Source organism: Dipodomys merriami, unplaced genomic scaffold, assembly GCF_024711535.1.
Source record: "Dipodomys merriami isolate MVZ:Mamm:240054 unplaced genomic scaffold, mDipMer1.0.p SCAF_19, whole genome shotgun sequence".
Classification (NCBI taxonomy): domain Eukaryota; kingdom Metazoa; phylum Chordata; class Mammalia; order Rodentia; family Heteromyidae; genus Dipodomys; species Dipodomys merriami.
Genome location: NW_027203270.1, coordinates 7,048,966 through 7,120,289, shown reverse-complemented (window position 1 = coordinate 7,120,289; position 71,324 = coordinate 7,048,966). Strand labels below are relative to the sequence as shown.

The window sequence follows — 71,324 nt, the reverse complement described above, 5'->3', positions numbered from 1 at the left end:
TTTCTTTGGACTATTTCCATCTAGAAGGAGGAGAAGGACGAGGAGGAGAAGGAGGTGCAGGAGCTCTTAGAGCCCAGTAAAGTGCCAGGTGGGATCAGGTCTGTCTGCTCCTTGTCCCATCTTATCTGTCATCATCCTATCTATCCTCACTGGGGGAAAGCCTGTCATCCCTCATTGCACACACCCCTGTGTGGGACCTTCTGTACAGTGGCTCCATGTGAGCCCACTGCAGCTCACCCACACCCACCAGCCTGGCTGCAAAGAGGGGTTCAACGTGACCAGACAGTGAGGCCACCACATTCCAGACGGATGAGGGAGGCATGCCCGGAGGTCATACGTCTGGCTTAGCAACCCACCTGCACCCACTCAACCTTAACAGATCCCTGGGATGACCCAGGTTCAGCTCCTCACCATCCGGGCACCATTGTATAGCACTAACTTGCTGCTTCAGGTCCTCTCCAAGGTTGATGGGAAAGGTGATACTTGTTCCAGGGCTGTGTGAGGACTGGGAGAGAAAGCTTGGAAGGTGTCAGAGGCGTGATCTCTGGCAGTTTCTCAGGTTGGTTCTCCTAGAAGAAGGGCTGGCAAGCTACAGATGTACAGAAAGCTAAAGATGTACAGCCCAAGCTAAACCTAGAAAGGCAGATGTACTGCCAACCCCCCTGTATGCCAAACAGCACGGTACTGCAAAGCCAAATCGATTTTTTTTTTTTTTTGGCTTCATTACTGTTTGGAGTTACTTTGCCACCATCAGTACTCTGCTAGTGAGAACCTCAGATCTGCTCAGGGTGTGGCAATCATACTGCCTTCACCATGTGCATGGGGCTTGGGCACGCACACAGATATTTTTATGGAAGTGTGTGCATACACACTTGTGTACTTACAGTGGTTACTGGCACAGCAAATAGGGCATCCCAGGAAGAAATAAAGGTTAAGATAGGGCAAGAAAGGATAAGGAAAGCCAGGCATGGTAGTGAATGTCTGTATTTCCAGCTACCCAGGATACTAAGGCAGGAAGACTATATGAGTCCAGGAGTTTGAGGGCAGCCTGGGCAAGTTAGTGAGACTTCACTTTAAAAAAAAATGTGGGGGAGGTGGGGGGAGGCTAGAAAGTGGGGGAAGCAAGCACTGTGCCTCATACTTGTAATCCCAACCTATCAGGAAGATTGTAGTTTGAGACTAGTCTGGGCCAAAAGTTCCTTAGAACTCATCCTAACCAATAATTTGAGTAAGGTATAGGAAGGAGAATTTTTGATTGGAGAACAACTCCAAGCAAAAAGCACAAGACTGTGAGAAAAATAACTAAAGTAAAAAGGGAAAGGTTGAGTGCTTGGTTCAAGTGGTAGAGCACCTGACTAGAATGTACAAAGAACTGAATTCAACCCCAGGACTATGGACAACAACAACAAAAAATAAAGACTCAAAAGGGTTCCCTTGGGCTGGGAAGGTGGCTCAGTGGTAAGAGCGCTTGCCTTGCATGCCTGAGGCCCTGGGTTCGATTCCTCAGCACCACATAAGCAAAAAAAGAAAAAAGCCGGAAATGGCACTGTGGCTCAAGTGGTAGAGCGCTAGCCTTGAGTTGAAGAGCTGAGGGACAGTGCCCAGGCCCAGAGTTCAGGCCCCACGACCGGACCCCCCCAAAAAAAGGGTTCCCTCACCCTGTCTCTGCCTCAGTTTCTCATTTATAAAGTGGCAATTAGAATAGTAGCATGAATTATTAGGACCCTCAGAGGATTGAGTTAATACACACACACGTAATGGAAGCTAATGCAAAGTAAGCAGAGGTGGGGTGAAGTGGGGGGTCTCTTCCTCTAGGCTCTTTCCTTCTTCCTTTAACTCCATCTAAGATGTCACCTCCAACATCTTTCCCTCCTCCCTCTGTCCTGCAGGATTCCCCCAGCCCCTCCCCTGCCCGCAACAATATCCTGATCTTTGCCAGAACCAAGCTGGGTGTGGAGCACATGCCACAGGCAGGGAAAAGAAGCCAGAGGGAACAGGAGGTGGAGATGCTGGATCCAAAATGTTCTTCCTCCTCCTCCTCCTTTTCCTCCTCCTCCTCCTCCTCCTCCTCCTCCTCCTCCTCCTTTTCCTCCTCCTCCTCCTCCTCCTTTTCCTCCTCCTCCTCCTCCTCCTCCTTTTCCTCCTCCTCCTCCTCCTCCTCCTCCTCCTCCTCCTCCTCCTCCTCCTCCTCCTCCTCCTCCTCCTCCTCCTCCTCCTCCTCCTCCTCCTCCTTTTCCTTCTTTTTTCTCTTTTCCCTAGCTCTGCTCCCAGAGGCAGGAGGTTTGGGGGACAGAGGGAGATCTTCAAAGAACAGACAATCCCAGCATTCCCTGGTGGGCTTGGGGGTCAGGCCCCTCCCCACTCCATCTGCCCCTGCTGTAGCCTGTGCCATCCGGCTTGCTAGCCCAGATCAGCCTGGTGGAGTCCAACAAGGCAGGGACCCCAGGCCTTGCCAGTCCGAGCCCAGCTGGGGATGAGAATAGCTAAAATCTGAGGTCTGTGAAAGGTTCTCCTGCTTTATTTCATATTCTCATTCTCTCTCTCTCTCTCTCTCTCCTTCCCTCTCTCTCCTCTCTCTCTCTTTCCCTCTCTGTCTCTCTCTCTCTCTCTCTCCTTTCTGAGGCCCGGTCTTTCCCAGCCCTGTGGTTCTGAGTCTGTCCTGTGCCAGCCTCTCTGGCTGTCTCCCTCATCCCTGCCTCTCTGCCACCACCTGCCCTGGGTCTCCTGCCAGCTCTAGGCTCAGTGAGCATCAGGCCCTGTCAGCCTGAGCTCCAAATTCCCCCCCTGGGCCGGAGGCCGGCAGTTCCAGCATCTGGAGGGGCTGGCTGTCTGCTCTGGCTGCCCCGGGCCAGGGGTCCTCCTCCTCCCTGTTCCCCAGCCCACCTTCCTCCTTTCCTCTCTCTATAGTGACTGGAGTCCTCACTCTTCCCATCCCTCTGACTCCTCCCTGCCCGGGACAGCTTGCTGCCCTCCAGGCCTTGGCTGGAAGCTCACAGTGAAGCCACCTCCCCCCACAGACTGGGAGGGGAAGAATCACCATGACAACCAAGATAACCTCGCCTTCTTCCCCTCCCTTCCTCCTCCTCCCAGCTTTACAGAAGGGGTTAGAGGTCTGGGGGAGGGGAGTGGGGGTCACAGTCACTAGTTGAGTTCCCCAATGTACCAATGATTCCTCTGGGCAGCTGGTCAAACACAGAGCTCCAAGTGTCATCTTCGATCTACTAAACCACCATGTCTGGAGTTGGGGCCTGAGGATTTCCCACAGGTGATTCCTACATGTGCCAGCATGCAGAAAGCTGGAGTAGCAGCTTGGGTTTGAATCTTGCACACAAAATCAGGTGCAGGCTTGTGATCTTCCCAGGGCTCAGTGCTCATTTCTGTCGAATGGGTTAACAGCATCAGTTCCATAGGGTGTTAGGTGGGTTGGGCTTGTGTTAAAGCACGTTGCACAGCTCTTGAGTATGGCTGCTTTCTCTTCCGAGACTGTCAGGGGCTGTCAGGGAGTACGCCTGCCTCCCCCAAATCTGCCATGGCCTGGGCCTTCTCTGCCATTATGTGTTACAAGACACTGAAAATTCTCAACACTGGAGCACCACGAAATCATTAAGGCAAAACAATAAATAAAGGCCTGGAAGTTATTACAGAGCTGACAGTGCACAACGGCATCCTGCAAAGCAAATATGAATTATTTCAGAACATTTTAAAATGAAAAATTCTCTCTTGTTCCTGCCTGGCCCTCTCATCCATTAACTCCTCCTCACACCCTTTCAGCAGGTGGGTGGTGGTCTGGCTGGGAGGTCCCAGCATAGCACTTCCTAGGAGTCAGACTGGAAGTCAAGCTACTGCCTCTTTAGCCTTCACAACTCTTCATTTGTTAAAGCATCTCCTCCTTCCCTGTCTTTCCCTAGACTCAGTGAGTCTCCTTCTCCTCACCCCTCTATAGCTTCAGGAAGTTGGGCTCCATCTGGCCCATTTCATACACAGAGAAGCAGGTACAAGAGGTATCAGCAGCAAACCCAGAGTACGATACATAGCGGAGCTCAAACTCAAGCCTGGTCATCCATTCCAAACATAACTCAGACTACATAACACAAGACATGCAGAACATTTGTATCGCATATTTTAAAGGCTACCTCTTGCCAGGTGCTAGCGCTTCATGCCTGTAATCCTGGCTTCTCAGGAGACTGAGATCTGAGGATTTTGGTTCAAAGCCAACCTAGGTAGGAAAGTCTGTGAGACTCTTATCTCCAGTTCACCACCAAACTATGGCTCAAGTGGTAGAGCTCTAGCCTTGAGCAAAGAAGCTAAGGGACAGCACCCAGGCCCTGAGTTCAAGCCCCAGGACTGGCGCACGCACATGTATGCACGCACACACACAGATTTTATAATTTATTATTATTATTGTTGTTGTTGTTGTTGTTGTTGTCATTGTTCTTAAGTACTTATCAGAGTGCTGCTCTGGTTATCCAGCACCATGAGCGGACTGCTGTGGCCATCTATCACTGATGTCCCATTCTGCTGTATCAGCACCCCCTCCTTTGGACTGATGTCCTCCTTCCCATTTTCTGAGCTAGGATTTTATATACTGACTTCAAGAGAGTCAAATTTCCTCTAGTCTTTACCTCATCCAGCTCTCTTTACTCCAGGTGGAGGAACCCCATCCAGAAGAGAGGATGTGGCCGTGCGCTAGTGCCTCACGCCTGTAATCCTAGCTACTCAGGAGGCTGAGATATGAGGATTGCGGTTCAAAGCCAGCCCGAGCAGGAAAGACCGTGAGACTCCTATCTCCAATAAACCACCAGAAAACCGGAAGTGGCGCTGTAGCTCAAGTGGTAGAGCGCTCGCCTTGAGCTGAAGAGCTGAGGGACAGCTCCCAGGCCCAGAGTTCAAGCCCCATGACCGACAAAAAAAAAAAAAAAAAAAAAAAAAAAGAAGAGAGGATGTGCCCAATACATACAGAATCACAGTTGCAAAATTTGGCATTATTGCTTGAGTGCCTAGATCCAGCTGCTCCTGATGTCAGATCTAACAGTCCTTCTCTGTTACACAGGCCAATAATCTCCCCTGTTGAGTTGAACTAGGTTACATTAGGTTTCAGTTGCTTGTTCTCAAAGGTATAAGTACTGAATGGAGAGGAGCAGGTACACACATGGCTTTTGATGATATACCCAAAGAGGAAGGCTTGATCTAGAAGAACCAGGAGAACTAACTATGGTGCATCATACCCATATCCTTCCAGGAGTAGGGGACTGAGCATGTCCATGCAAAGGATTGTGGGCAGGAGGTCAAACCCACAGGTAAAAATCTCAGTAGAGCCATTGATTCTGCCATCTGGACAATTTTTTCTTTTTCCTTTTTTCTTCTTTTCTTTTTTTTGAGACAAGGTCTTGATGTGTATCCCAGGCTGGCCTTGAACTTCCTATCCTTCTGCTTTAGCCTCTTGAGTATTGAGATTACAAAGGTAAGCCATTATGCTTAGCCCTTCTAGGTGATGAGAAGAATTCCTTGCTTCTACAGACCTCAGCCTCCTGACTTGTGCTTTCCAAGATCTCCCCTACCCCCTGCCATGCTCTTTAGCTTCATCTCCAATTAATCTACCCTCATTCCATTCTCTTCACATATCTGCAGTTCTCATTTGCTTTAGTTCCTTAAGAAGATCATCCTTCCATCCATTTGCCCATATTTATCCATCCATTCATCCATCACCAGCTCCTGAGATATGTCAGGTATTTTCCTAGGTATTTAGATACCATACAGGCCTTGCTTGCTCTCGTGGAACAACCAGGTCCTCAGACCTCAGCCTTCTGATTAGCTAGAATCACAGGCATGAGTCACCCACACTCATCTGGCCCTGGGTGCACTTTATAGGCTTTTGAGGCAGGAAGAATGAAGAGGAGATTGAATTCCTTCTGTGTACCAGGAAACCCAAGAGAAGAAGGCTTAAGGAGCAGGGTATTCCTTGGGTTTAGCAGGCACTGTCTGCTGTCTCCCATGGGTCTTCCTTATTTATTCCATTTTTGAGTTGATTGTGGCCTCTCCCAAAAAGCTCTGATCCAGCCATCTACCTTCTTCCAGGACATAATCACTGTTTTTGCATGGAAAAGACCAGGATATGAGGGTTACCGGTGAAATCATGGGACATACAAGCTGGGTGTTCCTGGGCTGTGTGTGTGTGTGTGTGTGTGTGTGTGTGTGTGTGTGTGTGTGTGTGTGTGTGTGTGTGTGCATGCACACAGATGTTGGATCTTACTCCAAAGCTCAAAAGCAATGCCTTGTGTGAATATGAAATTCATGCCCAAGGGTTGGCTGCAGCCACAGACCTTCTCTGGCAGGGCTGAGACCATCCTTGCACTCCACTTTTCCACTTGGCTTCAGATTTCACCTTGGTCATAGCTTTCTCCAGAAAGCTTTCTTTGTTGAGGTGCTGTGCCCCTATTGTCCTGAGCCAGCCTGTTTATTAGCCAGATTTCCTGTCTGCCATAGTTGTGTGTTCACTTGTCTCTTCTCGATTTGGTTTTAAGTTTGATCATGGGGCATGCTTTCACCAGTCTAGCCCAGAGACTGATGCATAGTAGGTGTTTAGTAAGTGCTGGCACGAATACAGGAGAGATCAAACAATGTGAGCTATTCACAGATGAAGGATAAACTTCAGAAGAAGTTTATCTGTGTCCAATGGTGAAGCAAACATATAGTGTACAAAATAAATATGAGGAAGCTGGAACATGTGTTCAGGGGGCAGTCAAAAGGACAAGGACAGAGAAATAGAGAAAGGAAGGGTAGATGAAAACAGTCATCATCTTCAGTGTACATATGTGAAAATGGAACTAGGCAACTTGAACGGATGGTTGGGTTGAGAGAGATGGGGAAGAATGATGAAAGATTGACATTGATTAAAATGCATTGTAGCTGGATGCCTTTGGTTCATGTCTGTAATCCTAGCTCCTCAGGAGGCTCAGATCTGAGGATTGAGATCTTTGTTGTTATTTATTTATTTATTTATTTATTTATTTTTTGGTTGGTCATGGGGGCTTGAACTCAGGGCCTGGGCCCTGTCCCTCAGCTCTTTTTGCTCAAGACCAGTGCCCTACCACTTGAAGCCACAGTGCCACTTCAGTTTTCTGGTGTTTAGTTTCCTGCCTAGGATGGCTTTGAATCTTGGTCCTCAGATCTCAGCCTCCTATGTATCTAGGATTACAGGTGTGAGCTACTGGTGCCCAGCAAAGATCAAGGTTTGAAGTTAGTCCAGGTAGGAATATCCATGAGGCTCTTAAGTACAATTGAACTACCACCCGCCCCCCCTCAAAAAAAAAGCTGGAAGAGGAGCTATGGCTCAAGTGGTAGAGCTCTAGCCTTGAGCAAACAAACAAACAAAAAACTCAGGGCCCAGGCCCTTAGTTCAAGCTCCAGGAGCTACCCACAAACATTGTACTCACAAACTGACATGCTGAACTATAGCTCTTTATTTTAGTTTTTTTGGTCAGTCGTGGGTCTTGAACTCTGGGCCTGAGCGCTGTTCCTCAGCTCTTCAGCTCAAGGTGAGCACTCTACCACTTGAGCTACAGCCACTTCTGGTTTTCTGGTGGTTTATTGGAGATAAGAGTTTCAAGGACTTTCCTGCCCAGGTTGGCTTTGAACCACAATCCTCAGATCTCAGCCTCCTGAGTAGCTAAGATTACAGGTGTGAGCTGTACAGCTACTCAAAGATAATACTAATACTACTGTAAAAAAAAAAGCTGCTAATGAGACCCAGGACCACCAGCCAGGGAGAGGCTGGGAAGGACCATAGTCACCAAGCTTTCAGGGCTGGGGTGAAAATTCCACTGAGAATTCCCCTATCTTTCCTGCCAGCTCCAGACTGGACTCTGGCTTTTGTATAGTCTGCTGCTCACTATTTTGCATGCCCACCTGTGTGCGTGTGCAAACCCTGAGGAGCATTTGGTAGATCTTTGTGCCTCTCTCTGGGTGTGATGTGTTTATGGCCAACCCTTGTGCCTTTGTGTGTGTAACCAGGTATAAACATGACACCTTTGCACACACAACTCTGTATGCAGAACATGTCCAAGTATGCATGGGTGCCTGGGTGTGTATGTGCTTGCACAGACTTGAGTGTGCTCACGGAGGCAGAGGACAGCCGGGTGTGTTCTGTCACTTTGTACTGATTAGCCTTCACTTGGAAGCATTTAGGTGACGATTTACAGCTGCACCTGACCCTGGCCTCTTGGCCTCATCCTGCGTGTGCTGCTACGGCTGCCCCCCTGCCCCCCTGCCCCCCCTGCCCCTCTGGCCACATAACTGTGATTTATGGCTGGCCTGTGGGGAGTGGCCCCCTCCCCACCACCCACCTCTCCACAGCTCCAGCACCAGATGGGCTGCCTGCTGCTCCTTGGAGCAGCTCTGCCAGGGAGGGTGAAGCAAAGCGACCAACTGGCTGCCAGGCTGGGCTGGGACCCCTCCCTCAAGCCACTGCTCACACCCTTTCACGCAATCCCTTGTCATCTTGTCCCAGGCTTGTTTCTAGTTGTTGGAGTCTGTGACAGAACAGAAACCACCTCCATCCTCCATTCAGCTCCACGCCAGACACAGATAGACAGACATACACAGATAAAGGTGCGGCTAGATCCACGTACAAGGATGCTCACAGGGTCACGTCTGACAAGCGCATGTGTGTGTGTGTGTATGTGGGGGATGAGCACACATGTGGGGGCTGGGAAGGAAGCCAGGACCCCTGCAGCCAGGCCAAGCCTCCCTCACTCCCTGTTTGGTCCCCCCCACCCCGCCCCTTTCCCCAGTATCTATACTCCCTGATGCCAAAGGGTATCTTCTCCAGCTTGTGCCAATTCATTATGAAGTTCCACTCAACCAGCAAGGGCATTTCTAGGGGTGTCCCTGAGGTGGACCCTTGGGGGCTGAAGCTCAACCCTGGTACCCCCAAGGCTGGTGTAGCTGGGAGAAGGGGGTGGTGAAGAAACCGGGGGACCATGTCAGGCTGAAGGTGAGCACTGGAAACAAAAAGATTGGAGTAAATTATTATTCCCCCCATGGCTTTCCCAAGGAAAGTGGAAGCAGCAGCCTGAGGCCCGTTTTCCTATTTGATGGGGGATCAGATAAATGGCAGGCAGCTTGCTCTGATAAGGCCTTGCTCTGGGCACAACCTCTCTCTCTGCAACCCTCTTACTATGCATAGAGGAAGGCTATCTGTGCAGCTGCACCTTGACACAAATATATCTGCACCCGAGATGAAGCAATTCCCCCAGAAATTACAGCAGGGGGATTGCATCTGAGGAGGGGGCCCTGGGGAGGAGTGGGGACTGGTGGGTGGAGGGGGAGAGGCCTGGGGCAGGCAAGGAGCAGAAGAGGGAGGTAGCTGGGAGACTGGGAGTGGGGAGGAAGGGAGAAAGAGGTCAAGAGTTCTGCACCAGGGAGGGGCCTGGAAGAATCTTTGTATAAAATTTATCTTCCCCCCCCACCCCCATCAAGCAGCTATCTCAGAACTATTCTTTACTTCCTGCATGATCTTGCTAATAGGGAAACTCACTTGTACCCCCATTCTTCACTCCCCGTCCCCAACTACCTTCTCTCTGCTCACAGAATTAAAAAATCAAATATGTGGACAATATTAGATTTTACAATGAGTCGCCTAAATAGAAGTCGGCCGCCTTTAAAAAAAGACTCTTTTCAGGGTCTGAGAAGGTGGCTCAGTGGTAGAGCGCTTGCCTTGCATGCATGAGGCCCTGGGTTCAATTCCTCAGCACCACATAAGCAGAAAAAGCCCGAAGTGGGACTGAGGCTCAAGTGGTAGAGCGCTAGCCTTGAGCTGAAGAGCTGAGGGACAGCGCCCGGGCACAGAGGTCAGGCCCCACGACCAGAAAAAAAAAAAAAAAGACTCTTTTCAGAAGGAAAATGGGGTGAGAATGTGATTTAAATAAATATGTTCATACATAAATGTTTTTGGAAGGACAGACAGCAAAGAGTTCTGATCTTGAGGGCACTGGAAACACTTTTCCAAGTTGTCCCATGGATATCTGAGAGTGTGTGTGTGTGTGTGTGTGTGTGTGTGTGTGTGTGTGTGTGTGTGTGTGTGTGTGTGTATGTGTTGAGGTGTGTGCATGTGTTGAGTGTATGTAAAAACACACAAACTGCTTATGTATTACTCTGGTCATGTGTCTGTGTTCTCTCTCACCCATGCATGGTCTCACAATACTCTAGGCTCCCTCTCTCTGCCCATCTGCCCTCCCCTTCCAGCCTCTATGGAGGTCTCCAGAAAGTTCCCTCCTTCAGGAAGAGATGCTTTGGTGAGACATCCCATCAGGCACAGGGTCCTCTGGTTCTTGCCAGACACTCCCTCCCCTCCTGGCTCCTCCTTGGCTGAGCAAAGGTGCCTGAGGGTGCTGGCAGTAGGTCTTGGCAGGCCAAGTACATGGGGGCGGAGCAGTGGGCTGTGTAGGTTGGGGATCTTGTTCCCAAAGCTCTGGGTCTTGGGGGGTGTGAGTTGGGCTTGTTGGGGTGGGGATGGGCAACAGGAGACATCATGTGTCCATGTGGGAGGGAAAGATGAGACAAAATGAGTGCGTGTGTGGGGGTTCCCCTCCCTTCCTAAACTGGCACCTGCCTTGGGTCTGACTGTCAGAGCAGCTGCTAGACAGAAGAGTGGGCTGACAGATGCCACGGCCCTAGCCTTTGTCTGAGCCAGAGAAAAATCACACCCTCCCCTTAAACCCTCCCCAGGAGGAGGGGTGTAGCGGAGGCTGAGAGGTTTCCCATCTCACCCTACAACTTTGCCTCTAGCCCTGAAAAGCAACAGGGGTCTTCATCCTGTCTCTCAACTTAGGAGAGTTGGGTGAAGTGAGAAGTGAATGTTTAGGGGGAGAGATGCTTTGAACTTATTTGCCTAAATGGAGTGATATAGGGTGTAGGGGTAAGGGGTATAGGAGTGTTGGCAGGGGTGGGGAGGGATCTTCACAGCAACTAAAATCAGCCTTGGGAGGGGGGACTGAGTCAGCCGGCAGGAACTAGCCTTTCTGAGCCTCAGCTCTTCTCTCTTCTCAGGTGTAAAATATGGGAAGCGATTCTTCAAATAACAGATGCAATGTTAAATAACATGGATAGCTGAGGTTGTTAGACATGTCAGGCTGATGGGGCAAAGAACACAATAGGCTGTCACCTGCTTCTGGTTTGGGATGAATCTGGAGGAGCACAAGGCCCATTCTTCCTGCAGGAAATAGTCCCTGGGAAGTCAGTCACCTCTTCCAGGCTAGTGGAATCCTTCAGTTTCACCTGCAGCCATCTCTGTAGATGGGTTATGGAACAGGAGTCCTCTAAGGGGAACTACTATGTACGACAGGCTGAGGAATGTTGGGGCAGAATACTGACCTCCCATCTCAAATTTTCTGTAGTTAAGGACTTGGCCAGAAGGTTCTAAGAGCCAGAGGACATGGGAACTGTTCCTTTAGAGCACATACTAGGAGGAAAACCACCTGAGGAGACCTAGAGTGTGTATGTAGATAGAAGTCCTGTGGTTTGGCTTACTGGTAAGCAGGAATCTACACTGAAACTTGAAGGCAATACCCATCCATCCCCATAGTGGGATTTGAGCTATTTCTCACCTCATACTTATCCTTACACTCATCCTTATGTATCAGTGATTGCCATTGATCCTGATATTGGGGCATTGATCATCACACTGGAACATCGATTTCCCAACTGACTCTGAATTGGGGTATTGATCTCTACCTTGGAATGTTGACTTTCTTACCCATATCTACCACGGGGCATTGATTCCTCTCAACCCACTCTGTATTAGGACATTGATCTTCCAATAGGATGTTGATGACCCCAACCAAATCTTCATTGGGCCATTGATTTCCACGTTGGAATGTCAACTCCCCTTCCCATCCAATTCTGGACTGGGACATTGATCCTACATTGGAGCATTGATTTATTCACCTCTCTCAGTATCTTACTATCATCCATGACACACCACCAACTGAGGATATATGTTTTATGTTTTATGTTAAGGTTTTGGTTTATTCTCTCCATCAATATCTCACGAGTTGACGCTATTGTAAGTTTCTATGCTTATGGTTGTCATCCCTGTTTCCTTCCCTCATGGAAAGATCCTGATTTCCTTTTGACTTCCATATTTGAATCCTGATACACCACCCCTGCCTCCTTTACAGAGTTCCACTCTCAATGACTTCGACTAAGGTGTGTGTTCATGAGTCCAGTGAGGAGCACCTAATAAGATGGGAACCCCATGGAGCACATTGGAAGAAGCATAGACTCTGGAGCTGCTTGGAGCACATTGGAAGAAGCATAGCTCTGGCCTTTTGAGTTTGAATTCTGAGCTTGACTATTTTTTTTAAATTTTTTTATTGTAAAGATACTATACAGAGGGTTACAGTTACATGAGTGAGGTAATGAGTACACTTCCTCTTGAACATTGTTACCCCCTCCATTGTTTTCCCCCTACCATCCCCTCCCTCCCTCCCTTCCCCAAGGTTCTTTTTTTTTTTTTTTGATTGTGATTAAGTGATTACTTAATTTCCGGAAATTCACAGTATTGTGGAATAATGATGCTCATTTAAAGTCACAAGTTCATTCTAACTTTCCTGGAGCAAATTGTCTATCACAGTCTGTTGAGCTTGACTATTTAAGAGTTGCCTCATCTTTCAAGTGGGAGTGAGGATACCTACTTTTCAAGCTTTCTAAGCAGCAGTCATGTGCTGTATAATGATGTTTTGTTCAATGGTGGACCCTTGTACAATGGTGGTTCTATAATATTATATAGTTTTGCCAAGTGCTGGTGGCTCACACTTGTAATCCTAGCAACTCAGGAGGCTGAAATCTGAGGAGCTGAGTTCAAAGCCAGTCTGCGTAGGAATATTAGTAAGGCTCTTCTCTCCAATTAAGCACCAAGAAAATAAAAAGCCAGAAGTGGAGCTATGGCTCAATTGGTAGAGTGCTAGCCTTGAGCAAGAAAGCTCAGGGACAGTTCAAGTCCCAGGACCAGCATACATGCAAAAAACAACAACAAAAAAAGATTACACGGTCCTATGATATTGTGGTCAACTCTACTGGTGGCAGGTTGATTTCTGATGTTCACACAATGACTAAAATTGAGAGAACAAATTTCTCAGAAGGTACTCTGTCTTGACACATGACTGCATGAGGACATTGAGAGACCTAGAACAGATAGCACAGGACTTTATAATAACTTACCCTGCCCTCCTTCCTCCTCCTAGATGAGGGAGGTGGCTCAGTCACATACTGTGGTTGGGGCTCAGATCCTGCTTTTCCTCACATACCATCCATCCTCTATGAAGTGGGTCCCCCGAGAGTCCAGATCCAACTTCATAAAAAAAAAATATCCATAGATAGCAAAGAGGAGAGCAACTTTTCCACCCTGAGCCTGTGTGTAATTACATATTTTGGCCACGTGCTGGGCCCGGGATAAATCTGTATGGTAATGTAGGCCAGGGGCTTACAATGTAGGCGCACATGCTAATTTTTAAACCACAAAATCGTGGCTGTTTTTCATTTTCATTTCCAACAACACTGACAGAGATTAGGTCCTATTAAGCACTATGGGCCCTGTATTCCCCTGGGCTACATGTGGGGCTCTTCCTGGCTTTCATGGGCTTTTTAGGCCTGATGTTGAGGCAAACAAATTTCCTAATTGTAGGACAAAGCTCTGCCCAGGAGGAGGTACCTAGGATGGGAGACTGAGTATCTTTTCTCCTGTTTTTCTTCATCCAGGCTGGTCTATGTCTTACTTCTTTTGCCTAGGGAGCTAAAATTTGGGGCCTACAGTGCCTAAGGGTGTTGTAATTCCAGACCACACCTTCCTTTCTGGAAGAATAAAGTGTGCCATCCTCTCCAACGCCTTGAGTCACCCTCAGGAACCTGGAGAGAAAAGCTCAAGTCATAGGTCAGTCTTAACCCAACCCAAGTGACCTATATAAGTCATGTGGCAAATGACTTTGAACAAGTCTTTTCCCTTTCTGCACTTGTTTCCATCTATCAAGGCTATGAGAGGGTCTGGGAAGGTGGCTCAGTGGTAGAGTGCTTGCCTCATATGCATGAGGCCCTGGGTTCGATTGCTCAGCATCACATAAACAGAAAGCACAAACTAGGGAATTTGGACATCTAGAATTTTTCTTCCAATGCTAACATTTGCATTTGAACTTCCTGCTCCCTATGAATGGATCAATAATGGCAATGAACATCAATTATACAAATACACCATATGTAAAATGGAATTTTGTGTGTACGAGTGCATGTGCTGGTACTGGAGCTTGAACTCAGGGCATAGGCACTGTCCCTTAGCTTTTTTGCTCAAGGCTAGCAATCTACCACTTGAGCCACAGCCTCATTTTTGGTGGTTAATTGGAAATAAGAGTTTCACCTGTTTTTTTTTTTCTGCCTGGGCTGGTGTCAAGCAGTGTTCCTTAGATCTCAGCCTCCTGAGTAGCTAGGATTGCAGGCATGTTCACTGTTTTATTTCATCTTCTCTTCTATTTCTTAGAAAGAAGAATGGGAAACCTCAAATCCCATCTCTACCACTCAGTGGCCTGAAAATCTGTCTCATCATCTATAAAATGGGGGAGGGGGTGTCATCCATAATAGTCCTGCCTGATAAGGTATTATCCAGATAAGCAAATTGCTACAAAGTCCTCAAGACCCTCAGAACAGCCTTGGGCATATACTTGTTGTGGTCAGTACTGTGATAGATAAAAAGATGGAGGTTGCCTTTAATCCTAACTACTCAGGAAGCTGAAAGCTGAGGATCCCGGTTCGAAGCCAGCCAAGACAGGAAAGTCCATGAGACTCATCTCCAATAAACTACTCAGAAACGACTGGAAGTGATGCTGTGGCTCAAGTGGTAGAGTACTATGCTAGTCTTGAGGCTCAGGGCCCTGAGTTCAAGCCCCAGGACCAGCAAAAAAAAAAAGGGGGGTGGGCGTGATGGAGGTTGGAAAAAAAAATGTAAGTAATCCAATGCCACAGTTAGAATCCATACTGGAACTCTGGTCCGTGGTGTCTCCCCAGTAGAAACTTGGCTGCATTCATGTCTTTCCAGTCAAGCTTCTTTCTCCCAGTGACACAGGGCCAGATTCTCAGTGGTACTTTCTCCCCATTCCTGAGTACCAGGCCAAGGCAGTAAAAGAGGGATGGTAAAATAAGCAGGAAGGTCTAAGGGAGCCCCTGGATAGGGCTCTGGCCTGGTGGCCATCCCAACCTTGACTCCCAGAAGCACTTGAGTATGTGGGAGCCAGCCCAGGCTCAGCTGGTTGCTGGGGTCTGGCAGACCCTCTGCCAGTCTGAGGAGCTTGGAGGGCTGAGAGGAGGGGCTAAGCCCAGCCCCTTCCATTCTCCTCCATCTGCACTCAGGAGCAGCAGAGCGTGGTGCCCTGCCACCCCTCCCATTCTTGTCCCCTTGCATTCTCCCCTCCTGGGCGGGGTGGGGGTGGAGTAGGGGGGGAGGCCTCCCTGTCTTTTGGTGGGGAGGGTAGGGGTAGGGTGGGGAGACCTGGTCTGTGCTCAATTTCATGCCTCTTAATTCACAAGTCTGTCCGTGAAAATGGCAACAAATCGGCCCCAACTGCCCAAATGTCCCATCCCATCTCAAGGTCTCCCCTGCAACCCTCATCCTCCCTCTGACAGCCCCTCATCCACCAGAGGAAAGACGAGGGTCCCTGGTGGTGTCAAGCTCTTAGATGCTGACTTAGACCCAGGGCTCTCTTCCCTACACACTTGTGCTGTGACAGAGCCAGGCCTCAATACACGTCACAGCCTGCACCCAGATCTTACACCCGGGTGTAAGATGATGGCGGGAAGCCATTTTATTTTCAATCTTAATGCTTATTTGTTTTAATTTCAGAATAATTTAGTTTTTTATTTTTTGTTGGTTATGGGCTTGAATTCAGGGTCTGGGTGCTATCCCTGAGCTTTTGTGCTCAAGGCTAGTGCTCTACCACTTTGAGCCACAGCTGTACTTTCTTAGTTTTGGTGGTTACTTGGAAATAAGAGTCTTGTAGAGTTTCCTGCTCAGTCAGGCTTTGAACCATGATCTTTAGATCTCAGCCTCCAGTGTAGCTAGGATTACAGGCGTGAGCCATTAGTGCCTGGCATAATTCAGTTTTTGACAAAGTGGCATAGACACATGATCCAGATTTAAGAAAGCATAAAAAGACAAGGAAATGTCTTCCTCTACCTCTGCCCAGACCTTCATTGTTCTCCATCCCAAGGGCCACTCGATGTCCCCAGATTCTTAGGATTCCTTCCAGAAGTCTTTTTTTTTTCTGAAAAAAAATATTAAAAATGTTTTATTGTAAAGGTGATATACAGAAGAGTTATGGTTACCTACGTCAGGTATATTTCTTTTTGAACAGTGTCACCCCCTCCCTTATTTTTTCCCAGTGTTTTCTCTCCCCTCACCCACAGAAGTCATTCATACAAAAATAAGCAAGTGTTTAAACCTTCTCTGCTTTCCTATGAAGTGCTACACAGGGCTGTGGACTTCAGGGCCTTTATTTACTCAGATACCCTGTGTCTAGAGGCTTCTATTCTACCCCTTCCTTCACCAGGGGCTGGTTGAAGTTTTCTCACTCTTTTTACCTGTTTGCCATAAGGGTTTGCAGCCAGACAGACCATCATTCAAGATCCAAGTCCATACCTAGTTACTTACTAGTAGTATTAAGGTTTAAATGCAGGGCTTTGTACTTGCTAGGCAAGCATTCTGCTGTTTGAGCCATACCTTCATCCCCACCCTCTTTTTTTGCCAGTCCTGGGGCTTGAACTCAGGGCCTGGGCACTGTCCCTAAACTTCTTTTGCTCAAGGCTAGCATTCTACCACTTGAACCACAGCTCCACTTCTTTTTTTTCTGTGTATGTGGTACTGAGGAATTGAACCCAGGCCTCCATGAATGCTAGGCAAGCACTTTACCACTAAGCCACATTCCCAGCCCCTTCAGACCTTTTTACTTTAGGTTATTTTTCCAATAGAATCTCTAGCTTTTTCCAGGGGCTAGCCTTAGACCTTGATCTTCCTACTTATGCCTCTCATGTAGATGAGATTACAGGCATAAACCATCCTATCTGGCTTGTTTGTTGAGATAGGATCTTACTAACTTGCCCATATTGGCACTGAACCACACTCCTTTCACTTTTTACCTCCCAAGTAGCTAAGGTTACAGGCATGGAACACCATGCCCAACTAGGTCATATTCTTCTTGGTTCTGAATCTTCAAATCAGTAAAATAGGAAGAAGAATATACGCCTGCCCCATAAGCTATTGAAAATAGTGGATACAGAATGCCAGGAAATGAAGGGTAACTGCTTATTCCATTCCCCTTCTACTTCGTCCTCTTATCAGATGACTGTCCCCTGCTGGTCCTTCAAGCCCTGGTTTGATGTCCTCAAGACTCAATGCTGGAGGGGTCACATATCCCCTTCCTGAGTTGGAAGAGCCTGGAGGGGTGTCATTGAAGTGTGTTCTAGCCTCTGTATTTGTCTTCCCCAAGCCAAATTTGGAAGCAAGTTGAAGCTCCCAATGAGGCAGGAATTTGGAATATTTACTGTAAATATTTAGTCTTTCTTCTACTCCCACCTTCCCACACCTGAGCTGATGAGGCATAGATCGTGTGCTGATAAGGGTCAGAGCAGCACTGCTCTAGCTTTTGCCAGAAACTCTACTCTTTCTTGGGTGAACTAGTGGAAGAGATGAGAACAGGCCAAGCTGGAGCTATAGAGCAAAGGAGGGAGGGAAAGGGTAGTATATAATGACCTAGGAGTCTTTTGAAAAAGTCAGGACTAAAGAGGATTTCAAGAGAGTTTTGCTATCTGTTATGAAGTGTAGTTTCCTCCTCAGTTTTGCTGCCTGTTTAAGAACTGGGTAAAGGCTTCATGGCTAAGCTTCATGGCGTCAAACCTCACTAGCTTTTGGAAGCTAATGGGATTTCTTGTGGATGTGATCTGGGTGGCAACTGGATTGATGGATTGTATTACCACTCCTGAGTCCCACTGAGCAGGAATGCAGAGGGAAATAAAGATGAGGAGGGCAGAGCCAGGCTGTGACTCAGTTCCTTTTCTAAGGAGCCCATGTAGTGGATAATGTTCACATGTTCATGGCAACACATTTCTCAGGGAACTCCAGATATTGATGATCCTGTTTCCTGTTCCCCTAAATTTGTGGATAAAAGCCAAGTGCCAATGGCTCATGCCTGTAATCCTAGCTACTCAGGAAGCTGAGATCTGAATGATCATAGTTTGAAGCCAGCCCAGGCAGGAAAGTCTGTGAGACTCTTATCTCCACTTAACCACCAAGAAAGCTGGAAGTGGAACTGCGGCTTAAGTGGTAGAGCATTAACCTTGAACTAAAAAAGCTCAAGGTCAGCAAGGCCTGGAGGTCAAGTCCTAGGATCTAACACAATAAAACATGAATAAAGCCCTAAGATTTGTAATTGGTGTAAGTATTGAGAATATAGCAGAAAACATTCCTTTTCTGCAGCTTTGACACAGATAGGAGGTGGTAGAATGTTAAGTGCAATTCTCTGCCAGCCTTTCGTCTAATTCCTTGCAGAAGAAACACTAGGAAGAAGAAACATTAGGAAGCATACAAGCCTGATATTCCTAGATAGGTATAACTTTATTTACTCCCTCTAACAAGCTTGCAAAGGGGGATTGAGGTTCCTATTTTTATTCCCAATTGCTTATGGTTAGCATGTAGACATACAACTGGTTTTTGTATATTGACCACTGACCCAGCAACCTTGCTAAATTTCATAGTTGTGGTAGCTTTTTAATTTCTAATTCTTGGCTGAGCTTTAGGATTTTCCATGAAGATGATCACATTATCTGTAATTAGTTTTTCTTTTTACTTTCCAATCTGTACATCTTTTCTTTCTTTCTTTTTTTTTCTTGTCATATTGGCCTGACCAGTATCTCTACTACAGAGTGGAATAGGCACGGTGAGAGCATATATCCTTGCCTTTTTCTTGTTTGTAGGGGCAAAAAATTCCCCATTCTATAGCTGTGGAAATTGAGCATCATGAAGATGTTCAGCAGTAAGTTCAAGTTCAAAGGTCCCCAACTACTCATTGTCAAAATCAGAACCAGAGATGCGCTGTCTAAAGTTTTGTGTCCTTGACTTTGCTTCAAGCTTCACTGTACAAAAGCAGGGAGCTACACACATATTCTCTTTGAAGTCCCCGGATCTCTACCTAGCTCAAGGTATGGAACAGCTGGCAAATGAAGAGTTCAGGTTAGAAGACATTGAGGAGCAAAAGCAAATATGGGAAACAGATGGATCTCTCTCTCTCTCTCTCTCTCTCTCTCTCTCTCTGTCAGTTGTGGGGCTTGAACTCTGGGCCTGGGCACTGTCCCTCAGCTCTTCAGCTCAAGGCTAGTGCTCTACCATCTGAGCCACAGCACTACTTCTGGCTTTTTCTGTTTATGTGAATCAAGGAATTGAACCCAGAGCCTCATGCACGCAAGACAAGTACTCTACCACTGAGCCACCTTCTTAGCCCTGGATCTCTAAGAAAAACATGGCTCATGTCTGAAATCCTAGCTACCTAGGAGGATGAGATCTGAGGATTTTGGCTCAAAGACAGCCCAGGCTGTAACGTTGATGAGACTCTTATCTCCCATTACTCCCCCCCCCCCCGCCCCCTCCCCTCCCCCCCCCCCCCCCGCCCATGTTAGAAGTGGAGCTGTGGCCCCAAGTGGTAGAGTGCTAGCCTTGAACAAAAAAGCTAAGGGACAGGGGCTGGGAAGGTGGCTCAGTGGTAGAGCACTTGCCTTGCATGCCTGAGGCCCTGGGTTTGATTCCTCAGCACCACATAAGCAAAAAGAAAAAAGCCGGAAGTGGCACTGTGGCTCAAGTGGTAGAGCGCTAGCCTTGAGCTGAAGAGCTGAGGGACAGCGCCCAGGCCCAGAGTTCAGGCCCCATGACCAGACCCCCCCCAAAAACAACAACAACAACAACAAAAAACAAAACAAAAAAAGCTAAGGGACAGTGTCCAGGCCCCAAGATCAAGCCCCGAGAGCAGCACAAAACAAGCAAGCAAGCAAACAAACAAAAAAGAGGTAAATGGGATAAAATGGAAGAAAAATGAGAACTATGGAGACAGACACCATGGGTTTGAAACTTAATTCTACTGCTTACCAACCATGTGACTTTGGGTGAGTTACTTAGTCTCTCTGAGGTTAGTCAGTCTGCTCATCTGCAAAACAAGGCTAATTATGCCTCTTCCTAATAAATTCACAGGAGTGTGACGGAACTTAGTACAGTTATCCTGAATGCTCCAGGCCAAGTGCTGTGTAAGAGTAGATGACTGTGATTTTTATTGTCAAAGGACTGTTGGATGGACCCTCAAGGATAAATCTCTCTCTCTCTCTCTCTCTCTCTCTCTCTCTCTCTCTCTCTCTCTCTCTCTCTCTCTCACACACACACACACACACACACACACACAGAGCTACAGTTGTGTATTCCTTTGTTTATGACTTCCTTTTTCTGCTTTCCAGCAAGCTTGCAGAGAAGGATTAATGTTTCTATTTTTATTTCCATTTCCAAGTCACCAAATTCCTTAATCTCTCTGAGCCTCAGTTTCTTAGATAGACAACAGGATAATGGGCACTATCGCACCCTGTGGAGAATAGCTGATAAAGTCCAGACAACACCTGGTAATGGCAAAAACAATTACAGCCACCCAGTGTCTGCTCTCCGCTGCTCAATGGAAGTTCTCCCTCAGTGAGGGAGAAGGGCTGGACTGAGCCATTTTCTACATGACAAATCCAAACCCCAGAGGTTAAGTGACAGAGGGTTGTGGGCCAAGATGGAACCCCAGGTAGGCCTACCTCTGAAGTCCAGATGCCTTCTGTATGTGCACAGGTCTCCGGGGACCAAGGGGCCCAAACTGCAGCATCTGGGCACAGGTGCTCCCTCCCCCCAGGCGTCTCCTCCCAGACCCTCCCCTGGGTGTGGGGCTGCCCTTCAGTCACTCCCTTGTCCAGCCAAGGGCGGGCAGGCGGGCAGGCAGCCGGCAGCTTTGGTGCATGAGGCAGATGGGACCTTCACAAAAGCCCCTGCACCTCTCCAAGCTGGTCCCCCCCACACGCCTGATTACCCCCCAATACCCAAGTTACCATTGATACAGTGGTGCCGGGTGATTCAATTAGTGCAGCCGGCATGAAGGCAGCAGCACAAAGAGCGGGGGTAGTTAGAAACTCATTTTCTTTTGATTATTATAGCATCTCACACGTGGAAGCAGAAAATTATAGGCTCATGTGTCTTTGCTTAATATCCTCTGGGGCCAGATTTGTCGTCATGTTGAAGTTAGCTGTCAGCACTGACAAAATCATGTGGAGTTGATGGATTTACAGTGCCAGGGCGCAGGCAAGCTGGGGAGGTGCAGACCCGCACAGAGATGCACGCGTGAGCACATGTGCGCGTGCGCTCTCCCCCTCCCCCCGCAGATACACCCCACACAGACACATCCCCACCATCCAGACACTGAAAGATAAGTGCACACTTGTGAAGCACACCCATACAGACCCACAGATACACCACTTCATAGGAAGACATTACACTGACACATGCATGCACACACATTCTACATATACCAATAGACACATACAACATGCACATCCAGACTCACTCCATCACATACTCTTCTCCCTTCATACTAGTAAGTACACACTCACCTGGACACACTCAGAGCTTCTCACACACATTGATGTGGACCCACAAACCCACCCATACATACTGACATGCCCCCATGCAAACACAGGAACATATGCACACCATACACTGACACACTCCTGACTCATATGTACATGTGATATACACATGAAGCACACGACACACAGGTGTACACACATAAGGAAAGACAAGCACAGGAGCTAATTCACAGTGACAAGCTTATACACACACCTGTCCCTAAACTAGCACAGAGCACACACACATGAATTCAAGAGAAGACAGAGTCACAGACACAAAGCTGGAGACAAACAGCTTCCAGTTTCTACAGCTGCAGCCTCTTTTCTTTTCCTCCCTCTCTCCCTGCATCCCTCCCTCCTCTTTCTTCCTTCCTTCTTTCTTTCTTTCTTTCTTTCTTTCTTTCTTTCTTTCTTTCTTTCTTTCTTTCTTTCTTTCTCTTTCTTTCTTTCTTTCTTTCTTTCTTTCTTTCTTTCTTTCTTTCTTTCTTTCTTTCTTTCTTTTTCTTTCTTTCTTCCCTCCTTTCTCTCTCTGTCTCTCCTTCCCTCCCTTCCTCCCTCACTTCTTTCTTTCTTCACCTTCATCCTCATCATCTTGGCTGGGCATGACATTGCTGGTGTATGAAGCAGAAATAGAAATGTCCATAGGAGCCAAGCACCTATGGCTCATGACTGTAATCCTAACTACTCAGAAGGCTGAGATATGAAGGATCTTGGTTTGAAGCCAGCTAAGGGCACTAAAGTCCTTGAAACTCCCTCTTCAATTAACCAGCTAAATGCCAGGCTGGAGGCATGGCTCCTCAGGAGAAAGCTGAACAAATGAGAAGCTATGAGTTCAAACAATGGTCCTGGTGCGTGTATGTGTGTGCGCACGCATGCACACACGCACGCGCACACACACAGAGCAAGTTGCTCTCAGCTCATTTAAGGGTTGAATAAGATAGACATTACTGGAGCTGGTTTCAGTAATTCCTCTACAACTCTCTAGTAGACTGACTACTCCCATGAAGGTTGCCCACAGTCACTCTGCATGAACTCTGTTCCTGTTCTTTCTCTCTCCTTCCTATCCCCCCTTCTCTTTCTCTCATGCTGGTCCCAGGGCTTGAACTCAGGGCCTAGGTACTGTCCCTGAGCTTTTTCACCCAATGCTAGGCCTCTACCACTTAAGCCACAATTCAATCTAGCTTTTTGGTAGTTAATTGAAAGTCTTGTGGACTTTCCTGCCCTGGCTGGCTTTGAACTGCCATCCTCAGATCTCAGTCTTCTGAGTAGCTATTACTACAGGCGTGAACCACCAGTGCCAGGCTCTGGTGGGTTTATAGTGTTCCTTAGATGACTTTAATGTGCAACAGGGCTGAGACCTCTTGAGGCCTTCCATGCTTCAACCTGAGATCAGAAGCACTGATTCACTTTGCAGCTGTGAGAACAACAAGTCCTTACCCCAGGCCCACGAATTACAGCCCGAAGTCAGGAGGGTCTCCTGCTCCTCAAAGTCTGTGGAGCCCTGTGTGGATGCTCTCTTGCTTGACTCAAGAGCCATAGGTCCAGGGAGTCTCAATGGACAAGAAGATCAAGGCTCTCAGAGAAAGACACCTGGGACCAGACATCTCTGCCCAACTTCTCCAGGTGGGAATCCTGGTCATTTCTGCTCATCTGGACCTCTCTCATCACAGTCTGGTCCTAGAGATATGCTAATCAGTGTGGGAGTCCACTCTCTCTAGTAATTATCATATACCAGACACTCCTGGTCTCAGGATAATTTTCTCATCTGCATAATCGTATTTGACTTCCTTATGGATGTGGAAAGCCCCCTTACCTTGGGCGAGTTAATCTTCATTGATTGAATATCAAATGCACACGGATGGGGGAGTAGAAGCTTTTCTTGTTCTGCAGCCAAACACTCTGGGCTGAACTGAACGTTGTGCTCAGCTGGGGTCTCTCGCTCCTGACCCTCCCTACCCCCCACTGTCAGCGGGCCCCTTCCTTCCCACCTAGGATCTCTTTCCTCTTCACTGCTTTTCTCTTTTTTTTTTGCTCTCTGTCTTGTCTTTCGGTCTCTGTTATGCCCTCAATATCCTGGTCTTTTGATTCTGGATTATTTTCCCCCTGATTTTACCTTAGTTTCCTTTCCTTCTTGGTTTTTCCCCTTCTTTTTCTTCTTCTTCTCTTTCCCCCATATCTCTTTAAGTCCCATGCTCTCTTTTACCTGAAATCCCAGGGTCTCTTGGAAGCCTCTTCAATGTTTTCCTTTACAATTTGGAGGTCATACACACATACACACACACACACTCTCTCTCACACACCTTTCTTTAGCATGCATGGAAAGCTATAAAAGTACCCTAGATTCAGTCTTGGTCTGGGGATGTAGCTCAGTGGCAGAGTGCTTGTTTCATATATGTGAGGTTCTGGGTTTGAACCCTAGTACTTCAGGAAGGGAGAAAGGGAAAGAGGGAAGGAGGGAAGGAAGGAGGGAGGGACGAAAGGAAGGAGGGAGGGAGGGATTGGGAAACGTTAATTCCACCTAGTAAGAAATGTTCCAGGCTTTCACAACAATCTTGTGATTTAGGTACATTTTCTACATTTTAGCAGAGAATCCGAGCAAGCTTCGTGGTCAGTAAGCAGCATTTGAACCCCGACCTTTCCAATCCTGGAGGATCCCCCAAGATTACTCAGGAAGACTTTGAGGCCAGCCCTTTTTGCTCTCAGGGAGCCTGGAAAGAAGCAAATGAATTGGTTTAAGTCTAGATCTTGCCATTTCTCCTTAATGCTTTCCTGGGTCTCAGGAACGAGCCCCAAGAGATCACCAAGGTTCAAGCCATGACATGCATTCTGGGGGACTTTGGACAAGAGTAGGATTGCTTTTCCCTGGGGACCCCTAGACTTGTATCACTTTCTCTTTAAGAGCTGGAAACAGACTTCTTAGCTTCCTCTCTGTAAGGGGAATTTATGCCCCAGGCTAAGCCTTGAAGATCTTAAACCTTATACTTCTTGTGGTTTACCAGCCCATCCAGTTGTTGAATGCTTTCTCAGTTGTAGGCATCTTGGGAGCCATGAAGCATTATAAACATTGATGGGACACAAGTCCAGCCTGAAGGAGTCCACAGCTCTGCTCATAGAATCACAGATGGCGACAAGTAGTTTACAGTGCCCTCTGATACAAAAAGTCAGGGAAGCTTTCAGAGGAAATGATAGGTAGAATGGGTCTTGAAGGATGAATAGGAGTTTTCTAAAGCAAGAAGGATGGTGTTTCAGATGGTGGGATCAACACGTATAAACACTCACAGATATGGAGAAAGTGCCATGTTGGGGAATAGTGAGGCTGTGTTAATATACACATTTTCCCTGTGAGAAATTTGGACTTTTATTCTTTTTTTTTTTAATTTAATTTAATTTTATTTGAGAACATACTGTACAGAGGGGTTACAATTACATTGGCAGGATAATGCATACATTTCTTACCAAGCATTGCAGCCTCCTCCTTTGTTTACCCTTCACCTCCCTTCCCAGCCTCCCCCCTCCCCCCCACCCAATCATACCCCCCTCCCCCCCCCCCCCACCGACATTGTAAAGCTTTCTTTGACATGACATTTTGTAATTCTCCTTGTTGCAACAGTTCCACCTGAATCCTTAAACGACTTGTTTTGGACTTTTATTCTTTAGGAGAGGGACCAGGCCCTAGTGAGAACCCATTTCTTCATTTGTAGGTAGCTGTTTTATTTGTGTGTGTGTGTGTGTGTGTGTGTGTGTGTGTGTGTGTGTGTGTGTGTGTGTGTGTGTGTGTTTGTCCTGGGACTTAAACTCAGGGCCCTGGCTCTGTCCCTAAGCTTTTCCTGCTCAAGGCTGGCACTCTTCCACTTGAGCTACAGCTCCGTTTTTGGAGATAAAACTCATGAATTTTCCTGCCCAGGGTGGCTTCAAACCATCAACCTCCTCAGATCTCAGCCTCTAGAGTAGCTAAGATTACAGGTGTGAGCCACCAGCACTTGGTTTGTTTTCTTCTTTTATGTTCACTGGAAGATAGATGCAGAATGTGTAGATGCAGAATCTTTTTTTTTGCCAGCCTTGGGGCTTGAACTCAGGGCCTGGGTACTGTCCTTGAGTCTCTTTTGCTCAAGGCTAGCATTCTACCACTTGAGCCACAGCACCAGTACTGGCCTTTTCTGTTTATATATTACTGAGGAATCGAACCCAGGGCTTCATGCTTGCTAGGCAAGCACTCTACCACTGAGCCACCTTCCCAGTCCAATCCCTTCTTTTTATAGGAGCAATTACTCCACTAGGCCCCAGGGGTCTTGCCTATTGGTCTAATCCTCATCACCTTCCAGAGGACCACCTCCAGATATCCAGACATTGGCTTAGGGTTTGCAAAGTCAGTCCATCACAACTCTCACAGGTGGAGACTCTTGAAATGTCCTGGTATCCTCTTCTCCCAGCTGCTGAGCAAGGAGGGACAGGGACCGGAAGATGATGGAAAGACATGGCTGCTTCTTCGTCTTTTCTGCCACCCTGGGCATACCAGCTCTGTCCCACTGGTTACTTCGCAGCACAGCCCTGGGCATTGCAAAGGGCTCTGGGAAATGTAGAGCCTGGCAGGCCTGTGCCTTCCAGGGAAAATCACCCCCTGTGGAAGGGAGCGTGAACGATGGAGGACAGCCAGCTGCTTCTGCCACAGTGATGTCAGGAACAGGACCTTTGTCAGCAGAATCCCAAGGAAGAGATTGGAGAAGTCCCAGTAGGAGACTATTGTAAGAATCGAGAGAGAATAAAGTCCCTGTTGGTAAACTGCTTACTCTGAACAGCCCTTTCCTTGGGAGCCCTCATGTGAAACAGAAAACACACAGGCTGATGTATCTGACTCTAATCCTGGCTGCATCATACACTTGAATGCATTACTCTGAGCAGTGTCCTTGACCTCCATGGGTCAGTTTCCCTATTGGTGAAATGGAAATGATATTGACCCCAGGTCATATTGTTAATTTGAGTGTTCAGCAGACTGGTCAGAGCAAGTCCCAATAAATGCTAGAACCTATCATGAATGTGAGCGCTGCTACAATTTAGAAAAACATAGCCCAGGTTCAAGTTTTCACTTGGATGCGTTGATCCTTGGGTTCTCTGGGCCTTTGTGAACTCATCTCTAAGGAGGTAAGAATCATAATCACTGCTAGATAGAGCTGCTGGAAGGTTCGGGGCTCTGCATACAAAGCCCTTAGCATGCGGGAGCCCCGGAAACATCAGCAACTTGTCCATCATCCCTACTGTAATCTCTAATTGCACTTACTATACACTTTGTTAATGTCACAACAGTGAGTAAATGGCATCCTTCAGCAACTCCTTTTCTACCTTCCTTATAATTTCTGGCTCCCTGCCCTGTATTTTCTCTAGATTTTGTGCAGGGTCTGCTTTGGGGCAGGGGACATAATGCTTCAAAGCTAGGCTCTAGAGGGATGGAGGTGGTAGCTCTGCTCCTTCCTTGTTGTGGAACTTAGATCTGAGTCTCAGTCTCTCCATCTCCAGAAAGGGACTAAACCCAGCACATTCCTGATCCAACTGTAGTAGCGTAGGAATAGCTAAAGAGAGGCCTGTAACACACTGGCCAGAGCCTGCATCTGTAAGTACAGTGAACACTGACTGAAGGTTGCCTGTCACCTGTCTCTCTAGACTACTGTATGATTTAGGCTGGGTCCTCGGAGAAGGGGTGGGCCCAGGGACCAAGCTCTGAAGGTTAGTTGGCTCTGACTTCCTCTTTCCCAGAGAGCAGGATGGGGGTGGGACTTGGCCTGGGGACAACTCCTGCAGACCCTTTGAGACAGAGCAAGGCCATGGGTGCCCTACTGGGACAAGAACACATCTCTGGACTCAGCTGTCTCCTGCTGGAGCTTGGACGATGGGGAAGGGAAAGCAAGCCATTTGCAATTTAGATGGGGCAGATGGAAGACTTCATTGGTGATGGGGTCCGTTGAGTCAGCTGTCTTATTTCTCACACATATCAGACCCTGAAACAGCCATACCAGCCTGGTGGTGGTGCCTTAGAACACAGCCTGCCCAGAGAACATGTTCTATATGCTTTATATAAGTGAACTGATAATTACAGGAAGGAGACAGTGTGAGTATTCCACTTTATTTTATAGGCAAGGAATATGAGCTCCAGAGAGGCTAAGCAACTTGCCTAAGGTCACATTGTAGTCAGTGGCAAGCTGTGTTTGTAGCAGGCTGCCTAGTTCCAGAGTCCACATTTGTGTGTGTGTGTGTGTGTGTGTGTGTGTGTGTGTGTGTGTGTGTGTGTGTGTGTGTGTGTGTGTGTGTGTGTGTGTACTGGGGCTTGAACTCAGGGCCTAGGTACCATCCCTTAACTTTTTCAGCTCAAGTCTAGTGCTCTAACACTTGAGCCCCAGTTCCACTTCTGTTTTTTGTTTTTGTTTTTTGTCACTTGTGGGGCTTGAATTCTGGGCCTGGGAACTGTCCCTGAGCTCTTTAGCTCAAGGCTAGCACTCAACTACTTGAACCACAGCACCACTTCTGGTTTTCTGGTGGTTATTTGGAGATAAGAGTCTCGGGCCTGGGCTGGCTTCTAATTGCAATCCTCAGATCTCAGTCTCCTGATTACAGGCTTGAGCTGTCAGTGCCAACCCAGCCCACATTCTCATTCAAGCCTTGCGTGCTCCTCCTCTCTCCTTCCCCCTCCTCTCCAATTCCTCATCATCTCTCACCCCCAAATTCTGGGAGGATGCTGTATGCAGCATGTCCCACACATGATGCTCATTATCCAGTGAGGCAGTAATGACCCTCTTCTTCTAGTTATGGGGAGGTGCCCTGAGGCTGTTGGGCCACTTTGGCAGAAAGATCATGAGGCCCAAGTCCTTTTCATTCTTTGGACCTTCAGACCATCAGAAGGGTCATTGGGTGACACAGCAAACAACCAGGCAGGATGGGCATGGGGGAGTCACAGCAACGATTGCTGAAGGCTACTGGCCTGTTTTGCCCTGTCTATAAGCATTAGCAGGTGCAAAGTCATCCACACACATCCTCTTCACCTTTCTCCAGCCACCATGTGGTCTTGGAAGGCTCTTGCTTCCACATGAAAACATGGCTATTCCAACAAGGAATTCCTTTGCCAATCTTTGTTCCTTGATAGATTAAAAGGCCCTTTCCTCACCCCCACCTCCTCATCCGCTTTGCATGGGGGGGGGGCTCCTCATTCATCCATGCAGGAAGCAATGCTGTGGATGACAATGAGAAAGCCCTGGAGAATCCAGGACCAGCTACCCTGCATCCTGAGGCTGGACTTTGACCTCCCTTGCTTTGTGATCTTGGAAGAGCTGTTTCTCACTCACCTCTACCATCATTATCTCCCCTGTGACATGGGTGGCGGATCCTGTCCTTCAAGGGACTGGTTCCTGAATCCAGCCAGCCCCTCACCTGCACAAACCCCCACACCCTTGATGTTAATGAATGAAGGCCCCAAGGGTTCCCCTTACACGTTCCTGGTTCCCTAGTGGAGCAGGCCTTCTCCTACGGTGACCTCTGACCCCGTTGGTTTCCTCCCCTCAATTCCTTCTCAGCTGGGGATCCGAGTCCCTTCCCCCCATGAGGCCCAGGGGGCCCAGAGAAATTAGACCGAATCAAAGCAGAAAATGAGTTTTCATTCATCTTGGAATGATGCGAGAGGTTACGAGCAAGACAAATAGCAGCCTCCTCCTCTTCCTTTATCACTGTCACTGCAATTAATAGGCTGTGGCCTTCGTTATCCAGGCCTTTGCTAAGGAGAGAGCAGGCCCCCGGGCGACGCTAACGAGGGAGAGCAAACCAGCCTGATCAACCAAGTTCTATCATGTGGCCATATGCTCACCTGGCCCTCTAAACTTTCTGTTGGGGTGTTGATGAGCTCAGGAGGCCGGGGGGGGGGCGGTGAACAGCATATGAGGTGGACGATTGGGCTTGTGTGAGAAGGGATCCCCAGACCTCAGAGACTGCTGATGACATCCTGTCTGTAGATTGATGATCAACAAAGCTACAAAATCTCTGGAGTATTTCCAGTCACAGATCCTCCCCAACCCCTGCCTCACCCCCCAAACAACCTGTGAGCCAGACTTCAGAAAATCCCTGATTTTTCTGGTGAAGAAACAGAGATTCAGAGATGTATAGCTAATTGTCTGAGGTCACACAGATTTGGAAGGAGTTAGGATTTGAACACAGGTCTTTTTGACCCCCTCCCCCCAAAGCTTGGCTTAATCCCTGTCACATTTTACTGCCCCAATGATATGGAAGGAGCAAGGATTGGAAGACTAGTTGCTGACAGCCTCTGATCCCACAACTTTAGCATGAAAAGAGCTTGGGAGGCTGGGCACCCAAGGCTCATTGCTCTAATCTTATTTACTCAGGAGGCTGAGATCTGAGGATCGTAGTTCAAAGCCAGCTGAGAGAGGATAGTCTATGACACTCTTATCTCCAATTAACTACCAGAAAATAGGAAGTGGCGCTGTGGCTCAAAGTGGTAGAGTACTAGCCTTGAGCAAAAAGAGCTCAGGGACAGGGCCCAGGTCCTGAGTTCAAACCCCACAACCAAACCAAAACAAAACAAAACAAAAAAGAGTTTGGGAGATGAATGAAGTCAACAGTAGCTCTGCACTCCGACCCAGACCTGGAGGCTTCAGCTCCTGGAGGTGCTTTGAAGCCATTGCCAGTCTTTAACTTGGACCAAGTCTTAGGCATCAAATTTTAAAACCCCTGTGTTGGGTGTATTGGCACATGCTTGTAACCCCAGTACTCTGAGGTAGAGGTAGGAGGATTGTGAGTCCTATGCCAGCCTGGGCTACCTAGGGATGTGCTGTCTCTCATTTTTAAAAAAGTAAGAAAGCGGGCTGGGAAGGTGGCTCAGTGGTAGAGCGCTTGCCTTGCATGCATGAGGCCCTGGGTTCGATTCTTCAGCACCACATAAGCAAAAAGAAAAAAGCCAGAAGTGGCGCTGTGGCTCAAGTGGTAGAGCGCTAGCCTTGAGCTGAAGAGCTGAGGGACAGCGCCCAGGCCCAGAGTTCAGGCCCCACGACCGGCCTCCCCCCCCAAAAAAAAGGTAAGAAAGCATAGTAAAATTTCAAAAATGATTGGTGTATGTGTGTGTGTGTGTGTGTGTGTGTGTGTGTGTGTGTGTGTGTGTGTGTGTGTGTGTGTGTACACTTGGGCAGGCTTGAACCCAGGACAAAGCTGACCTCTATCATCTGAGACACAGCTCTACTTTTAACTTTTTGCTGGTTACTTGGAGATAAAGGTCTCCCAGACTAGAAAAGACTTAAAAAAATTACATCTAACAACAACAGGTTTCTCAATGCCTCGGAGGTGTGGCTCATTGAGTATTTACTCAATCAATGAGTACTTTATTATTTATCTATTACTTGTGTAACAAATGACTCCAAAACTCAGTTGCACAAAACAATGATAAACATTTATTATTTCTCACAGTATTGTTCGGGTCAGTAGCTTGGCCAGGAGAGAGTAGCTTAGGGTTTCTCATGGATTTATGATGGTATGCTGATTGACAGGAGAAGGTCTACATCCCAGATGGCTCACTCATGTGTTCAAGACCAGGTGTGTTGTGGGAGATATCACTTCCTCGTCTTGTGCCACTCTGCACACAGAAGGCTTACCACTCAATGGCTTCCCCAGGGCTAGTGACTCTATGGGGATAAAGCAGAAGTTCCATATCCATTATGAACTAGCCCCAGAAACCAGATGCTGTCACTTCTGCTATATTTTACTGGTTACAGAGACCACCCCCGAATCTATTTGCGGGGACCACACAAGGCTGTGAATCCCAGCAGATAAATACCTTTGGAGGCAGCTGCTCTAGCTACTAAAATCAAAACAGCATTTCACAGAGGTTAAAAGGGATCCTCAAGTTTCAAAGCAAATCAACAAACAATAGACATGCCCAACACTGGTGGCTCATGCCTATAATCCTAGCTACTCAGAGAGATCTGAGATCTGAGGATTGTGGTTCAAAGCCAGCCCAGGTAGGAAAGTCTGTGAGGCCCTTATCTCCAACTAACTGCCAAAAAACTAGAAGTGGCATTGTGGCTCAAAGTGGTAGAGTGCTAGCCTTCAGCAAAAAGAGAGCTCAGGAATAGAACCTAAGTTCAAGCTCGGTGACCAACAAAAACAAAAACAAAAACAAAAATAAATTCCAGACAAAATCTACTGCATTAAAAATCAGAAATATCTTTACCTTCAGAGGAAGTAAGGACAGGGAAGGGCCACAAGGGGGCTTCTGGGGAGCTGGCAATGTTTTATTTCTTGATCAGGATGCTGGGTATGTGAACATATTAACTTTGTTAAAACACACGCACACAAAACTAAAAAGGGAAAAACAGTTGAGTGTTGTGTTGCTATTTTCCCACTTAAAAATTATGTATAGAGATGATGTACAGAGGGGTTGCAGTTATATCCGTGTGTTACTTTCATGTGGTTAGATATGGTATATCAATTAAAAAAAAAAAAAAAAAAAAAAGGTTGGGAGCTGGGAAGTTGGCTCCGTGGTAGAGCGCTTGCCTTGCATGCCTGAGGCCCTGGGTTCGATTCCTCAGCACCACATAAGCAAAAAGAAAAAAGCTGGAAGTGGCACTGTGGCTCAAATAGTAGAGTGCTAGCCTTGAGCTGAAGAGCTGAGGGACAGCGCCCAGGCCCAGAGTTCAGGCCCCCCCCCAAAAAAGGTTGCCAGGTACAGGTGGTTCTTGCTTGTAATCCTAGCTACTTAGGAGGCTGAGATCTGAGGATTGTGGTTCAAAACCATCCTAGAAAAGTTCATGAGATGCTACTCTCCAGTTAACCAGCAAAGAGCTGGAAGTGGAGGTGTGGCTCAAGTGGTAGAGCACCTTGAGTGGAAAAAGCTAAGGGAGTAAGAAGGAAAGAAGGAAATAAAATTGCAGCCATCAGTAGCCTAGCCTCAACCCATTCTCAATAGCAGTGGTGGCTGGAGCTCCTCCGTTATCCTGTAGCTCAGCAGGACCCCTGGGACATCCATACTCACAGCCCTTTTGCGGTCCACAGACCCCAAGGCCTTAGAATGGGGCTGTTCCTGCTCCCTTAGGCTCTGGTTGCACCTGCTGCGCAGGCAGGTGGGGCAGATGGCCCAGGTTCCCAGCAGTGTTCTGGTTCAGTGGAAGGACCTTAAACGCAGAGACAAGGACACAGCCTTTACGGATGATGTGGCCGAACCCCCCAGGTTCTGCCGTGAGCAGACCCCAGGTGTGCGATCGGGAGCAGTTAAATTTCATCATTACCCTTTCGCCAATGGTGTTTTTTATAGTCTTTTTTACTACTGGCACTAAAGGTTCTGGACTCATCCTGGCGGAGTGGAGGACATCACTCCTCGAGCTGACTGCTCCATGATATAAAAAAAAAAAAAAATGACAAGTCCTGGCTTAATCTTTCTGATAACTGTGTTCCGCACCCTCATCCATCTCTACCAAAGGGTTTGGGTGAAGCTGAAAGACAAGAGAGTCCCAGCATTTAAGAATGAAAAATTAAGTGCCCTTTTTGAGCACAGCATGGAGTTTCCTGGCTTGGTGCTTTTCTGGAGGTGGGGGGTTGTTGTGTATGGGGGAGGAGGGGGAGAAGAAGGAGGGGGAAGGGAGCAGGAGCAAATCAAGCAGTGACTACTTTCAGGTCCTTTGGTGGGGGAGGTGGACAGTGGACTCCACACAGTGCCAGAATGAGCATGCGTACTTAGAAGTGTACATGATTTTCTGCCTACCTGGGCAAACCTTTCTGTGTTTTTGAGTGTCTGCCTCTGAGCTGTGCTCTGTACCTTCACTGTGGGTCTCTCACATGGGAGAGTGAAAATGACCCAGCACTACAATCAAGATACTTGGGGGGCTGGAGGCAGGGCTCAAGAAGTAGACTGCCTGCTTAGGAAGCCATTATGCCCTGAGTTCAAAACCCCGTACTGCTGAAAAAAGGGAAAAAATGCCTAGGTTAGCCTTTAGGCAAGCCATTTTCCTTCTCTGGTCTCATTTTCTCCATCTGTAAAATGGGTGAATTTACCCTGGCTGGCTTCAAACAGGGATCCTCAGATCTCAGCTTCCTGAATAGCTAAGATTCTAGGTGTGAGCCATCAGTACCTGGCTTTGCTTTTTAAATTTTTTTTATTTTTTCTTTCTAGTATCAAGGTTCTAATTCTGGGCCTTGCATTCATTGCTCGCTCAGTTGGTACACTCACCACCTGAACAATGCCTCCAGCTCTGTTTCTATTGGGGATGATTTCAGAAATAAGAGTCTCATGGACAACTTTTCTGCCCAGACTGGATTTGAACCTCAGTCTTCCAGATCTCAACCTCCTGAGTAGCTAGAATTACAGGTGTGAGCCATTACATCACTACTCTTTCCTTTGGTTTCCTCATCTGCCCTATGAAACCGTTGCTCTGGATGATGGCAAGGCTATCTAGCTGTGAAGACTGAAGAGAGGGGAGGCAGCAAGCCTCCTTCCAGCCAAGCTGACCCAAAGGCAGATTTCCGTTTGGACTCAGATGTCCCTGTGCAGCTATCTGCTTGATTTCCATGCCGCTAGGAAAGGCCAGGGACAGGGGAGCATTAGGGGTCTCTAGTGCACAGGATAAGAGCACAGAGTTGGAGCTTTCTCATCTAGCCTCCAATTCAACTTTTAATTTACCCATGTATGTCTGTGACCTTCTAAGTCTCAGTTGATTTACCTGTAAAATGGAAACAAAGGCAACATTGGATCAAATACTGCTTCTGGGGCCCAAGTGCTCAACAAATGGTGGTTATGATCAGATATAATTGCTCAATAAATGCTGGCTGTTATCAGGTATCCCTGAGACAGACAGATAGACATAGACGCACTCTTACAGAATATGTCTTTGTAATATAACTTGCCTTTCTACCACTTCCTAATCCCAGCTCTGATGTCTTCTCTGCCCTTCTTGTGAAAATGCAGCAAGGGGGGACAAAGGGACAAATGGCCTCCTGGCTTTTGATGCAAGATGCAAATACAGAAGGAGGGGAAGTAGAGTTGAGAGACCCTGATTACCAGAAGACTTGTTTGCCCCTAAAGGGGTCAAACATTTGTTGTTAATAATATGGAGAGGAAAAAAAAAAAAAAAAAACCAAATGAAAAAGCTCCTACCTGGGCCAGGCAGAAACAGCTCCCACACAATCCCTTTATCACCAGCCCCTGTGGTTTGGAGAACAAGATGGCAAAAGATAGGGCCTTGGTTATCTAGGGCAGGCGGTGTTTATCTGGGAGGCTTCTGCAGGCCAGATCCCCATTGGCCTGTGTGTTATCTGGGCCAGAGGGGGGGAGCGGCTGGGACATAGGTCCCCTCCCACACTAGTCAGAGTCGGTGGGGACTCTTCAGTTGTTCAGGGAGCTGCTGAAGAGGAGGCCTTATGTAGCTGGGGAGATCTGTGATTAAGAAAGGTGGGGGGGGCTGGGAAGATGGCTCAATGGTAGAGAGCTCGCCTTGCATGCCTGAGACCCTGGGTTCTATTCCTCAGCACCACATAAGCAAAAAGAAAAAAGCCGAAAGTAGCGCTGTGGCTCAAGTGGTAGAGCGCTAGCCTTGAGCTGAAGAGCTGAGGGACAGCACCCAGGCCCAGAGTTCAGGCCCTACGACTGGACTTCCCCCCCCCCCCCCGCAAAAAAAGAAAAGAAAGGTCAGGGGAGGCTGGGAAGGTGGTTCAGTGGCAGAGTGCTTGCCTTGCATGCATGAAGCCCTGGGTTTGATTCCTCAGCATCACATAAGCATAAAAAGCTGGAAGTGGCTCTGTGGCTCAAGTGGTAGAGTGCTTGCCTTTAGCTGAAGAGCTGAAGGACATAGCCCAGGCCAAGAGTTCAAGCCCCACCACAACCACCACCACCACCACCAACAACAACAAAAAGAGTATCACACCCCAGTCAGGCTCTGGTGGCTCATGCCTTTAATCCTAGCTACTGAGTAGGCTGAGATCTGAAGATCCTGATTGGAAGCCAGCTGGGGCAGGAAACTCCTCATGAGACTCTTACCTCTCATTAACCACCAGAAAACTGAAAGAGGTGCTGTGGCTCAAATAGCTAGAGCTGTAGCTTTGAATGAAAAAGCTCAAGGAAAGTGCCTCAACCCGGAGTTCAAGCCCCATCACTGACAAAAAAAATATTGCATCCCATTTCACAGATACTGAGACCTAGATGGATCTGTTACTTGCCCAAAGGTGCTAGGTCGGTAACCAGCACAAGCTGGATTGGAAAGTTGTGATGTTTAACATTCTCCATTCAGAGTCCATTCGCTTTACTGATTTAACTCTAGACCAGAGATGGGCAACTTGACCTTTATCCTTTCCGTGTGTGTGTGTGTGTGTGTGTGTGTGTGTGTGTGTGTGTGTGTGTGTGTGTGTGTGTGTGTGTGTGTGTGTGTGTGTGTGTGTGTGTGTGTACCAGGGCTTGAATTCAGGGCCTCATGATTTTGCTTGGCTTCTTCACTTAAGGCTGATACTCTACTACTTGAGTCACAGCTCCATTTTGGGCTTTTTGGTGGTTAATTGGAGATCAGAGTATCATACACCTTTCTATCTGGGCTGGCTTTAAACCACAAACCTCAGATCTTCTCGTCTTGTCTTCTCTTGTCTTGTCTTGTCTTCTCTCCTCTTCTCTCTCTCTCTCTCTCTCTCTCTCTCTCTCTCTCTCTCTCTCTCTCTCTCTCTCTCTCTCTCTCTCTCTCTTTTCCAGTCCCCGGGCTAAACTTAGGGCCGGGGCACTGTCCTTGAGCTTCTTTTGTTCAAGGCTAGCACTCTACCACTCGGGCCACAGTGCCAATTCCAGCTTTTTCTGTATATGTGGTACTGAGAAATTGAACCCAGGGCTTCATGCATGCTAAGCAAGCACTCTACCACTAATCTACATTCTCATACCAGTCTCTGCATATCCTAAAGGACCAAAGTAAAGAACCCAGAGTATCCTAGCCCCATCCGTCAACCCTGCTTAGTACCTCTGTCTTCCTTCCAGCTGCTGCCTGGTAGAGGGTGTGAGACTGTCCATCCTGGGTATGTATCCAGCTGTTCTTCGCCCCAGCTGACTGCTTCAGTGTCAGCAGAACTGGGTTGGATGGCATCTGCCCCCTACTATCTCAGCTTCCTTATTCTTCATACCAGCATCTCCATCCTCACCTCTGTACTTTCCCACTCCATTTAATGCCCTAGATAGGAAGAAGTGCCAACAGAACTTGGGGGGGGGCAATCACAACTAGAGATAGGTTTGTTCAGGCCTAGACTCAGACAGTTTGTGTCTCTTCTTCCATTGCTTTATGGATCAGAGTGCTATTTGGAAGAAAGTAGCCTAGGTATGGAAGCAGTGAGAGGCAGGGAGGGCATGGGGTGGGGACCTTGGGAAGAGTGGAGGAGGGAGGGAAGCCCAGAGCATGTGGCTCAGGACTGAGCCTGGGTACAGATTGCTGCCCAGGCCCTGCAAATGGGATTGGCCTATGTACTGACAAGACTGAAGGCCTTAGAGGGTAGACTGGGGCTGCTGCCCAAAACCTGTCTACATTGGCAGGCTGGACCCTAAGGAAAGGCCCCCTTACCTGGCCAACAAGCCAATATGAATTTGCTGAGTGACCACTGTATGCCAGAGTCTGTCCCAGGCTTTCAGAGTCTAGCATAATAACCATTGAAACTACCATTGGGAAAGAATAATCAAGTGGCCCAGAGGCAGGGATAACCACAGGTGCTGAGCCCTCTTTTCTATACTTTGGATATTTGTTGGCTTTCTTGCTTATGACTGGCCTTCTACTACTTGGGCCATGATTTCAGTCTAGTTTTTTTTTCCTGGTTTATTGGAGGTGAAGTCTGATAGACTTTTCTGTCTGGAGTCATCTTGAACTTCAGTCCTCTAGGTCTCTGTCTCCTGAGTAGCTAAGATGACAGGTGTGAGCTACCAGCAGTGATTATATACATATATAAATATAAATAAATATATATCGATATATATATAAAATCACTGCTCCTACTTTATAGATAAGAAAAGTGAAGTTCAGAGAGGTGAAGCCATTTACCTTAGAGCATACAACTCAATTCCTGGGAGGAAAGCCAGAATCTGAATGTCCCAGCTAGCTCCAAGGGGCTCTTCCAACCCTCCCAGGAGGCAGGGGAAGGACCCTGGGGCAACTCAATCCTCCAATCTCTTCTCCATCTATGAGGAGGGGGCAGGGCTCAGAGTTCAGCCCCAGCTAGGTCTGGCTTAGGTGGCCGATAGTGTTGTGTTGACTTTGTAACATTCATGACCTTGGGTCCTAGGGGAGTTTTCTCTGGATGAAGTTTCCTGGGCCTTCTGAGGAGGGGTCACCAGTGTACACAGCACAAATCCTTGTATGTGCATGTGTGTGTACACACATGCTCCTGGGTGACATCAGACAGTATGGGGCTGTCCCTACCCTGTCCCTGGCATCTCTTGTCAGGGCAGACACAAGCCCATCTGTCCCAGGACCCCTGTGACTAGTTCCTGCAGCCTAGTCTAACTTTACCCACCTACCCTTATGCCCCAGCCTCTGCTGGTGCCATCTGGCAAGTGGCATGGTACCCACCCCCAGGAAGTAGGTGCCAGGGGCCAAGAGGGGATCAGCTGAGGGGCTGGACTGACATCATGAGCAGCTATTCAGCTTCAGACTGTACTGGGGGACCCGTAATGGAGTCACTGTCCCCCCCCCACTCTCTCCCCTACCCACTCCAAAGACACACAGTGCTATGACTACATCTGCTGTCCTCAAGGCACCAGGGGACAGTTCAAAGCTTTGGTCCTTCTGAATTGTCATCTTTGTGCCCCACAGCAACTCCACAAAGAACCCAGGGTATAAAAACTTTCCATCAACCCCCTGTCCCTCCCCCTCCCCCACCCAGCCTCACCAATAGAGCACCGAGCTCCCAGCTTTGCCTTTGTCAGTATAATCATACCCATTCCATGGATGGGGCAACAGCTACACAGTGCTTATTTAACTTGCTCACTGTCATACAGCTGCTAAGTGTCCAGTGTTCTAGTCCCAGCTCTGTCTGGGACTAGAACCTAAGTAGCCCAAATTTGTAACATTGATTTTGTGCTACGGGTTGTTCACAGATGAGTTCACTGAATCCTTACCAGGCTGTTTGTATCATCCCCATTATACAAAGGAGCACACTGGGGCTCAGAGAAGCTGCATAACAGCTAAGAAGGAGAGGTGGTAGGATTTGAACCCAGGGAAGTCACAGGCTCCCATGAGTGACAGACTCAGTAAAGTTCTGTGAGAGCAGATGGGGATGGGCTCATTCCTGCCGTCTGTGGTACAGTGGCCTCCTTCAGTCTTCCCTCTCATCTTCCCTCCTCTTCGTCCCACCATCCCATTCTTTCTTTTTGCCAGTCCCAGGGCTTGAACTCAAGGCCTGGATGCTGTCCCTGAGACTCTTTGTGTTCAAGGCTAGTGCTCTCGAGTCACAGTGCTGCTTCCAGCCTTTTCTGAGTAGTTTATTGGCGATAACAATCTCACGGACTTTCTTGCCTGCACTGGCTTCTAACTGTGGTCCTCAGATTTCAGCCACCTGAGTAGCTAGGATTACAGGCATGAGCCACCAGCGCCTGGCCACCATCCCATTCTTGATGGCCACAGCCAAGGGGACAAGGCAGGAGCAAAGAGTTAGGCTGGCTGGCAGGCGCAAGCAGAGCCTGAACATACTGTACACGTCTCTTCTGTGGCCAATTAAACAAATTGCAGCAAAACAGCATTTTATTAGTATTTGCCCATAGCAGTCTGGGCCTGCAATAAATTTCCTCCCGACTGCAGAGCCGGAGAAGCAGGCAGAGGAGGGGGGTACATGGAGGCGAGAGACCCATGCCATGGGGCTGGGTAAGGGTGGGAGGGGGGAGCGGGGGGGGGGATGGGAGAAGGAGCTGGCATGTTAAGCAGAGGATGGAGGAGGAGAAACATCAGGAAGGGCCCTGGGGGCTGCTGGATATCAGAGTGGCTGTCTTCCCAAACAACTGTTCTGCTTCATCATAAACACTGTGAGTTATGAGTTGGTTCTGGACTGTGCACCAGCCTCGGTGCCCAAGAGGCTGCCTATCCAGGTTAGGCCGGGTGGGCAGAGGTGGGTGGGATCAGGCAGCGAGGAAGCCAGTGTTTGGCGAGGCATCCTCTCCCATGTCTATGGCACCTGCTCTGGGCCCAGCCTTCCCCAGCAGGATACCTGGGTCACTGAAGTAGACTCCTAATTGGTCTCTTATCCTCCAATCTCGATTGGTTTAGTCAAGAAGTATTTATGAACCACCTGCTGTTTCCCAGGTTCTGGGGAGACATTTGGAAAGCATGCTATTATTCAATTAAAAGAAAATCTTGAATGTTTCTGCACATTTTCTTTTCTTTCTTTCTTTCTTTCTTTCTTTTTTGTTGGTAGTGGGGTTTGAACTCTGGGCCTGGGCGCTGTCCCTCAGCTTTTCAGCTCAAGGCTAGCGCTCTACCACTTGAGCCATAGCACTACTTCCAGTCTTTTCTGCTTATGTGGTACTGAGGAATCGAACCCAGGGCCTCATGCATGTGAGGCGAGTACACTACCACTGAGCCACCTTCCCAGCCCTCTGTACATGTTCAAATTGGACCTGAACTTGTGGTGTTTAGTCTTTGCAGGCAGCCTACAGGTTCTCCCCCTCCTTCCCTCCCTCCCACCCTCCCTCCCTCTCTCCCTCCCTTCTTCTTTCCTTCTCTCTCTCTCTCTCTCTCTCTCTCTCTGTCTCTCTCTCTCTTTTGGGGAGAGAGGGGGATGCAGAGGAGGGTGCCAGTCCTGGGGCTTGAACTCAGACCCTGTGTGCTGTCTTTAAGGTTTTTTGTTTTTCCTCAGGACTAGCACCCTACCACAGTGGGGTCACTTCCAGCTTTTTTGGTGGTTAATTGGAGATAAGAGTCTCACAGACTTCCCTGCCCAGGCTGGGTTCGAACCACCATCCTCAGATCTCAGCTTCCTGAGTAGCGGTGCCTGGCTTTCCACTCTCGTTTTTAGCCTCCCTGTGGCCATTCCACTGCATTCAGGGTTCATTATGATCATCATTGCAGATAACACATCCAGAATGCTCAGTCAATGCTTGGTCCTGGTCTCCGTGCTTTACACGTATTGACTCATGTGGTGCCCATCACAATCCTCTGGGGTTAGTACTGTGGCACCTGCCTGAGTTAAGCCACTCTGTGATAGCAAGTAAGGCCTGTCTCAGTCACTGAAGGCGATCAAGATCTAAGGCTTGGTTAAAGCTGTGTGTCCGGCGTGCGTTGTTAGGGGCTGTGCTCTCTGGAGCAGCTGGATAAGTCAGTCTGATTTCCAATATTCTGGAGCACTGCACTGTGCCCCAAAGAGAAAAAGACAGCTCCAGAGGCTCCCACTGGCCACTGAATGTCCACGTCTGAGAGTGACACCTCTTCCTAACTCATCGGCCTGGATTGGTTTTACAACTCCACCTAATCTCAAGAGGCCAGAAAAGGGCTGGGAAGGTGGCTCAGTGGTAGAGCGCTTGCCTTGCAGGCCTGAGGCCCTGAGTTCGATTCCTCAGCACCACATAAGCAAAAACAAAAAAGCCGGAAGTGGCGCTGTGGCTCAAGTGGTAGAGTGCTAGCCTTGAGCTGAAGAGCTGAGGGACAGCGCCCAGGCCCAGAGTTCAGGCCCCACGACTGGACCCCCCCCCCAAAAAAAAAGAGGCTAGAAAATACTCTTCCACCCCTGCGGGAAATGGAGAGAGTCCAAAGTATTTAGCAAGTAGCATTAGTGATTCCCACAACTGTCATTAGCACCCGTTAAAAGGAGGTCCAGAGAGGTCAAGCCATAGCCCCAAAGTTACACAGCTAGAATACACACAGCACAACAGTAGCAGTTTCTCATGCCTGCTTTCTTCACCCCTGCATTCTTTGCCCATACTTGATCACGTAGCATTGGCATTGTGCAGGGATGGGGTTGCCTGGCAAGGGCAGGGCAGAAGGCATTGAAGCCTGGATGTCAAGTGAAGTCACTCTGCCCTCTGGGAGACCCTGAGCCTAGAGATCTCCTGACACTCTGGGTCTCAGGCTGGGAAGTCTAATGGGAGGTGAGACTGAAGGAAGAGAAGAAAAAGCAGAGCTTTAGAGGCTGCAGTCCCTCTCCATTTTCTAGGACATGGAGGGGTCACCTGGTCCTGGCTCCTGCCTGGAGCCCTATTCCTGGCTTTGGGCCAGTCTGTCAGGTTGTTCCAGTTGAGAGGACTCCACCACAAAGGTTCTTTTTCTTTATTTCCTTTTTCCTTTTTGGCTTCCTCTCCCCACCTGCCTCCAGGCCCACATGAGCTTGCTCTGATCAAACCCATAAGTTCTCCCCAGCCTTCCCCCCTGAGACAGGGGCACTGATGTAGGTGTAGGGTCCCAGGAACCCCCTGACCAGTGTCTCCCCATCCCTTGTACTTCTTGCATTTACAGAAATTCAACAGAGGGAGTCGGAGGCAGGGTGCTTCCTAGACCACATTGTCAGGGCCAGGCTCTCTCCTAACCTGGGGGACCCCATGGGGACCCCTTCAGGCCCCTCCTGCCTTCCCTGCCTTCCCCTCCCCTTGCTTTCCTCTTGAAAAAAGGCTTTACTCTCCCAACCCAGCCATTCTGAGGGCTAGATAGCAGTTAAAACTTGTGTGTATTTAATATATTCAACTGGATCGATGTATATGCTATAAAATATTCCCCATCATCAAGTAACTTGACATAGCCATCACCTTCAAAGCTACCATTTTCTCTTTTTTTTCTTGGTATGATGAGCATATTTAGGATTTCCTTCCTTCTTCCTTCCTTCCTTCCTTCTTTCCTTCCTTCCTTCCTTCCTCCCTTCTTTCTTTCCTTCTTTCCTCCCTTCCTCCCTCCTTCCTACCCTCCTCTCTCTCTTTCTTTCATTTTTGGCTGGTCCTGAGACTTGAACTCTTAGCATTGTCCCTGAGTGCTAGCATTGTCCCTGTCAAGGCTAGCACTCTACCACTTGAGTCACAGCTCCACTTTTTTTTTTTGTGGTTAATTGGACATAAAAGTCTCACAGACTTTCCTGCCTGGGCTGGCTTTGAACCATGATCATCAAATCTCAGCCTCCTGAATAGCTAGGACTATAGGTGTGAGCCACCACTGATGCTGTGTGTCTTTATCCAAGTCTTCTGATTACAAAAGAGTGATTTTTTTTCCCTCTGAGGCCAAGTTGTCTGAGCATTCTAGATGGCAAAGAGAACAAAGACACAGCCAGCCCCAGCAGCAGGCCTCAAGAGAAAAGGATCCCACCATGTTGTGGTCTGGCTACAGAATGCATGGCTCCCACGTGTCCTCCAGGCCCCATGCTCGGTAACCTTGGATGACAAAGATATCTGGGGACCTACATGATGTTCCTTTCCTGAGAAGGGCTAGAAGAGACTCCTGGTTGAGAAAACTGAAGCTCAGAGAAGTGAAACAATGGGCTCAAGGTCACACAGCAGTAGAGGTACAGCTGGAACTAGATCCTGAGTGCTTATCTCAGAGACCCTGCCTTTGTGGTTTAGTCTAAGTTGCCACCTATGTCTCTGACTCCCTTCTCCATCACTCTCCCCACCTCCCAGGGGCTAGAGCTGGCTATTCCTGGGCATTAGGAACTATTTTCCTTTCTCCCCAAATAGCAGGGCCTTGGCAGAGGATTCTTGACCTTTTTTCTAAACAGAACCTCTAAGAGTCTAGCACAGTCTCCAGGTACAAGGCTCTAGCTAGGAGATTGGGCCAGAAGTGGTAAGGTTCTTCTGAAGACCCAGCTGGATGAGCCTAAGTGAGTGTTTCCCTTTATCTTGGCTCCCCCCTTCCCCATTTCCATAAGCAGTGGGAATCTCAGGGGTCCATGCACGCGTAGACACCCTGCTGGATGGTATGGCTGCTCTAGCAACAATGGAGGTGCTGGATGGGGTGAGTGACAGTAGCAGACCCAGCAGCGACACTGAAGATAACCGCTCTTGACAGATGAAGACGCAGCCCAGGCAAAAGCTACATCCTATTTGGCTTTTAATTTGGAGGCCCCAGGAGTGAATTTGGAAGCTCCTGCTCTTGTCCGCCTGTGTAAAGTGGATCTGACTTTCAGGAAATGACCTGATGTGAAACCACATTACTTATCAGCCGTCTCTCAGATCACAGCCTTCTAGCTCCTGCCCCCATTCCTGAAGGGATCAGGGCTTCCGCTGACTCAGGTCTCCTCACATTTATCTGTTTTATCCAGAAGCAGCTAGTGTGGCTAGGTCTCTGGGAACTTCAGGGATGGGGAGAGTGTAGAATACAGTATGCAGGTGGAACTAGGAAAACACCCTTAACAACTGCATCCAGAGATGAGCACAGTGGCACATACCTGTAATTCCAACTACTCAGGAAGCTGAGGTAGGAGAATCCTAAGTTCAAGACAAGCCTGGGTTAAGCTGGGCACAGGTAGCTCATGGCTAGAATCCTAGCTACTCAGGAGACTGAGATCTGAGGATTGTGGGTCAAAGCCAATCTGGGCAGGAAAGTCTATGACTCTTATCTCTAATTGAACATCAAAAAGCCAGAAGTAGAGCTATAGCTCTACTGGTAGAGTGCTAGCTTTGAGCAAACCCCCTCCAAAAAAACTCCCAAACCCATAAAGCCTCAGGAACAATATCTAGGTCCTGAGTTCAAGCCCCAGGACCCCCCCACAAAAAAGATAAACCCTGGGCTATAAAGGACTTTGTCTCAAAAAAAAAAAAAAACATAAACAAACCAAACCAAAACCAAAACCAGTGATGAGTCAGCTATAATGGCACACACCTATAATCCCAGCTATCTGGGAGGCAGAGGTAGGATGATTGCAAAGTTAGCAGAGTTAGCAAGACTCTACCTCAAAAACAAACCCCCCAAAGTGCTGGGAGCCTAGCTCAGGTGGTAGAGCACCTGCCTAGCAAGCCCAGTATTGTAAAAACATTAACAACTAAAATCACAAAAAAATACAAGGGCTGGAGATGAAACTCAGTAGCATTTGCCCAGCATGCATACGGTCCTTGGGCTTGATCCCTAGTTTCCCTTCAGAAGAAGGAGAAAACTGAATCTAAGTCAGGAATCTGCTCATGGCAGCCATGGAAAGGAGACATGTTGGCTGGGCACTGGTGGCTCACACCTATAATCCTAGCTACTCAGGAGGCTGAGATCTGAGGATCACAATTCAAAGCCAGCTCAAGCAGTAAAGTCTGTGAAATTCTTATCTCCAATTAACCACTGAAAACAGAAAGTGAGCTTATGGCTCAAAGTGGTAGAGCGCTAGCCTTGAGCGGAAAAACCCAGGGACAATGCCCAGGCCCAATGCCCTGAGTTCCAGCCTCACAATGGAAAGAAAGAAAGAAAGAAAGAAAGAAAGAAAGAAAGAAAGAAAGAAAGAAAGAAAGAAAGAAAGAAAGACAGAAAGAAAGAAAGAAAGAAAGACAGACAGAAAGAAAGAAAGACAGACAGACAGAAAGAAAGAAAGAAAGAAAGAAGGAAAGAAGAAAGAGAGGGAGGAAGGAAGAGAGGGAGGAAGGAAGAGAGGGAGGAAGGAAGAGAGGGAGGAAGGAGGGAAGGAAGGAGGGAGGTAGGGAGGGAGGAGACATGTTGTGAAATGAGAACATTCAAATTTCAGGGTCTATAGGTAAGGTGCTCCTGGAGTCATGCCCATTCACTCTGAGTGGGGCTTTGGCTCTCACTTCATGGTGAGGTTGAACAGTGGATATGGAGACCTTAGGATCTACCTGTTAAGCCTGAAACATTTAAGTTTGCTGACCCTGATCCCCAAGCTCACTTTCTCTCCTTTGAAAGCGTTTAAAAACCAATGGGTGGAGAGGGATGGAGGGAACTGCTAACACTAAGCAAAAGGAAAGAAATGTACATATCGCCCAATGTGGAAGAAATAGCTGTATTGTCAAGGCTCATAGAATACACAAACTGTATAGACCATGATAATGACAACTTGCCTCATGAAGGTTAGAATGTGTTTGTGACTTTAACTAAGTATCACTATCTCACAATACTACGGAATTTGTGAAATTTATGTAATCACTTAATCACAATAAAACTTTTTTAAAAAAATTATTAAAAAACCCAACAGGTAAAGCCAGGCACCAGTGGCTCATGCCTGTAATCCTAACTGCTCAGGAGGATGAGATCTGAGGATCATGGTTTGAAGCCAACTAGGGCAGGAAAAGTTTGTGAGACTTGTAGCTCCAAATAATCATCAGAAAACTGGAAGTGGAGGCTTAAAATGGTAGAACACTAGCTTTGAGCACAAAAGCTCGGGACAGTGCTCAGGTCGGGAGTTCAAGTCCCATGACTGACAAAAAAGGAAGGGTAGGTCTAGACCCCATATCTGGGAGTGGATGTGATCAGCATGCATCCCCCCTGTCATGTTTACGAAGTCAGCCTTGCTGAGTTGGTAGAGGAGACAAGAGGATGACTAAGTCTGGCTCCTGTGGAGTCTGCACCTTCTTCAGGCAGGATTTGGGCAGCCCACCAAGTCCAGGGTTAAGCCCTCAGGGGACAATGGTTAATGCTTCTTAGACTTGGGGCGTTTACTGTCTGGAGTGGGAGGTCTAGACAGAAAAATCAACAAGAATAACCAGCCCTTACAGATGTAGTTGTGGTAGTGGTGATTCAGCTGGAGCTGGGGAGACAGAGGGGGGTAGATGGGGTAGATGTCTAGCAGCCTGGGGACAGGGAGAGCTTTCTGGAAATTCTCCTATGGGCTTACAAACCCTGCCCTTCTGATCTGAGCCCCTACCGATGCCACATGTGGAATTCCTGGTTGAAAAGTTTTAAAATTCCCAGATGAAACTGTAATCCTAACTACTCAGGAGGCTGAGATCTGATGATCATAACTCAAAGCCAGAAAGTCCATGAGACTTATCCCCAATTAACTATCCCCCTGCCCCCTAAAAAAGCCAGAAATGGAGCTGTGGTTCAAGTGGTAGAGTGCTAGCTTTGAGTAAAAAAAAAAAAAATCTCAGGAACAGTGCTCAGTCCTGAGTTCAAGTCCCAGAACCAACACACACACACACACACACACACACACACACACACACACACACTCCCAGATGGTGTGAATCCTGTGTACATCCAGACCCTAAAGCCTGGGGTGGGGGGGGGGGGAGATCACGGAAATTGGCTTGGTGATAGCAGACTGGAGGTGGCCCAGTCAGAATGGGACACAAGGGTCTCCATCATGTACTGAGAGCTGCCACAGCTTTAGGCCACTGAGAACCTCCCCACAGCATGTCCCCACACAGATCCTCACACAGTCCTTCCCCCAGCTGTTCTCCCTTCCTCCCCCAACCACTCCCGAGACCCCCTTATCTCTTCAGGAAAAGTGCTGATCCAATCAGACTCATTCACAAACTCAGCCAATTCCCAGGCTCAGGAGAAAGAATGTCCCCGGTGTTCAGATAAGGAAGGAAATAATCATCTCCACATCATTAGGTCAAACGCCCTTCCCCCAAGCCCCCCCACCTTCTCCACACCCAAATCCTGCTGTGATTTAATCCCCGGGCAAGAACTCTCCTACCCCTCAGCATTTACCCTGGGGAATGGCAGGATTGGTGGCCCAGGCATTGCTCTTCAGGTCCTGCAGGGCTGACGGTGGAGAACTCTCCTGCCTCCTCCGCCCCTATCTTTGATCACTCAGGTAATGGCCTGGCCTGTTCTCCGTGGAGGCAGGGAATAGAGTTAGCACCCACGCTCTGGGAGCCCTGACAGGCCGTTTAACAAGGTGTCCAACATCCCATTTCCTCTGCACTTCCTCTCCCCTTAATCCTTTTATGCGAAACTCACTCAGGAGCAAGCCCTGTGAAATTGAGGCCTCTCTGTACACATGGCCTGGCCTGCTCCCTGCTCCCGCTGAGCACGGCCCCCTCCCATCCCAGATGTCTGGGAAAAGCTGGGCTGAGCTTGGAGAGGACTCCTGGGTGCCCCAGTGGGCCCATTTCCAAACTCTGGAGGGTGGGGTGCAGAGGTGGTACCTCAGAGATAGCTTACAATTGCTGGCCCAGAGTAGGGGCTCCTGGGCAGACACCAGGCCATCATTGGTCACTTTCTCTCCCTCTCTTCCTCAGACACAGTGAACATATTCTAGCACTCCCATTCTTCCTTCCTTCTCCCCTCTTCCTGCTACTCCTCCTCCAGGCCAGCTGGGGGCACTAGACATGAAGGTTGACAACACCAGGCTTTTCCTTCTACTCCTTGAACCCGCTGTGGTCATGGACAGGAGAGAACCAAACCTGCAGAGCTGGCCAGGATAGGAAAGGTAGTTTTGGCATGGAGTGGTAGTGACCTACATCCGAGCTCCAAGCTTACCCTGAAACATAGACAGGGGGCCCTCCGGGCCTCACTGCTACCTGGAGATACTGAGAAGGGTCTGACCTGTTGCAAAGTGGAGGAAGACAGCTAAAGATTCCCAGACACAGGAAAAAGACAGCTGCGGGGCCAAGCAAGGAATGGCGAGATGGGACAGGAGACAGAACAGAAGGGGAGAGGAAGATGAAGCAGCCTCTAAGGAATCTTGATCTTTAAAACTGACGGATAAAAAGCTTGTTCCAAAGACAAATTATTTCAAACCAACAGCTCCAATGAGACTTTCCGTCATTCTCCCTATCACAGCCTGGTCCCTTCTCTCCAGGAAGAAGATGAAAGAACATCTTCATCTGTCCCCCCCCACCTTGCTCCCTCCCTCCCACCCCCTGCCCTCCCAGAACTTGCTTAGGACCTCCCACCTTCCACCCGATCACTCCTACCCCTGTCCAGTGCCATTTCCCTGCTGTTCTTTCTGTCTCCCATCTCCAACTCCCTCCCCTCATTTCCTGCTTCTTCATCTGAATGTCCTCTGGCCCCTAATGCTCTTTCCTCCTCCCTACTCTTCTTCCCCTCCTCCTCTGGCGATCATCAATTCAGACATCTCTCCGCCCTCAACATGGCTTCCTGCTGAGGAAGGCTCCAGGTTTTCTCCCTGGATTTCTGGATCCATGCTACCTACCAAGGCATCTTGGCAGGGGAAACTGAACACAGGAGGCCTCTTCTTCTCATTTCTGCCTGCACTCTTGCCTTCAAGCCTCTCAGAGAGTCAAGGAGAAGCTAGGTCTATTCTTTACCTGGCTCCAAGTACCTTGTCCAGATAGCAAGGACCTTTTCTCCATAGTCTGGTTCTCTTTCCCAGCTAGGGCCCAGACCAGGTACCTCCTCCCCCAGCCCTCCTAGTCTTCCCTGCTCTCTGCAGTTAGATCTGCCTAGTACCCACATTTGCCCACCTCACCTCACTAACAGTATCTTGGTCCAATATCCAGAATTGTCAAGTATGGTAGCATATGTCTGAATTCCTAGTACTTGGGAGGCTAAGGCAGGAAGATTGAGAGTTCAAGTCTAGTCTGGGCTATATACATAGTGAGACTGTCTCAAAAACAAACAACAGATTTCTCTCCCCCCAAAAAAAACCCCCAATAAAATTACATGTCTTTTTTTGTTTCCATTTAAAGTCTCCCTCTATCAAGATACCCTCTCCATTCAACATCTTTCCCTCTTTCTCTGTAATGATCCTTACCTTATTCTTCAAGGCTTTATTTAAGTGCTGCCTCTAGGAAGCCCTCCTGTCTTTTCCAGCTGGCCCTTCTGAGTTCTTTTTGCATACAATAGCAGGTAGTAACATCACAGCCTGTATATAGTCCATCCTGGGAGAGACTGAGTCCCTCACGTCATCATTTTATTCCACAAATGTTTGTTGAGCACCTACTGTGTGCCAGCTGTTGGTTTAGTTGCAGGGACATCATTCAACACGTTTTTATTGAGTATCTAGTATATCCAGGCTAGGAATTAGAATAGTGATCACAAATGGAAGTGCTTTCCTGCTAGGTCTGCCCTCCTGTAGGAAACACAGCCACACATGTTCCTGTGGTAGCTACGTGGTAGAGAGAAACAAAGTGCACTCTGTATTGTCCAGGAAGGCACCAAATCTTGTGTAGGGAGTCAGAAAGGCTTCCAAGAGAGGGAATGAGTGGGGCTGATGCAGTTGGTGAATGGGGAGAGGATGTTCTGGACTTGGGGGCTGTGAAACCACGGCACTTATGGCTTTTACAGAAGCTGGGAGGAGGTAGGTCACATGGAAGTTTTTGGTAGCTGCAGTGGGTGGGCAGAGACAGGAATCACAGTCATCATGTTTCTCTAGCTTACAGTGAGATTCAGGTCAGTTTCTCAACGTGGAATGGAGTGTGTCTAACAGATGCGGATAAAGAGCCTACTATGCACACTGAGCAGGTACTTGGAATGGGAAGGCCAGATTTACAAGTCAATACAAACAATAACTGACATGCACCAAGTCATCTGCCTATCATGTGGCTGGGCTCTGTGCTACATGACATACAAGTGGCCTGGATTTATTTTCACTGTAGCCCTTGTGGCGAGGAAATCCCCGTGGCCAATGGATGCACCGAGGTTCAGAGCTGTGAGGAGAGTTGCCAACATCACATTGGGGCCAGTATTTAGACACTGGCATCCTAGCTCTGTGAACTACCATCTCTGTCCCCATGGATCAGCCTTCGTAAGCAACTCACGGCCAGCTTTTCCCCTTTCCTTTCATCTACCCCACAACTTGGATGCTCCAAACCCTCCCCGGCCTGTCCCCTCCCCTCAAAGAGAGAAAAAACGGAGAGGAAATGGATCTTTAAAGATACATGTATCCATCACTATTATTTACATTCTAATGTGCGTCTGTGGCTCTACTCCAAGGGGGGAAATGTAAATCAGGTGGACACCGCTCCCGAAAGCCCTAAAGAGCTTGGCTCCCCCAAATTAGAATAGAAAATGCTCTTTTAAAATGCACCTTTAATATGTAAAAGCCCGCCGACCTGGGCTCTAAATAAACCAAACTTGAACCAGATGCCAAATAGAGTAGATGAAGGACAGGTGCACAGAGGGTCCTGGGCTAGGGAATGAGGCCTAAACAGCTATTTATATTAATGCAAAGAAAGTTCAACATTCTTCCCCTTGATATATGCTGCGGTGGGAGGTGGTTTCTGTCCCACCAGCGAGAAATAAAACTCACAGCTCATGATGGGCAGGGTCACATGTGCGAGATAAAAAGCTCTGGGCATAATATATGTCTGCGCTACGTATTCTCTGCAGGCTTTGCGTTAGATCTGCAGATGACAACAAGAAAACACTTACTCAAGGTTAGACTCTGCTTGCCAGGCTCCCAATCACAGCTCTGTGTCCTGAGGGAATGCGGCAGCTATGAAATGGACCCCGGCAGAGCCAAAGGATCCGGGTGTTGAGCCAGAAAGTGACCTTTGGCTCGGTTAAGAAGTCTGGATAGCCAAGCACCAGTAGTAGCTCACACCTGTAATCCTAGCTGCTCAGGAGGCTGAGATCTGAGGATGGCTGTTTAAAGTCAGCCTGGGCAGGAAAGTCCATGAGATTCTTATCTCCAATTAAGCTCAAGTGGTGGAGTGCTAGCCTTCAGCCCAAAAAGCTCAGGGACAGTGCCCATGCCCTGAGTTCAAGTCCTAGGACTCGGGCTGGGGGTAAATGTCTAGACGATTCCTGGTCAGGGTCAAGGGATGGTATAGGGGTGACCTACTCATTAGGGGTATCATAATTGTCAATAGTCCCTGAAGACAAGCTACCTAGGCATTTTATACAGAGACGTACATGCCTGAGAGAGGAGGGAAGTTTAGCTCTTTCAAAGGGTCACATCAATCCAGACCTCCTGTTAGTTTGTCGGAATTCATGTATTCATTTATTCATTCATTCAGTCATTCAATTCATGCAGGTGACCTTCATTCCGTACAGTATCACTAAGACCCTCTGCTGGACTGTGATGAGAGACAGTAGAATCCAGGAGTTCTGGGGATAATAATAGTACTGTTGAGAGATGCGCTGCATGCAGTGTTTAGCCCAGTGTCTGGCGGTGTAGGCAGTCAAACAATGCTGCGGTTGGCAATGTGTTAGAGACCAAATAACGATGGGAGGTTGGTCATCTCAGGAGGATGACTGAGGTACAAGTGTCCATGTTACTCTGGTAGGAGTATCTGAAATGTATTGTGAAGGGCACAGGGCAGGATTGAGCAGAGAAGGCTGAAAAGAACAAGAGTCTTCTAACTTAGTAGAATCTCCTGAAGAGGAGATGGGAATGGAACAGCATTTAGACAACAGGAACAGCATGTGTAAAGAGATGGCTGTGACTGAGTTTCCTGTGATGAGGGAATAAGGAAGAACTTTCCGGGTAGGACACAGAGTCAGGAGCCCCAGGAAATGTGGTTGGAGCTGCTTCCCTGAAGGCCTTATAGGCCAAAAGGAGAAGTCAAACATTTATTTTGTTAAGCATGAAAAACTTAAAATTAAAGAGGTGTTTCCCCCTCTTTGGAACAGAGCAGACATTTGACCTAAAATTAATCCTCACAATGGCTCCTATGAATGTCCCAAATCTGGATAAAAAAAGACCAGCTAGACCAAACCAGAGGATTAATAAGGATGAGCGAGGTTCTGCTGCAGTAACAAGCATCACCAGTTTCTCAGTAGTTGGTATGCATTCTGCTCTGCCTCTGAGCAGTGGTCCAGGAAAACCACAAGCACGTGGTAGCTGATCATTCCAAGCTAATCCCACCCAACATCGTCCTACCAACAAGTGCTTCAGTGGAACCTAGGAAGGAGGCACGAGGACTTCACATTGGCTTTGAAATACTTCCACTTGGAAGTGAAGTCCCACTTCTGTCCACATCTCATTGGCTCAAATAAGTCACATGGGTGGGCTGGGCCTGACAAGCAGAACTCCAAAACTACCAAGCACGGGTAGTCTCTGTCCTGCTTGGGAAATGCAGAGTTTGTAGAGCCTGGAGCAGCTGAGAGGAGATGGAGGATGGGAGCCACAGATACCATGAGTGAGCAGTCAGTTTGCCCCGATCACAAGGCTTCGGGCCTGGCATAAAGCTCACGCGCTCTTTTGTGATGATCCTATTTGGAGATTCTGGCATTTCTTAGACCTCTTGTGATCGTAGGAGTAGTAGGGTGAGAGGCTGGCAGTGCAGAAGAAGGGGACAGAGGCCCTGGGCGGAAGTCAGTCCTGCCTTAGAGGAGTCAGGAGGAAGTCAGTCAAACCTTGGAGAAGGACTTCAATGGTGCCATGGGCCTGGGCAGCTGCCACTCCAGCCTCAGTGTTAAGATCTTCAAGTCCATCTTGATTCCTGAGTTAGAATTCTCTGGATGGCAGAAATGGAGTGGGTAGAACTGGATTTAGAAGGCTGAACTCAAAGACCTTATTTCCTGGAGTTCTAGAGCTGGTGGCAGCAGGCTTGGAAGGGCAACAGATGAAGGGACAGAGGTCAGAGTGGGGTAAGGATGGAGGGCATGATTCTCTAATTCTCTTAGGTCCTGTTAGATGAATGCAAGGCCAACCAGGCAAATACCACAGCCCTTTGCTCTGCCTCAGACCCCTTCCCAAAGAGGTGGCAGGAATGGGGTCATAACCCCTGCTACAGACACCGGCAGAGGCATGCATTGGAGTTTGGCCCCCAAGAAGTGTAACTGATGCCACAAATCAAAGGGGTGGCAGGCCAGGCTAGATGGCTTCTGAGGTCCCTCACATCAAGAATGGATGGGAATGGAGGAGCCAGGAGCTGGTCTCTGTAGGAGGGTGGGGGAAGGGCATTGGCCTGTGTCCATCCTGAGGGGGTCATGGGAAGGGCAGGGAAGAGCCTGTGGGTGGAGAGGGACAGGGAAAAGCTGAGGAAGAGAGAGAAGAAAGCAATGGAGGTGTCAGACATGGAAAAAGAGGAGGAGGTAAAGAGGTCATGCGAAGAAGGCTGGGGGTGTGGCTCAAGAGGTAGGTCACCTACCTAGTAGGTGTGAAGCCCTGAGTTTAAACCTCGGTGCATTCAATTTGTTTTTAAACAACGCAGAGAAGAAAGAAGGCCTAAGAAAAATAGGATTGGCCAAGTGCTGGTGGCTCATGCCAGTCATCCTATCTACTCAAAGACTGAGATCTGAGGATGAAGGTTTGAATCCAACCTTGTCAGGAAAATCTGTGAGACTGTTATTTCTAATTAACCAGCCAAAAAAAAAACAAAAAACAAAACCAAAACCAAAAAAACCTGGACATAGAGGTGTAGCTCAAGAGGTAGAGTAACAGTCTTAAATGAAAAATCTAAGGGACAGTGCTCAGACCCTGAGTTCAAGCTCCAGTAGGACAAAAAGAAAACAAATGGAAGAAAGAGAATGAAGAAAGAAAGAGAAAAGGGAGGAAAAGGAGACATAAGAGGCATATAAGAAAAGAAAAGAAAAAATAAATACAAGAAAGAAGAAAAATCAAGAGGGAAAGAAGGAAGGAAGGAAGGAAGGAAGGAAGGAAGGAAGGAAAGGAAAGGAAGGAAGGGAGGGAGGGAGGGAGGGAAGAAGGGAGGGAGGACTCCATGGGAGAAGCCAAGTGAGCAGAAGACGCTGAAGAGGAGGAAGGATGAGGATCTAAAGGAGGAGGAGTAAAGGAGGAGGGAGAGGCTGAGGAAAAGGAACACAAAGAGAAAAAGTAAGATGGAAGAGGGGAGAGAACAGTGAAAGGGAGGAGGAGAGGAACCAAAGTTGGAGAGAGATGGGAGGAGCCCACACTGCAGGCATATCCTGGGCTCTGGGAGTCGCCATGGGCGCTAGGCTGCACAGAGCTGGGTGGGCGGGTGGGCAACATAGCGGGGAACACAGTAGGCCGCTATGAAGATCTATTGGGCCCTGCAGTGCCATTGTCTTCAGAAGGAATTAAAAACAAATTGCTGAGGGCCAGCACATAATTTAAAGACTCACGGCAATTTTATGACTTGCTAATGTTCCTAATTACATGCCCGTGAAAGGCTTAATTAATTGGGGGATGTAGCAAAAAGTGGAGCCCGTGTTTGTTATCATGGTTCCACTGCATTGATTTTAGTGCCTATGGAGAATTTAGGGCCTCTTTATTTGCACAAAGAAAATGCAAGTCTCTCGAAAAAATGTACATTAAGATCAACCCCTCGCTGCTATCTAATATACTTTCCTCTACTTAACCAAAGCGCTTGTAATCATATTTTGTAAATGTTGGTGCCGTTAATTGCATTGTGAGGGAAAATAGGTTCTGCTTGACTGGTTGTGGAGAATTTTATAAAGTTCGTTCCAGGCGCCCCATTCCAGGAGACTCTTCCTAGGAAATTTGTAGAGAGATGGGGCGCCCTGACTGGGAAGGTGCCTGCTCCTACTTTTCCAGTTCTGGCTGGTGGTGAGCGGAGGTTTGGGTTGGGTTGTGTGAGGAGTTGGATGAGAGCAGTGAGCCCTATCCCCTCAAAAGCACTCACTGTGGGAAACTTAGTTCTGGTGCAGGTCTAGCCACAACTTACCTGTGAGGCCTTGGGTGAGGCACTTACTGCACTGAACCTCAGTTTCTTCATCTGTGAAGTGGGGTCAAGATCTCTGCCCTGTTGATAATCATCAGATGACCTTAATCAAACAAGAAGAGAAGAGTCAGTAGCTCATACCTGTAATCCTAGCCAATCATGGGATTGAGATTCAAAACCAGCCCAAGCAGAAATGTCTGTGAGACTCTTACCTACAACTAATCGCCAAAAAGCTGGAAGTGGAGCTGTGGCTCCACTTGGGCCAGCCTTGAGTGAAAAAGCCAAATGGGAATGTGAGGGCCTGAGTTCAAGTCCCAGCACTGGCACACAAACAAAAAGAAGTGAGACACACAGACCCAAGGCTTGTGGCTGTCTTCCTGAGCCTCTGTCTTCTCTCTCTCTCTCTCTTTCTCTCTCTCTCTCTCTCTGTTTTTTTTTTTCCTCTCAGGGGACCACTGGGACTGTGTCTTTGCAGCTGGGAGCTTTTAGTGAGAGACATACAACAATATAACCCATCTCTTCTTTTCTTTTCTTTGTTGGTTGTGGGGGTTGAACTCTGGGCCTGGGCACTGTCCCTCAGCTCTTCAGCTCAAGGCGAGCGCTCTACCACTTGAGCCACAGTGCCACTTGTGGTTTCCTGGTGGCTAACGGGAGATAAGAGTCTCATGGTCTTTCCTGTCCAGATTGGCTTTGAACCTTGATCCTCAGATCTCAGCCTTCTGAGTAGCTAGGATTACAGACGTGAACCACCAGCACCTGGCCCACCTCTGCTTTTCTAAGGAGGTTCAGTTAGAGATGGAGGGGAAGAACGACCCAGGGGAGCTCCTGAGAAATTGTCATCAATCCTGTTCCCTACCTCAAAATGGTGCTTACCCCGCCTCTAGGCCCCCAGGAGTCTCGGCTTTCCTCGTCCCACAACTTTCCTCTTGAGCTGTCATTATCTCCAGCACTAGGACCCAGGCATTTAGGTGTCAGCCCCAGGGCTTACCTAGAGATGCTCAATGACATTTACTGACTGGATCCAGAATCAGCGAATGGGGTCAGTAATATGGACAATGAGATTGGGGACATGGAATAGGACAAGCTCAACTAACTTTCCTTCCTTCCTTCCTTCTTTCTTTCTTTCTCTTTCTTTCTTTCTTTCTTTCTTTCTTTCTTTCTTTCTTTCTTTCTTTCTTTCTTTCTCTCTCCTTTTCTTTCTTTCTCTCTCCTTTTCTTTCTTTCTTTCTTTCTTTCTTTCTTTCTTTCTTTCTTTCTTTCTTTCTTTCTTTCTTTCTTTCTTTCTTTCTTTCTTTCTTTCTTTCTTTCTTTCTTTCTTTCTTTCTCCTTCCCTGTAGCCTAAGCTGGCCTGAATCATATGTCTCCTACCTCAGCCTCCCAAGTACTAGATTTATAGGCATGTTACCATCATACTTAGCTCTCTGCTACTTTCTACCTCTGTGGTTGAGTTGACTGATCCACAGCTTCTCCTGGTGCCCCATCTCACATACATTCTCTAGAAATGTCTGTAGACAAGGAGGTCTCCTGCAGAGGATTTGGAATCACAGGCCCTATGGGCTGGCTCCCATGCTTTCTCATTGTAATACCTTTCCTATAATGCCACCATAAGGTTGTTTGTTTGTTTTTGCCAGTCCTGGGGTTTGAACTCAGGGCCTAGGCACTGTCCATGAGCTTCTTTTGCTCAAGGCTAGCACTCTACCACTTGAGCCACAGCACTACGTCTGGCCTTTTCTGTTTATGTGGTACTGAGAATCGAACCCAGGGCTTCATGCATGCTAGGCAAGCACTCTACCACTAAGCCACATTCCCAGCCCCAAAGATCTCTAACAAATGTAAACCAGATCCTGTCCAGCTTCTGCTTAAGCCCCTGAATGCTTCCCAAGGAAGTTAGAATAAAAGCTAGACTTGTCATCAGGCCCCTTTTCCTGTTTCTCTTGCCTCTTCCTCCTAGAAAGATGGAAGTCAAGACTTTCTTGTGCACGGTAAATATGGACTCTATCAGTGAGCTGCACTCTCAGCTTCTTTCCTCTGGTATCAACTTCAGGTGATTTCCCTCAATTTGTGGCCAACTCACCTGGACCTGCAACAGATGTTTCCATATTTCCCCCAACATTGCTAGATGATTTGTGTTGGAAGGTCTTTTGAAGAGGGTCTGGCCCATTGTATTGTTAAGAATGGAGTCCCTCACACTTTGGCTTATGGTCATCTCTTGTTATCTTCCTACCAGTTGCCAATAACTGTAATCACTTGTTTACTTTTTTAAGACCTACCTCCTCCAACCAGAACCAAGCAGGACTAGGGCCTGCCTTCAGCACCAAGAACAGCGCCAGACAAACACTAAAGGCTTAGAGAAGGATTCAATTAGAAAGCCTAGGAGCCCAACAACTGATGAATGGATAAAGAAAATGTGGGCCTACATACACAATGGAATATTCTTCAGTCATGACAAATGAAATGATGTTGTTGGTAGGGAAATATGTTGGCTAGAGATCATCACGTTGATCACGATAAGCCAAATTACCTATCAGATCAACTTCAGGACTCTGCCATATGCTAGACTTTTACAATACTGGGAATGGGGAGTTCTCAGAGGTCATCTCATCCAGGTGTGGGCACCACGGTCCTCAGGGGCCAGTCTTTTCAGATGCCTGTGGTTGGGTGTGGAAGGGTGCATGTTAGTTCTCATAGTTCTGCCTATGACCTGCATTGGTCTAATCTACCAGGCTTGGACTATAAATGATGACATCAAGGCATAGAGGGGGGGGGACAGAAGGAGGAAGGGAGGGAGGGAGAGAGAACAAAGAAGTAGACTAATAGGAGAGAGAAAGAGAGAGAGAGAGAGAGAGAGAGAGAGAGAGAGAGAGAGAGAGAGAGAGAGAGAGAGAGAGAGAGAGAGAGAGAGAGAGAGAGAGAGAGGTTTGAAAATGGAGGGAGTTGTGACTTGGCTGTAGGTCCCCCAAATCCAGAAGGATATTCTCCTATTAGTCTACTTTTCTGTGTTCTCTCTCCCTTCCTCCCTCCCTCCCTCTCTCCCTCTCCCTCTCCCTCCCCCTCTCTCTTATATAGCACTGATTGGCCCTGAGCTCACAATATAACCACAATTAGTCTTGAACTCCTGATCTTACTGCCTCAGATTCCCAAGTGCTTGGATTACAAGTATGTACCACCATTCCTGGCTTTTTTTTTTTGCTTCTTCTCCACTATGTTAAAATGGTGATCTGAAGTCTCTTTTATAGTTTTAATACAAGAGGGCCTTTGTGCTGAGGGTACAAGGTAGGACATGAGGACTAGGAACTTGTGGGCAGGAATGCAGCTGGCCTGAGAAAGGATGTCTGGGATCAGGCCTCAAAGGATCAGCATCTTTTCTCTGTATCTCTCTCTCTTTAAATTATCTGTCATTACTCAGAGCCTCCCACCTCAATTCTTATTTTCTAAATTAGATTTTTTTTATTATGAAATATTTCACACAGAGAGAAAGCGATAAACAATAATATAATGAATACCTGTGTATCTTCTGCTTGGCTTTGTTAAATCTGAACATTTTTCCATATTTGTTTCAGAGACATATTTTTAAAGAAATAAAACATTATAAATATAGCAGAAACTGCTTGTATGATCATGCTAAGACTCATTCTCCTCTCTTTCCCAGGGGTAACCCCTCTCCTGACTGTGGGATCATGTTCTTTCTATACAAGTATTAACTGCATGTTCTAAATGCACAAGCCCAGGGTTGGATGGGTTTGCATGCTTCTGAACTTTATTTATTTTAATAGCATCTTATATGTAAACTTCTGCCCCCTTAGGGGTTTTGTTCAGGATGCTTTGGGGTCTTATCCTTCCATTATATGTGCTTCTGTATTCACTGAATGAAGGAATATGCCTCAATTTATCCTTGTGTATTGATAAGCTATAACAAGCACTGTGTAGACTTCTCTTTCTGCACATAGACCTGGCTTCTCTGGGGCCTATCACTAGGGAAGGAAGGAATGGCTGGGTGACAGGCCTATCCATTATCTAGTGCAGAATCATAAACCACATCGGAACCTAGAGGCTTTAAAAAACAATCCCTTTAATTTGTTCCCAGTGCTGAGGATTTAGAAATTCAAGCAAGGCTCAAGGGGTAGGGCTAGAGGGTAGGGAACTGCTTGTTTCTTTTCTACAGTGGGGGCGGGGGGCGGTGACACATCCTGAAGAGACAAAACATCTAGGATAACAGAACATCTGGATCATACATGTGGAGACTCAGGTCTAACTGTTAGAGATTTCCTCTGTTTTCTTTTCTTTTCTATTTTTTTCCCCAGTCATGGGGCTTGAACTCAGGGCCAGGCACTGTCCCTGAGTCCTTTTCTCAAGGCTAAGGGCTCTACCACTTTTAGCCACAGTGTTACTTCCAGTTTTCTGTTGCTTAATTAGAGATAAGAGTCTCATGAACTTTCTTGTCTGGGCTGGCTTTGAACCATGATCCTCAGATCTCAGCCTCCTGTGTAGCTAGATTATAGGAATGAGCCACCAGCACCTGGCCTCCTGTTTTTTTCTGTATGGTCTCTCTCTGGGGAAGCCTCTTCCCTGGGGAACAGGCAGTATTCCCCAAGGGATAAGCCACCATGCACAAACACATATTAAACCTCTTTTCATCTGGCTCTTGTGACTAGCCCATTGACCAAAGCAAGCCACATGGTCAGACCTAGAGGCTATGGAAGGATGTAGGTATTATTGAACAGTATGTCTACCAGAGCAGGGTATGATTAGCAACAGCATTATTAGTTGTTAGTGAATGGTTTTCCAAACAAGTAGTATCTGTTTATAGTCCATTACAGCCCCCTCCCCAAAGTGTTGGGTTTTCTATAGCCTCACTCATACCAGAGTATGGGCAGGCAATTTTCACTTGTGTCAATCTAGTAGAAGTGAAATGGTGCTACACCTGTTTAAGCTCCATTCTCCTGATTACTAGTAGGGCTTGATCATCTTTTTCCTTTTGTTGGGTTGGTCATAGGGCTTGAACTCTGGGCCTGAGCACTGTCCCTCAGCTCTTCACTTCAAGGCTAGTGCTCTACCACTTGAGCCACAGTGCCACTTCCAGTTTTCTGGTGGTTAATTGGAGATAAGAGTCTCACAGACTTTCCTGCCCAAGCTGGCTTTGAACCACGATCCTCAGATCTCAGATCCTCCTGAGTAGCTAGGATTACAGGTGTGAGCCACCAGTGGCCGGCTCTTTTTTGGGGAGTAGGGGGGGTCTGATGATGACAATGATGATGAAGATGATGAAGCAGAGGAAGGTAACAAGGAGGAGGAAGCAGAGAAGGAGGAAGATGATGATTTGGTAATTTGAGACGAGGTCTCAGTATATAGGCTAACCTCAAACCTAAGTGCCAGGATTACAGGGATGCACTACTATATTTTGCTTGGGCTTTGATTCCAACTGGCCTCAGCATCTGCCCTGCCCTCCACGTGTTTCTTCCAGAGTTAGGTCGCTGATGAGGAGAACCAGGATCCCTCCATCACTGTGTAGAATTCACATGGCCCAGAGCGGCCCACATGGCTGCCCTCATCGCTTGCCTGCTTCCTTCCCTTCCCATTACTTCAGACAGCCTCCTCCTCCAGCAGAGGAGGCTCAGAGGTGTTTCAGACTCCCGTGAAACACCTGGACAGTGGTCAGAGCAAGGCAGCGGGAAAGAGACTGTGGCTCAGAGGCCTGGGACATCTTTCTGTCCTCTAAGCCTCTGCATCCTGTGCCCTGGACATTGGTCCTGAACACACCCAGCACTTCCTCCTTTGTGCCTTCGCTTATGCTCTTTCCACTGCCTGCGATGCTCTTCCTCACAGACCCCACTTTCTATCCTTCACCCCCCCACACACACACCACAAAGCTCCCTTATGGGGTCCTCTCAGCACCATGTCACACGTACCACCTGCATCTCTCGGCAGACATGCCATAGGATTATCTTTGAACCGTTCCTTACTTTTTACAGCCCACATGTGAGTTCTCAATGGGACACATTTACTCATCAGATAGATTTGATGGCTTAGGGCATTCCTAAGACAAAAATAAAACCCAAACCAAAAAGTTCCATTTGAGGAAATTAGCTGGAAATTTGAAAGCAGAAAATCTAGAAAGAAGCGGCAGTGCTGGGCTGTCTAATGGGAGAGTTACTAGCCATGTGGGGATTATAAAGGTGCATCTACTTCATTTAAAATGAAACTGTGCTGGGCGTAGTGGCTCAAGCCTGTCATCCTATCTACTTGAGAGGCAGAGATTGAGAGATCATAATTTAAGGCAAGGTGGCACCTACCTGTCATCCCAGTAAGGAGGGGGGTGAGGGAAACACAAACAGGAGGATCACAGTCCATGCCAGCCTGGACTTATAATAAGACCTTCACCTCAGAAATAACCAAAGTAAAAAGGGGCTGGGGTTGGCTGGGTGGCTTAAGTGGTACAGTGTATGCCTAGTCAGTGCAAAGACTGGAGTCTGGAGTTCAAACACCCAGGAAAGAGAAAGAAAGAAAGAAAGAAAGAAAGAAAGAAAGAAAGAAAGAAAGAAAGAAAGAAAGAAAGAAAGAAAGAAAGAAAGAAAGAAAGAAAGAAAGAAAGAAAGAGAGAGAGAGAGAGAGAAAGAAAGGAAGGAAGGAAGGAAGGAAGGAAAAAGAGAGGAGGGAGGGAAGAAGGAAAGAAGGGAGGAAGGAAAGAGGAAGGAAGGAAACAAGAAAACAAGGAAAGAAGTGAGGGATGGATACCAGTGGTGGCTCATGCCTGTAATCCTACCTACTCAGGAGGCTGAGATCTGTGGATCTAGGTTCAAAGCCAGCCCAGTCAGGGAAGCCCCTGAGACTCTTTATCTCCAATTAACAACTAAAAAACTAGAAGCAGAACTATGGCTCAAGTGGTGGAGCACTAGCCTTAAGCAAAAAACTCAGGAACAGCACCCAGGACCTGAGTTCAAGCTTCAGGACCACACAGACAAACTAAAGAAAGAGAAAGAGGAAAAAAAAGGAAGGAAGGAAGGAAGGAAGGAAGGAAGGAGGAAAGGAGGAAAGAAAGAAAGAAAGAAAGAAAGAAAGAAAGAAAGAAAGAAAGAAAGAAAGAAAGAAAGAAAGAAAGAAAGAAAGAAAGAGAAAGAAAGAAAGAAAGAAAGGAAGAAAGGAAGGAAGGAAGGAAGAAAGAAAGAAAGGAAGAAAGAAAGAAAGAAAGAAAGAAAGAAAAAGAGAAAGAGAACAAGGAAGATACCGAAGAATAAAGAAAGAAAGAAAAGAAAAGAAAACTAAGAATCTATCTCCTCAACTCAAGTACTTCACAGTCACAGGAGGCTGTGGATGGTGCAGATGCAACACATGTCTGTCTTTATAGGAAGTGCTAGTGCTCAGTGCTGGTGTTTATTAGCTCTGTTTTACAGCTTAATGTGATTTCCTGAAACATCTATGCTGGGTGAGCAAACAACATCTCGTCTTTGTTTAAGTTTCCAGAGGTCTGACTGGGTCCAGCTCAGTGGCTGATCTGCCGTGACGTCACTCGTGAGCCACCCTCTCTCTGGGCCTCTGCTTGCTCATCTGTAAAATGAGGGAGAGGATGCAGAAGAACCTTTCTTCCATCTCTGACCCATCCTAGTCCCACCTGTAGAAAGTTATTTATGTCCTGGCAGGAAGGGGTGGAGAATGGAGAGGGGGGAGGAGGCGGAGGTCATTAATGGCTCTCAGATGCTTGCCTTTGATCAGGTAGTTTGGAGCGAGGTAAGGGGCCAGGAGATGGGATGGTGGGAGGAAGAGAGGAAGCCGAGGGCCAGGTGACAGGTCAGGTGAAGAGGCAGCAGCCTGGAATGGGGAGCTGGGATGGAGGGGAGTTTCTTTCCTCTGCCTGGTGCCTGGGAAGGGGTTGAGTCCCGATCTAGGAAAGCTAGCCTCTCCTATTCCTCCATTATTTTAAGGGGAATTGAGAGGTGAGACTGGAACATTCCTGCTTCCCGACTTCCAGCTCTCCAGTCCTTACCTGGAGAGATTCAAAGGCAAAGCCAGGGCTGATGACCTGGAGAAGAAAAGCTGGGGTCCTTGTGAATGGCTGACACCCTGTCCATCCCACAGGGGAGTTGGGAGGAGAAGGAGTTCCCTGAAATCAGGGTGCTTTGAGGAAAGAAAGGGGTGTCCTTTGGTGAGATGTTGGCTCAGGGACTGGACCCCCAGGACTCAGTGGGTGACCAGGATGATAGGGGAGAGAGCCCTGGATTTGGGATCAGAAGGTTTTCTGATCTCGAAGTTATTTAATTTCTCAAAACCTCAGTTTGTTCGCCTGTGAAATGGGACCCAGGATATAATAACAACTTTGAGAGAGAGAAATGAGGCTATCCATATGAAAGACAACTGGCCTCTAACAGAAATCCAATATGTAGGTGTTTTGGACTTCTCTGAAATGAGTTTGTGCCCTCCCTAGGCCCCTTTGAACCTAGCCCTGACAATCACCTCCAACTCAGGGTCTAGAAAGATGGCCTGGTGATGTCAAGCCAGAAGCCCCAGCAGTGACAGCCAGCCGGGGGAGGCCCAGTGTGGTGAGGTGAGAAATGGTGTCTGCGCCTCTTTGGCATAGACCCAGGACTGTGGTTTTCAAAGGCAAAGCTTCAAAGGCAGAGCTAGTTCATGTGGCTTCTTTTGTACCTGCTCAAGGAAAGAAAGCGAGTCAGTGCCCCTTTGGCCCCTGGCTGGTAGCTGGGATTCCAGGAGTCACTCCTGTCCCTTCGTGCCCCAGTGCAGAGAGTTTGATCTCTCCTTCTACAGGATTCTTGTCTCATCAAAGCAGCAATGATGGAGCCCAAGAGGGAGGCTCTGCTCTGCCTCACCTGTGCACTGGGCTGGGTTAGAGCGACACACAGGGAAGGGTGAGGAATGACAGGGAAGAAAAGCAGGAACTACCACTTTAATAGAAAAGGGGAACCCCATGGATGGGCAGCATGAGGGTTGGGAGTCAGGAAATTGGGTGGAAAGGTGGCAGAGGGGAGGGGTGCCTGTCTTACAGACAGAAAAGGGGGGCAGAGGGACTTCTTCCCATCCTCCCTTCTTCCAACGCTCAGGAGGGGCTACCTGCCCCACTGCTGCTGGCCAGCTACATTCCAGTTCATACAGGAAGGGGAGGCCTTACTGTCTCCCTATCCTGCACGCACATCAGCCAGGCTAGCATCTCTGACTCCACACAGGGCCTCTGCTGGGCCCAGTGGAAAAGAGGGGTAAAGGAGGGTGAGTTCCCAGCTACGCCCTCAGCAGGGCCAGGGTCACTCCATTGGAACAGGAAAATGAGTGAAGGAAGTGCTTGTTCTCCTGTCAAGCTATCTACTGTGGCCTGCCCCATGTGCACAGACTGCCCCTTGAAGAGGCCACACTGATTCCACTCCTTCCTGTAGACTTTTGGAGTTCTGGATCTTGGCTAACAGGACATTCCTGGGATTGTAGCTAGGCAAGTGTTCTATCACTTGAGCCACACTCCCAACCCTCAGATTTGCCATAACCTGACAGGGAGTAGCACAGTTGTCTATCCATCCACCCACTGGTCCACCCACCCATCCATCCACCCATCCATCCATCCATCTATCCACTCACCCACTCACCCATCCATCCATCCATGCAGCAACACCTTCCTACCTAAGTATCCTCTTACTAATCTATAATTTCTGTGATTTAGGCATTATTATCCCAATCTTAAAAGGTGAGGAAATTGAGAATGAGAGAGGTTAGGGAACTTGATCAAGGTCATACAACCTCTGAGAGTTTTTTAATAGCAGGCTTTGCCCTAAACCAAGAAATTCCTGACTCAACTGGCCTAGGCTGTGTCACATCTGTTGGGAGACTGACATATGTTGAGTTTGATGTGGGGCTTGAACTCAGGGCCTAGGCTCTATCCTGAATGCTTTTTTGCTCAAGGCTAGCACTCTACCACTTTGAGCCACGACGCCACTTCCCATTTTGGGGTGGTTAATTAGAGATAAGATTCTCACAGACTTTCCTGCCCTGGCTGGCTTTGAACCTTGATCCTTAGATCTCAGCCTCTTGAGTAGCTAGTATTACAGGCGTGAGCCACCAGTACTTTTCTTTTCTTTTCTTTTTTTATTTATTATCCAGGATTGGTGCCAAACTACAATCTAGATCTTTGCCTCCTCAGTAGCTGAATTTATAGGCATGAGCCTTCACACTTAGCCTTACTAATGCTTTTTATACCCCCTCCTATCCCCCTACCCCCCTACAATTTAGAACTCAGAGCCTTGTGCTTGCTGGGTAGGGACTCTACTACTTGAGCCATGCTACCAGCCCTTTTTTTTTTTTTTTTAAAGCACCAGAGGTGATTTAGGTGTGCAGATGGCTGTTTAGGAGCCCCTTAAACTAGATGCTGTTTAATTCTTGTAGGCCATGTTGTTTACCCAGGCCTTAGACTGTGGCCATAGCTCTTGGCTATCACAGTGCCACGACCTCTGAGTCTTTGTTCTCCAGGCTGTGGCAACTGTGAAGAAACACGGAGCAGCTGTCCCTTTAAGGAGATGGTGAGCCAGGAGCTGCCCAGTGGGCCAGGTGGCCAGGAGAAGGCTAGGGAGGAGCAGGGCCTCAGCAGGAAGGGAGTTGGGACCTCCCTGCTCTGGAGAGGAGCTGCTCTCCAGTCTGACCCTTTGGGACCAGCTTTGGGAATAGAGGGGGCAGGGGGATGGCCAGGTTTCTCCAACCATGCTGCCTCTGGGGAAGGTGAACCCAGTGGCCTTGGCCACCTGCCCTGCCACCCTGCACACTGTGTTCTTACTCTCAGTCTCCATGTGGGAGGGTTGGGAGCTAGGGGGCACCTTGACCTTTTTTTCCAGAAAGATCTGCTGACACAGACAAACTTCCCCGCCCCCATCCTCTCTGGCTGTAGCTGGCGAGCAGATAGGAAGACCCTCTACCTTCCCTCCTTCCCCACACCCATCATCATACGCTGCAGGCTGCTCAGACTCAGCGCTCAGGGCAGGGGGTATGGGGGGAGAAGGGCTCTTGGGACCTGTCAGTTTTCTGTTCAGATTTCAGCTAGTGCAGAGTGTCTCAGATCTTGTTCAAGAGGCAGGCTCTCTGCATTCCTGACAATCCCTCCCCACCCCCCCTCACCCCCCACCCTACCCGATTTGTCAGATGCTGTTGGAAGAAGGGGCACACTTTGAGCAGAAGGAGCTGGAACACCCACATGGCTGCTGTCTGAGTCCAGCCCTTGGATGGGCCACAAGCAGCTGGCACCCACCAGGGCAGGGCCAGGCTTGGCTGGGCTGGGAGGACAGCCACCGGCCTCTGGTGTCCCTAAGGAAACAAGTAGTCCTCACCAGCCTGGCATGTGGCATCATTGATGGCCCTGCGCCCAGAACGGGGAAAACATAAAATCTCATTTCAAGCCCCAATGATGGTTGGTTCAGCTTTCCTAGCTTTATAGAAACTTAATTCCGTGCATTTTTCTTAAATGCAAGGCAGCAAGGCACCTGCTGAACATGATTTTCTTCCCTCTCCATTTGAGTAGAGACAGGCAGGGGGAGGGGGAGGCCTTTTCTGCCTTTCTTTCTGTGCGCTGGCTCGCACAGGCTCTGATGCGTCTGTCCTGATGATTATAATCCAAGCTGGCTTCTCTTGTCTCTGTTTCCTCAAAGTCATGCAAGGCTGACATCTGAACACACCTGCTATGTGACTTTGGGCAATTCTCTTAACTTCTCTGAGCCCCAATTTCTTTCTCTTGTAACGTGGGCTGTGCGTATTTTTAAATAGGAATTCATAAGCATTAGAGTACTTATAAGTGAAAAGGATTGGCTGGTGATACAGTATCATTATAACACAGTGATTAAAAGCACGGGTACTACCAGGTGCTGTGGCTCATGCCTGTAAGTCTAGCTACACAGGAGCTAAGATCTCAGGATCGAGCAGCATTTGAAGCCAGCCTTGGTAGGTAAGTTTGAGACTCTTATTTCCAACTAACCACCCAAAAGCTGGAAGTGAAGCCATGGCTTAAATGGTAGAGCACTAGCATTGAGCAAAAAAGCTCAGGGGTTAGTGCCCAAGCCCTGAGTTCAAGCCTTAATACTGGCATGTGCATGTGTGTGTGTGTGTGTGTGTGTGTGTGTGTGTGTGTGTGTGTGTGTGTGTGTGTGTGTATGTGCACACGTGCTCACACACACACAAAAGCTCAAGTGCTGGATTATCAGTTGTATGGCTTTGGGCGATTGATCTAATTACTCTCTCAGTCTCACACTTATAAGAGGAAAATGATATTATTACTGTTGGCCACTAGGAGTGAGAGAGGGAGCCCCAATGATCATTTTCTTTTCTTTCTTTTTAGCCACATAAATGAAAGGCCACCACTCTAGTCCAAGAAAGACCAGACTCACCCAAGACCTAGATCTGCTGGCCTTCTTGCTCTTAGTACATGCTGCTAGTTAGAAAAAAACACAGACCTGCTGGGCACCGGTGGTTCATACCTGTATTCCTATTTACTTGGGAGGCTGAGATCTGAGGATTGCAGTTTAAAGTCAGCCCAGGCAGAAAAACCCATAAGACTCTTATCTCCAATTAACCATCAGGAAATCGGAAGTGGCTCTGTGGCTCAAAGTGGTAGAGCACTAGCCGTGTTCACAAAGAGGCTCAGGGGCAGTGCCCAGGCCCCATAACTGACATGAAAGAAAGGAGAGAAAGAAAGAAAGAAAGAAGCAAAAGAGAAAAAAAGAAAGAAAGAAAGAATAAAAAGAGAAAGAAAGAAAGAAAGAAAGAAAGAAAGAAAGAAAGAAGGAAGGAAGGAAAGAAAGAAAGAAGGAAAGAAAGAAAGAAAGAAAATGAAACACACACACCCCTCCTTGCTAACTCCTGGAGTCTATCATCTACTCTCTCAGAACCTAACAAGCAGCCCCAGCAGAAATGTAGGGGAGACCAAGACAAAGAGCTAGGTCTGCTTGACACTGAGAGAAATTGTGAGGGCTGGGAGGGATGCTGAGGGTGACTGGGGTGGCTGCAGCCCCCTTATAAGAGACTATTTGTATTAGAAGAGGGCTCCCCAAAGATGGAGGGATGGGGAACAAGAGTGTGAACCCCAGCTGAACAAGGAAGACATGATCCCTTTCCCCCTTCCTCTCAGGAAGACCCACTACTTCCTACAGGAAACCTTAACTCCTCTAAGCCTCAGTTTCCTCATCTTCTAAAGGTGTAAAAGAGTACTCTCTCCCTCAGACAGCTGGAAACCCTGTCCTATATCCCCAAGCTCTCTGGGAGGGCTCAGGGAAAGCAGAATTGGACTCTTTCCAGAATCTCCTCATCACTCACATTTTTGTAGCCATTCCCTCCAGTAAACATGGGTTCTCCAGCAGGGTGACCCTAGACTTGGCCAGAAAGAAACAAGTTGTGTGGGCAGAATCACTAGAATTGGAGATTCCCTGGTTTCAGGAATATAACCTTTGTTATCAATGGTGTTCTTCCAACTCAGGTCCAACAGCACACACATGTAATCCCAGCATTCAGGAGGCAGAGTCAGGAGGATTGCAAGTTCAAGTCCAGCCTAGACTATAACATAAGACTCTACCTTTTTTTTTTTTTCGGTTGTTGGTGGTAGATCTTGAACTCTGAGCCTGGGAGCTATCCCTGAACTTTTCAGCTGAAGGCTACCGCTATACCACTTGAGCCACAGCGCCACCACTTCTGGTTTTCTGGTGGTTAATTGGAGATAAGAGTCTCAGGGACGTTCCTGCCTGGGCTGGCTTTGAACCATGATCCTCAGATCTCAGCCTCCTGAGTAGCTAGGATTACAGGTGTGAGCCACCAGCACCCAGCTAAGACCCTACCTTTAAAAAAAAAAATGTTGTTTCCCAGGGGCCATACCAAGCAGCCTTCCATCTTTTCAAGAGGCCCAGCAGAAGCCAGTAGATGAGAGGAAAGCAGCAGAGTTTTAAGAAGGATCTAAGGAAGACTCTCCTCACAGTCTGCAAAAGAGTCTAGAGGAGGAAGTTTTTGGGGGTGGGGTCCAGTCGTGGGCCTGAACTCTGGGCCTGGACGCTGTCCCTCAGCTCTTCAGCTCAAGGCTAGCACTCTACCACTTGAGCCACAGTGCCACCTCTGGCCTTTTCTGCTTATGTGGTGCTGAGGAATGGAACCCAGGGCCTCATGCATGCAAGACAAGCACTCTACCACTGAGCCACCTTCCCAGCTAAAGGAGGAAGTTTTGTGGCCCTGTCCCAAGGAGACCTGGGGTGGATGGAGCTCTATACTGAAGGAATCCTGGTCACGTGAATAAACAGGAGGTGGAAGACTGGCCATCTCCCTGCGGATGCTCTGGAATTCAATCATTTCATTTTGTCATGATACCCACCTTTCCTTTAAGCATCGGGGAGATTCACTGTGGTGTTCAGCAAAGGCCTTGGCAGATGTGCGCTCCTCTCCCACACACACACATACCTCCAAGATTCCTGAAGGGCCATTTGGCTGAGAGACAAAAAGTTGGAGGTGGTAAACCCAACTGTCAATACAGCCACTCTCTACAACCAGGCAGAATTAATTGTGTGAACACCACTGATCAAACCACTTAATTCTTACAGGGGCTGAGAAGGAGCTGAAATGTAATTTCATTACCAACCTGCTCACCCCTAATGAAACTCCTAATAACACTCTAATTTTTCTTTCAGATCAGGCTGATTGGTGGAAATGGGGGTGGCGAGGGTGGGGGAGGGCCTGGGAAATTTGTTTCTCTTTTTTGGCTAGACTTCATCTAGATAAAGTGAAGGGAAAGATGGTGGACTTTTTGAGGCTCTCCTCAAGTCACTTTGAGAGTCTTGCAGGGACAGGAGGTGGGAATGGACACCTGGAACTTTAACCTGTGAAGGAGGTTAACAAGCATCAGTTCTGACTGCCCTGAGGATGCAGGGTGATAGGTTCAAATATGTCCCAGGGTAATCATTCCAAGGGATGGTCCAAAGGCAGTGTGTGTGTGAGTCCTTGCTCACCTTCCAATCAGGCTGACAGAACTCTTTCTAGGGTGTGCCCACTCATACAGATCCTTGGACACAAGGTGTAGACATGAACACACACACACACACACACACACATCAGTGTAAATTCTGTGGAGCCAGGAACACTGTCCTGCTTACCTTCTGCTCCTGTGTCCTACAGGGGATTACCTCACTGCAAACATTCAATAGATGTTTGGAAACTATGTGTGCAACAAGAGCATACAGATGACATAGCTGTGTGTACCACCGGCACAATACTGTCTCCCCTCCTGCAGGATCCTGGCAGTGTGTGTGTGTGTGTGTGTGTGTGTGTGTGTGTGTGTGTGTGTGTGTGTGTTGCTGATGATCAAATTCAGGGCCTGGTGCATGCCAGGCAAGTGCTGTATCATGGAGCTACTTCCCTGGCCCCACCCTGTTTATTTTATTTTAGTGTGTGTATGTGTGTGTGAGGGGGCGGGGAGAGGAACTGGGGCTTGAACTCAGGACCTTGCCAGTGTGAGTGAGGTTAGCCAGCCTCTCACTTGACTAGATTTAACTGCTCAGTCTGGCTAAGTCCAGGAAGGAGGGTCTGTTTTCCCATATTCTCTAGGGTACACACACACACACACACACACACACACACACACACACACACACACACACACACACACACACACTCCAAGATGACCCTAGCACAACTGGACCCTGGATTTGTTGCCTTTCTGAGGCATCGCTCAGAAACAAACCTTCACCATCCCCTCCCAGTTTTCTTGGCTGCCTTAGCTCCTTTACCTGACTTCTGAGACCTGGGAAAAAACGGAGAGTGGGCAGGGAGGGCTGGGGTGAGAGGTGGGGGCAGTGGAGGGTAGTTATTTACAAAGCCTGTGCCCTGGGGACCCTTGTCCTGGACAACAATTACAGCCCCTTAATTAACTGCAGTGCAGTGTGCCTGTCGATGCAGGCGTGTCCCCCACTGAAGTTTGCTGTGCCTGCCGCTGTCTAGTACTGGTTAATGAATATAAATCAGATAGTTTATAGTTAGCAAGCAGGGAACAGGCTGGCAAGGGGGCCTAAATTCCAGTACAGAATGCCTGAGGATAGGAACATGCCCTCTCTCTCGAAGGCCAGGGCACCCATGGGGGCGGCACCGGTGTGGGTGGGGCAAGCCTTCTCACCCTGCACTTAGGCTGCAACTGCATGTATAGGTGTGTGTGCAGCCTGGGCACACACAAAGCACAAAGCATTCCTGCATACACAGCATTACACATCCACAAAAGTGAACAAACCAGCCAGGCACCAGTGGATCATGCCTGTAA

General features: G+C 48.0%; 1 long non-coding RNA gene across 1 annotated transcript; it reads right to left on the bottom strand.

Moving 5' to 3' along the window:
- Positions 1-31,168: 31,168 nt before the first annotated feature.
- On the bottom strand, positions 31,169-47,352 carry LOC138830357 (uncharacterized). The gene is made up of 3 exons (XR_011373009.1): positions 47,262-47,352; positions 32,735-32,873; positions 31,169-31,385 (listed from the first exon to the last, which is right to left on the bottom strand). It is a non-coding gene; the product is annotated as an uncharacterized lncRNA (long non-coding RNA).
- Positions 47,353-71,324: the final 23,972 nt, after the last annotated feature.